Here is a 70,826-nt window from a genome sequence, read left to right as displayed (position 1 = left end):
AAATGTTGGTGTTCAGAACAAACAGTCAAGAAAGAATTCTTGAGATGTCTTTAGTGTAAAAAGGTGGTTTTATTAAAGCGTGGGCGCAGGACCCGTGGGCAGACAGAGCTGCACCGGGGTTGTGACGGGTGACTGATTATCAACTTTCAAGTTGGGAGAAGGTTAGAGATAGCATAAGTCTCTAAGGAACTTTGGAAGCAAGGGTCCCTGGGAAGTCCTCAGCTAGTAGAAACAAGTCCTGGGTGCCTGGGTGGCTCAGTCCTTAAGCATCTGCCTTCGGCTCAAGTCATGATCCCGGGGTCCTGGTATCGAGCCCCACATCAGGCTCTCTGCTCAGTGGGAAGCCTGCTTCTCCCTCTCCCACTCCCCCTGCTTGTGTTCCCTCTCTAGCTGTCTCTCTCTGTCAAATAAATAAAATCTTTAAAAAAAAAAAGAAACTGAAGTCCTGCCAACTGACCCATCCTTCCTCCAGCACCCCCCTCCTCAGTTTGGCTCTAACAATTTCACTTGCCATTTCTTCCCAGAAGGTCAGACTATCCAAAGGCCATAAGGCAAAGGGTATAGTGGCCCCCAGTATCCCCATCCAATAGAGGAGAGTAAACGTTGAAAAAAAAAAAAAAGGCTTGAGGAGGCTAGCTGTTGTTAGGAAAAGGTCATTTATTATTGTCTAATAAAACCTTAGTCATGAGAGACCTTTCAGATGTATGTCAGTGGGCCATATGCTTGGAGGATAATTGCTAACATATCTTGGGAGGTAGAAATAAAGGAAGTTTCTAAAGGAATTTCTATATGTTTATTATTTATTTATTTTACTAGCAAATCTTGATTTTTATTTCTCTGTTAAGGCAAGATAGAAACATGATACTTTAAAATTATTTTCAATTTCCTATGAACCTATTTTATAGTAAAAAATTATTTGGTACTAAGTGTTCTTTATGCTCAAATTCTAAAAGTAATCTTTAATCCCAACTGAACTTGGTACCCCAAGATTTAAAAAAATTTTTGATGATATTTACATAATAAATATAATTTTAATCACTCAGTTCTTCCTCATCACTGAAATACGTGCTTTTCTTTATCCTTGGGCATCTTGAATCATCTGATGTTGAGGGACCCCCTGAACTGGGTTTCCATTTTTTCTGTTCTTCAATTTTGGCTTGCTGGAAAGCTATGGCCTAAGACTGTCAAGAGCAGGATCTTCCCCTTCATCTTCACTTTCTTCCACTTCTTCAATTTCTTCTTCTGGTTCAGAAATTTTCTTTTTTTTTCTTTTTCTCTTTCTTCTTTGGAGGTTCCCGTTCTCCAAGCATATTTTTAGGACAGGCATAACTTAAGTGTCCACTTTCCCCACATTCATAACACTTAGATTTATCAAAGTAGTTTCGTCTTCAGATGAACTCAGCTGCTCTTCCATTTTCGATAGCAATGCTTGCTTTTATCACTCTACCAAATAACTGTTTGTTGTTTATTGCCCTGGTACAGTTTTGTGCAGAGTCTTTATCCAAAAATAAAATAAATGCAACCCCTTTACTCTTCCTGGTATCTTTATCTTTCATTATAGTAACCTTTACAACTTTGCCATACTTGGAAAACATCCGGTATAAGTCATTGTTGGTCAGGGAAAAGGGCAAGTTGGATACATACACTGTGCTTTTACTTTGGGCCAATCTACCACTCATCTCTCTAGGTGGGGCGGACCTGGGAGACTAGAGCACGAGCCCTCGAGCCCTCGACTCAGCTGGGGCTTGACCGGACTCTTCCTCGTCCCCTGCTGGGGCCTTGGCTTCACGGGTCCTGGGAGGGGTCAGGTGCCGGAGACTAGAAGGCAGCGACCAGGAATTTCTATATGTTTAAAGTAGACTCACAAGAAGGGCGCCTGGGTGGCTCAGTCAGTTAAGCGTCCAACTCTTGGTTTCAGCTCAAGTCATGATCTCAGGGTCGTTAGGTGGAGCCCCACATCAGGCTCCATGCAGAGTCTGATTGAGACTCTCTTTCTCCCTCTCCTTCTCCCTCCCCGTACCCCTCCCCGCCCCACTCTCTCACACTCTCTCTCCAATAAATAAATAAAATCTTTAAAAATAAAATAAAAGGAACAGGGCGCCTGGGTGGCTCAGTTGATTAAGCGACTACCTTCAGCTCAGGTCATGATCCTGGAGTCCTGGGATCGAGCCTTGTATCGGGCTCCCCGCTCAGTGGGAAGCCTGCTTCTCCCTCTGACCCTCCCCCCTTCTCATGCTCTCTCTGTCTCATTCTTTCTCTCTCAAGTAAATAAATAAAATCTTTAAAAATAATAAGAATAAATAAATAAATAAATAAATAAATAAATAAATAAATAAACAAATAAATAAAAATAAAATAAAAGGAACAAAGGGAAGACTACCCGTGTGGTTTAGACAATGGAGTGAAAGAGCCAGCTGTGGTCTGCCAGTGTAGCAGAGGTGCCATCCTCGCTGCCCCAGCTGCCAGTGCTCCAGCTCCTCAGCAAAACCTCAAAGCCCAAGCACAGGCATGGTTTCCCCCACTCCACCAAGGTTCTAGCAGTGCTCTTTATCCTACAAAAATCAAAGGGTGTTCTCATAGAGTGCATTTGAGACAGGGATGGGTGTTCCTCCAGCTCAGGGTGCCTGGACAGGTGGCTCTAGGGCTCTGTCCTCAGGTGATGCCATGTTCCCACTCAGGCCAGGCTCCAAGGATCAGATGATGAAGTCTCTGGTCCAGTCCAGCCATGGGGTCCTGAAATCATGAAATTCACAGAAGGACTGTTCTTGATGGGCTTATCTCAGCATCTCCAGGATGGGAAAAATCGCCATCAGAGACCAGGATCAGACCCCAAGTTGTCAGTCCTACTGATTGCCAATCCTGGGAGCAAGTTGCAGTGGGAAATGGAGTTCTACCCTGTTCTCTGCCAAAGTAAAAAAAATAAAATTAAAAAAAAAATCTTTCAAATGATTTGTGATGCAAAGAAAAAACAGAGAGAATAAATTTAAATTTTCACATAAAAGTGGTTTAAGAATTCATATCCTGCTACCCAAGTAGTCTTTGATATACTCTGCTGCTCATACACACACACACACACACACACACACACACACACACACACACACACACACACACATTATCTGTCCCAAATATTTTCACTTAAACTCACACATTCATCTTCAAAAATAAGAGCAGTTAAATAATGCTTGCTATTTGCAAGGTATTGCTCTGAACACTTTACATAAATTAACAATATTGGGAGTGAAGTATAGTATTATCCCCATTTTACATATGAGAAAACTGAGCCTCAGAACAATTTAACTTGTCTCAATTTACTTAGTGAGTGACAAGGTAGAGTTTAAACCAGATAATGTGGTTCCAAACACCAGGTTCTGCCCCACTGGTCCACTCTTCAATTCCCAGCCTTCCTCTCAACTCTGTGCCCACAACCAATAACCACCCAACATCTCCCAAGAGCAGACAGGTGAAGGAAGCTCTTTGCCAGGTGCAACCTCACTTGTTCTCAAAGAGAAGACTTAGGGGGTCAAGGCTAGGAGGACCTTAGAGCTCATTTAGCCCATTGGTTTTGAACTTTTTCTGGTTTTCTCCCATGAAATGTGATGAACATTTGACTCTTTCCCTAGGAAAATGCTTTACAAGTTCACAGACACCTGGAATCTTATTCATAGTCCCAGCTGAAGGCCCTTGATCTATTCCAGTCCCTTCATTTTACAGTGTCTGGTTCAATAGTAAACATTCAATACATTGTTATGGTTGTAGTTGTTGGGGGGAAAAACAAAAAACAGAAGGAAGCCTGAGACTTTAAAAATTTGAAATGGTGGGCCCAGGGCCATACAGATCATGAATGACTGAGTTGGAAATAACCCAAGATTCTCAGGCCAGTGCTCTTTCTAACCCAATACCTTGAAACACAGTCTTTTAGAATTTCATTTCAGCCTTTTTAAAGTTTTACCTTCATCCCATAAAGACCAAAGTAGTGCCTGCCAGTTGGGCAGAGAGATGTAAACCAAGGGGTCGGTCAGATAGTTGGGAATCTCCCATGTTCCAGCTCTCTCCAGGCCCTTCCTTTTCCTCTACTCCCTGCCTTTCAACAGGCTCCCCCTCCTACCCACCTACCTTCTCACTCACACACCTTTTGCATTCCCCAGAAATAACTAAAAACACAAAAGGAAAGTAGCTACTGATAAAAAGATCCAGATGACACTGATAGCATGAAAGGGGCCTCACCAAGCCCACATCAAGATATACTATGATTCTCTTACCTACACACAGTCACACGACCCATTCTCTTCTCCCCCTGCCTTTGAAGCGATTGTCATACTGGGGAAGTATTGGAGTAAAAAACAGTGCAGGGATCTTTTCTTTGAGACTTCCAAGAAATCTAATATACCTTACCCCGTTGTCTCACTCACAAAATGTATTTCCCTCTATCATCTGAACACTCTGAGCTCACTGAGAGTCCCTTCCCTCTGGTTCTCAGACTCGGGCCATCGGCTTTTCCAAGATCAGAGGTCCTCCCAGCCCTTTCTCCTCCTGTCTAAATAATTCAATATTCAGGATCTTGGATTCCTAGATTCTCTTGCCTAATTCTTTGATCATTTTTATGACCTATCTATGGACTATTTCAAAGGTCCTGTTTTAGTTACGTAGCCTCAAACTGAACCCAACGCATGAAGAAAGCTCTGACCAGAGCTAAGTAAACAGAATTAATAACGACCAGTCCCATCTACTAGTGGAATCCATGATCATGTAGGAGTTTTGCACAATATAGTATAGGTGACCTGACACCTATTTTATCTGGGGGAGGAAATATGGCCCTCTAGTGATTGCATCCCTGGGAGAGAAGAAACTGAAAGTGCGTGAGATTGACAAGCTGTCCTGGGAGTGTTCAGGCTCTCCCATCCACCGGCATCATCCGTACCCTACTTCAGCCTTGGTTGCTATTTTTAAAAACAAAAATAATGTCTATTTCAACATCTAAAAGTGGTGCACACAAAAATTAGGATACCCTATCTTGTAGAAGTTCAGAGAAATACATGCTCTCCAATAACTAATATGATTCCTTTGGAGCATAGTCTGGGAATGTGAGGAAAAAAACCTTAAAATATGCAGCACTACTGATCCAGTAATTCTACTTCTAGGCAGTTATCCTAAGAATGTAATGGAAGGTATGTGCACAGACCTAACTACAAAGACATTCATCTCAACCTTGTTTATAAAAGTAAAAAAACTAGAGTCAACTAAATGCTAGCAATAAATGATTGGTTAAATAATTTTTGGCATAAAATAGGCAGACAACGGGATATTATGCGGCCATTAATACTCATGCATGGAAGAACATTTAATGACATGAAAATATGTTTACAATGCCCTAGGTAAAAAAGCAAGCTAAAATATACAGTATGCTCCCATTTTTTTATTGAGAAATAAAAAAATATGTATAGAAAACTCTGAGAGGCTAGTATAAAGATGTTAACAATGATGGCCTTAAGAGTGATTTTTATTCTTTTCCTTTGTGTATATATATGTTCTAATTTTCCATAATAAACACATTGCTTTTCTAAATAAATAAACGTATTTTTATTATTCATAGTATATACTTTTCTCACAGGGTTGCCGTGAGGATAAAACAGGATAATGCACCTGAAAAATGCTTTTAGTGTAGTCAAGCACCATGTAAATATTATGATCTCCTCTACCTAAGCCCGGGGTGTCCTTCCCCATCATTCACACATAGCACTGCGTAGAGCATAGCAGACTCTGCACTGAGTGTGGAGCCTGATGCGGGGCTCCATCTCATGACCCTGAGATCGCGACCTGAGTGGACATCAAGAGTCGGTCACTTAATGGACTGGACCACCCAGGCACCCCAACCTCCTTCTTTAAAAAATGCTGATATAGTCAGCAAACCATGGTGCCTATCTTTTCCATACATAATAGACTATTAAAGACCCAACGATATTACTCCACTGAAGGGCCGTGTTTCCATTCATCCCTCTCAGTCATTACTTGGTTTAGTCATTCTTCATAACTTCTGTCCCTCTCCACTATGATCATCACCCCATCGCATTTATACATCTGCCTAAGCCTGTAACCAACCCTTTTCTTTCATTCATTCCTTCATCTATTCATCAAAAAACAACAGTGATTGATTGATATGCAACAGTCGCTGACAGGTTGCTGGGACACAAAGATGAATAAAATACAAAAGAGGTGGGAAGGCGACTAACATAACAAAAATTTTTTTAAAAAGAGGTGGGAGGGAAGACAAGTAAGGTGACTGACAAGAGGAAACAGGTAAGTAAAGCCTCGGAGATGAAAATGAACATAGCATTGCAGAAGACCTGGTTTCATTAGAGAGCAAACATCGAGTGGGAGCACTGCTCCCAAGCAGTCAGGGACCTGCTGGAAGCTACTGCTCACGCAGACCCCCATGGCCATGGCAAAGGCTCACATCCAGGAAGCTCACACAGCCACTTGCCTGCACTGCCAGAAGAGACAGGGGAACAATGCCTTCTGCTTCTCTTCTGCTTTCCAAAACTAGCCAATGTCCCTCATTAGCAGAAGAGAAATGACAGCAAGAACCGGGAAAAACCAGGACGCCTGGGTGGTTCAGTGGGTTAAACGTCTGCCTTCGGCTCAGGTCTGATCCTGGAATCCTGGGATCTAGTCCTCCCCTTGCTCCACAGGGAGTCTGCTTCTCCCTCTGCCTGCCGCTCCCCCTGCTTGTGCTCTCTCTCTCCCTCTTTCTCTGACAAATAAATAAATAAAATCTTAAAAAAAAAAAAAGAACCTTGAAAAGCCAAGAAGTCTGAGAAATACCATTCCCAGGTTTCCAGGCTCTGGGATACAAAGGAGGGCACCCAGTGGGTGGGAAATGATGGTGATTGCCCAGAACACCGTTTTCCCTGGTCTTTATTACAGTTTTGGGTCTTTCCTTCAGCATACTATGGGATGCCGGATTCTGCATGTATTTCATTCAACCTTGTTATGACGGTGGCTTTGTCTCTCTGACCAGGTTGTAAGTTCTCTGAGACAAAATTCCACTTGTTTTGTTCCTTTCTTAGAATCCTCTCCATGCCCAGTGGACATATTGCTCTACACTGAGAAGGTACCCAATAGATATTTCCAAATAAATGCAGTGTTGAGACCAGAATTCCAGCCTTCTGACTCACATTTCAGAGCTCCACCCATCATCGCTCAGACTTTCTTCATTAACAGGAGGATTTTTTTTAGTGAGGGTTAAGTATGAGTTTGAAACTGCTCCATTCGGTTTTGCTTGGCAGGGGCACCCCATTGCAGTAAAAAGAACTGAAGAGACCACACTGAATGAGAAGTTCTCAGCAGACACTGGGTCAGAGGAGTGGAACCCTGGTATCTATGAAGAGCTGTTTCAATTCCCGGTGAAGTAATGGTGAAAACATCACTGGGACAGAAGAGAGCCCCAGCTGGACCCAACCAGCTATTTTTCCAGAATGGACCAGCTCAGCCTCACCTATTTCAAACTAACAGAGATGCGAAAGAAGGTGCTCCCTATACATTTTTATTAGTAAATAATAATCGATTCATGATGTCTATAAGAAAACCAAGACAAGAAGGCCGATTAGATTTGTTATGGAATTTTTTTTTTTACTAAGGATGAATCTGAAGTTTAACATGATACTAACAACCACAACTACAAACTGATATCTATTGGATGTCTCTCTTGTGCCAAGGACCACTCTAAATGTTGTACGTAACCCCATACGGTAATTGTACAGATGAGGGAACTGAAGCACAGACAAGGTAACTAGCATGCTGAAGACACGAATCCAGTAAGGAGTGTCATCAGGATACAAACCTAGGCAGTCTGAGACGATCCTCCCTCTCAGCCACGGGGCAATCATTACCCATGGTTAGAAATTCAAACAAGTATGCCTTACAGACTGTCAGTAATGACTATATCAAACAAACCATTGCACTTAACGTTACTGTAATTCATGAACTTACTAATTGCCATTACCTTTTTAATACATACAAACCAAAGTGTCATATATATAAATGGCTTCATAACATTAGGTAAATATCACGTAATTTTCTAAGTTTGATCCCAAACCATCAAACTCATTCTTTCTAGTTTTTTAGGCAAAAGGTAGAGGACAGAAGGTTGGTCTGTCAAGGAGTTCTAGAAGTTTATTAGCAAATGAACAGGGCAATGAAAGTGGTTAGTTGAGATTAGAGCTGATGAAGGATGACACCATGTTCCTTAGCCCTCTGGAGCCCATTCTGTCTGGGGTCAGGGACCTGGTTAGTTTGAAGCTGCCTGAGAGGGGTAGTCTAACCCACAGGGCACCTGGGAAGGCCAAGTTGATTCAAAAACCATTCTAAGATATGCATTCCACTCCAGGATGAAACTTCCATCCATACTCCTACCCAAGGCTTTCTATGGCAAGCTCATGCTCTGGGGCAGGAGCACCTAATGGGAATCATTCTCGCTATAAAACAGACTGAAGTTGAGCTCTGCTATGCCCAAATGGAGAGTGATTATTTATCCTTCCCCACATTTTCTTCCCTTTCTGTTCCTGTTGCTTCTCCCTTCCCCATTCTCATTAAACAATGCTAATCCTGCAAATATTAGTCATTTTAAGTATGAAATAACATGGCACACTAGGATTTCTTGAGGGGCCTAAATTCCTGAAGAGTGTTAGATTCTCACAAAGGAACCAGATGAATAAAACACTGGCCTTAGAGTCAAGATATCAGGATGGCTCCTCTCCTTCCCTCTTCCCTGCCCTTCTTTACCCAACCTTCGAAGGTGGCAGTATGGCCACCAAAGAGGCAACCACAGGGAGGCAGCAAACGAAGGGCAATGCTGGCCAAGGATACATGGCATCAGGCCTGGATCGAGATATTGACAGGACCAAGAAGCCCAGCCAAGGAGGCAGTTTCTGCAGTTAGGAAATTGGTTACCTACAGGAAGACTGAAAAGTAGGTAATTATATTGAGGCTGAGAGCCAAGTTCATCAGGGCCTGAGGAGCGATTTACACATACAGAATGGGAGAAGCCTAGAAAAAAACCTGAATATTAGATTGGAATTGGAGATATTGATGTGAGCTCATACTTCCACGTAGAGGAAGATAGATAGATGATAGATATCAAAGAATGCATGGTTACAATAAGCATACTAAGCACCCAGCCTTCTAAATACCATCCTCCACTAAAAGGAATGAGGACTCCTTAGAGAAATGACTGAATCCAGGACTGAGGCATAAGATGAGCTTGGAACATCCCATTGTAGCAGAAAATAAGGAAGGGTTCAGAGTGGTGGGAATATGTCCAGAGAACATGGGACTCAGCTTGAGAGGGTTCTTACTAGCTAATCCTGGGACAATCTGATCATCATAATGATGAGTAACAGATCCTAATCTATCGACTAACATAGGAATCCATAAGTCCACTGATAAAATAAGTGAATGATATGAACAAAGGAAAAGTTCTTCCTTACAGCAGAATGTCATCTAATAATGTAAAAGGAATGATAGACTTTTAAAATCACCATGTGGCAACCATCATATTGAGGGCTGATTCAGGCAGGAGTCATCAATGGAGTTAAGATTGTTAAGTACAGTTTGATGAGGAACAGAATATTGGAATAGTCTTGGACCAAACACATTACAAATGTAAAAATAATGACTTCACAATGGAGAAACTTGGCAGATATCAACTTAGCCAAATGATCATGGTTAATGTCAAACAACAGTGGGACTGGTTGATGTCAGATGTCTCCTGATGCAATGCATTGAGAAGAGCACATCATCCTTTGGGGGCTACACCTGCCAAGAATGCATGGCCTAAGTCTGACCACCAGGGAGCATCAGACCAACCCCAATTGAGAATATTTCCAGAATTAAAAGTGTATACTCTTTAACACTGTCAAGGTCATGAAAGAGGGGGAACTAGTCTAGATTGCAGAAGACTGAAGAGACGTGACAACTCAGTACAACATGGTAGTGGATTGGATTCTAGGCCAGAAGAAGGAGAGAGAGAATGGAACAGTAGGCAAAATTTTAACAAGACCTGTGAACTGAATAATAAACAGTGTGGTATGAATGTTGATTTTCTGATTTGGGATGGTTAAATTATGATTATATAGGAAAGTGCTCTTGTTTGGGGGAAAATACACTGTAGTATTTAAGGAATGGGTCATCATGTTTGCAATTTGTTCTCCAACTTGTTCTGAGAAGAAGAATCATCATGGGGTACCTGCATGGCACAGTTGGTTAAGCATCCAACTCTTGGCTTCTGCTCAGATCGTGATCCCAGGGTCGTGAGATCAAGCCCCGTGTTAGGCTCTGTGCTCATTGCAGTCTTCTTGGGATGGTCTGTCCCTCAAATAAATAAGTAAATCTTTTTTTAAAAAAAAGAATCATCCAATACATTAGAGGAAGAGAGAAATATGGTAAAATGTTAACAAATAGGGAACCTAGGTAAAGAGAATATGCAAGTTTTGTGTACTGTTCTTACAACTTTTCTCTAAGTTTGAAATTAGTTCAAAATAAGATTTTTTAAAGGTATTTTAAAAATGAGATGCTAGAATGACTCAAATTAAAAAGACTAATAATGCCTAGTGTTGTCAAAGATATGGAATAGCATAAACTCTCATACATTATTGGTGGAGGTATAAACTGATACAACTACTTTGGAAAACCATAAGGAAGTATCTATTAAGCTGACATAAATATACCGTATGACCCAGTAATTCTGCTTCTAGGTATGTACTCCGAAAGAAATGCCCACATAGGTGCCCTACACATATAAGAAAATTTGGGCAGGACTATTTGTACCAGTCAAAAACTAGGGGGAAAAATCTGTATTAGTTATCAATTACTGCAAAAAAAATTACCCCCAAAGTTAGCAGCTGATAACACAAACACTTATATCTCACAGATTCTGTAAGTCAGGAATCCAGTGTGGCTTAGCTTCATGACTCCTGCTCAAGGTCTGTCATGATGTTGCAGTCAACTGTTGGCCAAAGCTCAGTCATCTCAAGGTTTGACTAGGGCTGGAGAATCTGCTTCCAAGCTCACTCTTGTTTGTTAGAAGACCTCTGTCTCTCACCACGTGGACCTCTCCAGAGGACTGTCTCATGATATGGAACTGATTTTCTTCAGGTAAGCAATGGAAGAGAAAGTATCCATGACTGAGGCCACAGGCTTTTTGTAACCTTACCTCAGAAGTGAAATTCCATCACTTTTGCCATATTCTATTCATTAGAAGCTAGTCACTAGGTCTAGCTCACACTCAAGAAGAGCAGATGACACAAGGTCATGAATTACAAAAAGCAAGGATTATTGGGGGCCATCTTAGGGACTGCCTACCTCACAACCTAAACGTCCAACAGTGGTAGAATGGGTAAATAAATTATGGTCTATTTAAATACACTGCAATATTAAAGAACAAGAAAACAAATTACCTACATTTACTTAGAACAACAAGAAATGACTCTCACAAACATAATATTGGAAACAAATACACACACAAAAAAAGAATCGTATGGCATGATTCTATTTATGTAACGTTCAAAAACAGACAAAACTAAACTGTGATAGAAGAAGTTAGATAAACGTTACCTTTGTGGAGAAAGGATGGAGTAATGACTGGGAAAGACACTTCCAGAATACTTGTAATGTGTTAGATCCTGACCTACATCACAATTACGTTAGGGGTTCATTTCATAAAAATGTATCAAGCTTTACACTTTTGGTGTGTGCACTCTTCTGTATGCATTCTACACTTCAATAAAAGATTTTAAATTTAAAATTCACCCTGGAAAATTCAGGATTGGATTTATTTGGTAACTTTTTATTTTCTTGTAATTTCAAATTTATAGCAAATTTGCAAGAATCATACAAAGCACCCCTGTATACTCTTGTCCCAGATTCACCAAGGGCTGACATTTGCCCTACTTGCCTTATCATTCTCTCTGTATATGTATCTGTACATGTTTTATCTGGACTGTTTGAAATTAAGTTGCAAATATCATACCTATTTGCCCCTAAATACATCATGTGCATTCCCTATGAACAAGGACATTCTTTTAGATAATCACATTACAGTTATCAAAATCCGGAAATTTAACATCAAAATACCATTGTCTCAGCTACCGTCCATGGTACAATTTCATCAATTGTTCCAACAATGCCCTTTCCTTTTGTGGGGGGTGGGGTGGGTTGCAGCAAAGCAATAGCAAAGTGATAATACAAAGCTCCCGAGGAGTGAGGGGACCGGAGAGGGTTGCCCCCCTTTTTTTAAGTATAGTCTCCAATTCTAAAATTACATGTTACATTTAGTCATCATGTCTTTTTAGGCTCCTTTAATCTGGAGCAGTTCATCAGTTTCTCATGACCTTGACTGTTTTGAAGACCACAGACCAGTTGTTTATAACGATCCTTCAGTTTGTCTGATATCTCCTCGTGATAAGATTGAGCTTGACACAGTTTTGGCAGGAACACCGCAAAAATGATGTTATGTCCTTGTCAATGCATCACATCCGAGGTACCTGATTCTACTTGGTCCCATTGTTGGTAATAATAACTTTGATTATTTGCTTAAGGCAGCGACTACCAGATTGTACCACTATAAATTTAACTATTTTTCCTGTTATAGTCACTAGCTAACCTTAGGGGAGATAATTTGAGACTATGTAAGTATCATGTTCCTCAGCCAACTTCCGCCACTAATTTTAGCTTCCATTGATGATTCTTGCCTGAAGCAGTTATTAATATGGTCATTGCCAAATGGTGATTTTCTAATTCCACCATTCCTTGTGTATCATATTTATTAGTTGGCATTCTGCTGGAAAGAGATTTTCCCTTCTCTACCTTTTACATATTTATTCGTTCATCTGTGTACATCAGTATGGATTCGCAGATTCTTATTTCAGTTCCTATCACTATTAATTTTGAGGCTCCAATTGTCCTGGATTTGACTAGTAGGAGATCTAAGATGAAATCTTGCCCTGACTTACTTATTACTAGCCAAGTGATTTCATACTCTGAAATCCCCTTATACTAAAGTAAAAATAGACTGTGCATTTGAACCACACAATGTACCCGAGTACAACAAATGTGTAGGGAAAAGGCAGTACAACCTATGAGGAGAAAGAAGAAAATACAGAGAGTCTATGAACCTTATGTAGAGCAATCTCCTTAGTTTGTATCTTTAGGTTTCAGCTATAAATGGTTAAGTCAGAGTAAATGACAGCAACAGGGATGAGTTTTAAGGCTCTACTAAAATCTGCTGTGTTTGCAATCAGGAATAAATAAGAGTTCAAGTTCACAGAGAAATAACTTCAGGCTTCTTTTTTTCTTTGCCAGGGAGGCTTCTTTTTCCATCAATTCATAACGCTCAGTTCTCTTTCCATTTGGCCTAAGGCTCTATGATAAGTATCAACTAACAGCAATAGCAAGTAGAAGCTCACCTTATAACTTAGCACAATACAAAAAGAAATGGTTTGTGAGATCAGGTTATTTTCTGTTGTTGTTGTTATTCTTATCCAGTCTCAGTACGAGGATGTTTTTCAAGCACGCCCTTCTTATTTATGGAGAGACAATTCTTCTCGCACAGCAATGAACTCTGTCTTCTGCATCTTAAATAACAAACATAAAAGAAGCATTCTGCTTTTCAAAATCTAGATAACGTTAAATAACTCCTACCTTTAACAAGAGAGAAACGCCTGTCAAAGCAGGGCTCTTTTCTTCTATAGAGCACTGTGAATTACACTTGGGGTTGACAGTAAACACCTGCAGAACTCTAAAAATTTGACAAATAAAATCAGCACGTACCATTAGGAAATAAGAAGTAAAAGTCAGAATTGAGAGCTTGACCACAGCCTAAACAGTGGAATTAATATATCCAAGAGATTAGAAACCGAAAGGTTGAAGCTTAGAGAAATAAAGAGAATTGTAAAGGCCAGATCAGCCAGAGTTTAGCTGGCTAGCTAGCACTGTGCAGGGAAGAGACTATCGAGAGTTGGTCTTTTATACAATTTCTTACTTTAACCAGCCCCGGACACAATCAAACATCCAGACCCTCCAAGCTAAGGAAGCTTTTAACATCATTGGACAACATCCTACAAAGCCTGCCTGAGCAGCAATCAGCTTTTGGTGACCCCCACTATTTCTTCATGCCCTCTTCAAGCTGCAATAGATAATGTTAGAAATTAAGCTCAGTATATTTAGTCATCCAAACTGTTGTGAAAAGCTTAGAGCAAAAAGATGAGAAGAAAATCATACGTTGTACCGTGAAAGCCAAGAAAGTTTTAGAAAGTAGGGTAATCAACGGTGTCAAATACCATAGAGAAGTCTAAGAGAATGCAGGCAGAGAAGAATCCACTGTGCCTGATGATGAGGAAGACAGAATTGCCTTTCAGTGGAATGACAGGGACAGGGGCTGCAGGAACAACAGGAGTCAAGAAGGCAGAACTAAGAGTGACTGAGCATTGGAAAAATGGAGGTCTGTCCTTGACCATTCAACAATAGAAGGATAAGGAAAATAGGCTAAGAGTTGCATCAAGGTCAAGTGAAGGTTTGGGGGGTTGGGGTGTTATTTTTTTGGTTTTGTTTTTGTTTTCTCAGCACAGGGAAGAAAGATTATGTCTGCAGGCAGAGGAGAGAAAAAGGAAATTAAAGGTGCTTTTAAGCTAGACAAAATGGAGATCATTAAGGGAGAAAATCTTTGATTCTAGATGTTATAGCCCCCACAAGGGAGAAAGGTGGAAAACAGAGAATTGAGAGCCAAGGATAGTTTAAACCGAAGTTTAGTTCATCTGAGATAAGGAGAGACAAAGAAACAGATACAGGGTTATTTTGGAATGGATTAAAAGGCTCATCTCACATGGTCTTTTCTTCATTTTGTCAGGAAAGTAGGAGGTAAGAGCGCCTTTCAAAGGAGAAGAAGGTACAGGTACTAAGGGACACCCAGAGGGGACGAAGGAGAAAAAAGTCTTGGAACAACTGTGGACCCTAAACTAACACAGAACGGACACCTGATACAAAGTAGGCACTCACTGGATGTTTGAATAAATTGATAAGACATGAAAAAAGTAATTGTCAAGTCACAGGAAAAGCCACAGTTCACTAGAATAATAAAAATTTCACAAAAAATTATTTAAAGATTTTATTTATTTTGTCAGAGAGAAAACAGGCAAGGGGAACGGCAGGCAGAGGGAGAAGCAGGCTCTCTGCTGAGTAAGGAGTCCCGATGCGGGACTCGATCCCAGAATCCTGGGATCCTGACCCGAGCCAAAGGCAGATGCTTAACCAACTGAGCCACCCAGACATCCTAATTTCACATAATGTTTGTAACCTTTTGTAGAACCAAAAGGCAAAAGGAAGGATAAGTCACTACCTTCAGTGTGACCTCAAGGCTTTCCCCAATGGTCCTGTAGGAAAAGTAAGAAGAGTTCCAGGGTACCAAGCCTTGTATTTCTAAGTATAGCCCCAGTATTGGGATAGACTTGGAAACACAGGCTGGGCAAGAAGTAAACAGTACCCTCCCCCGCAAAAAATATCTTGGTATGAGCTTCACTTGTTAATGCTTTAGCATTAAATCATCATTGTATCTCCAAGTTCGTGATTTTTTTAAAATTGTGTTGCTTTTTCTTTGTGAGTATACATGAGACCACTGTTAACCGTCTGCTGCTGGCTCCCCAACACCGCTCACCCAGAGAACTCAAGAGGTCTGACAGTTTCCGCCCTCACCTCGGTGCTGACAATGACAAAACATTTGCAGCTCCGATCTCTCCTACAAACTCCAGTGCCACATTTCCATCTGAGTACAAGATACCTCCACTTGGCAGCCCTCCCCCTTCCCTGTCCTGCGAATTCCATATATCCGAAACCAAACCTGACACCTTTCCAAAACTCCAGCTCCACTTCTGGAGTCAGGATCCCATCAAGAGCCAGAAACCACAGCAGTTATTTGGAGTGGACTAGAAGGAAGTGTTAAGTCTAACGTTGTAAACTTGTAGCCCAAAGGGTAAAAAGAGAACTCTAAGGTATCCCAGAAGCAGCACCTGCACAAGCAGCAGCCACTCCACACTGAGGGAACAAAGGGAAGAAGGTGGGGTTACTAGAAGCTGGAAGCTTAGAGAAGTCCCCCTCAGAACTGAAATTCAGATATCTGAGGAGGGAGCATCCGACAACTGGTGCCCGTGTCTTGGCAGGGGGAGAAGACTGGTTCTGCAGGTGTTGGGAAAATGGAAAGCTGGATTCCACATCCTGCCAGAAGGACTGCTGGGATGAAGAAGCCCTGCTGGGACGCTGTTCCCAGGAAATGCAATTAGAGAGGAAGCCCACGTGGCTCCAACTAGAAGGAGCCAGTCGTTTCCCCCTCCTCCAGCCTTCCAGTCTCCACCTAGTGCCCTTTGTTGGCAGAGTTGAACAGGGAGTCAGCTGGTGAAGCAGAAACGCAGTTTGGTAGGTTGCCCGCCCCAGCCTAGCAAAGCAGTCGGGTATGGAGCGAAGAGACAATTACTTGAGAAGTGACACAGCTTCTGAGCTATACTAGCTAGGGTCCAACCAGGAAACAGAAACCACTGGAAGTACGTCAGAGGAATTGTACCACAAGGAATTGGTTGGCACATGGGCAGTAGAAGGGCTATGAAGTCAAACGGGGCCAACAGCCAAGCAATCCAGAAACTGACAACAGGCAGCTGCTATCCTGCCCTAGGCTGGAGGCACAATGAGAGCAGGGGGCGGTATAGAGCCCAGAATCGAAGGGCATCCCAAGGGCACTAGAGTCACAGCAAGGTCTGCACGGAGGGAGCCAGCATTATGGAGAGAAAGGCTGTCTGGCCAAGGAGATACAGTTGCTAGAAATAATTCAGGAAGCAGAGAAAGGAGGAGGAAATGCACTAGATTCTCTGTCCTTTCTTTCTACATTCCTTTTCAGCCAATGACTTCCATTGCAGACCTATCCAGAAGCCAGAAGGCAAAGAAACACAGTGCCATGTGATACAAGACAAAGAGGTTAAGAACAGAGAAGGATCAGGGCATCTGGGTGGCTCAGTCGTTAAGCGTCTGCCCTTGGCTCAGGTCATGATCCCAGGGTCCTGGGATGGAGCCCCGCATCGGGCTCCCTGCTCAGCGGGGAGCCTTCTTCTCCCTCTCCCTCTGCTCCTCCCCACCCCTCCTCCCCACCCCCACCCTCAGTCATGCTTGCTCGCGCTCTATCTCTCAAATAAATAAATAAAATCTTAAAAAAAAAAAAAGAACAGAGAAGGATCTGAAAGCAACCAGGCAAATGACCAGCACACTAATATAACCAATTATATCAGTGGCACCACCGTTTTCCTGACTTCTCTGTTCAGTGTCCCCAGTGTTCAAGTCCCACATCCAGTGTTTGACCCAACCTGATCTAAGGTGTTTTTCCCTTGAAATGTCTCTAACACCTGTTTCTTTCCATCACATTGGCCTAGCTTAATTCAGGCCTTCCTCACTGCAGATATGATTACTGTAATAATCTCCTAATTGGTCTTGAACCTCCAGTTTCTTTCCAGTACTGTCTATGTCTATTCCAACGTCAGCAAACGTTGGCCAATGGGCCATATCTATTTTTGTACATAAAGTTTTACTGGATCAAAAACTAATGATGTAATGTATGGTGATTAACATAATAAAAAATTATTTAAAAAATAAAATAAAATAAATAAAGTGGGTTTCTTGTAAAAAAAAAAAGTTTTACTGGAACATTGCCATGCTCATTTGTTTACTGCTTTCACACAGCAATGACAAAGCTCAGTTCTTGTGAAGGAGATCATATGGCCCACAAAGACTAAAAAATATTTACTCTCCAGCACTTTATACATTAAGTTTGCTGACCCTTGGAATGGAATAGCCTGCTCCATTCTGTTACTAATCTTCCTAAACTACTCTTCCTTGTGTCATTTTCCCACCTTCAAACTATTCTTCATGTCTATACAATAAAACCCAAAGCCCACAGCCTACCAAGATTCAACAAGTTCCCAAAATTGGTGCCATATCAAATTAATGTTTAAATCAATGATTTAGTGAGATAGTGAATATAATGTAGCATAACACCCAGCACATAAAAATTAAGTATCATTGTGTTTATTTAATCTACTTTTCCAGTTATCTACCACATCCTCTCTACTCATATTCACCCCATTTTTTCTTTTTTTTTCTAAAGTTTATTTATTTATTTTAGTAATCTCTACACCCAACATGGGGCTCAAACTCACAACCCTGAGATCAAGAGTTGCATGTTCTTCCAACTGAGCCAGCCAGGCATCCCCCATTTTTTGTTTCTGAGCTCACCAATAATATAGTAGTTATTTTTTAAATAATGCTGTAAGCTGAATTGTGTCCCCCCAAAACTTGTATGTTGAAATTCTAACCCCCCGCCCAGGACCTCAGACTGTAACTACATTTGAAGATAAGGTCTTTAAAGAGGTGATTCAGTTAAAATAAGGTATTTTAGGTGGGCCCTAATTTAATATGATCAGTGCCCTAACAAGAATTACAGGGTTGGGAGTGCCTGGGTGGCTCAATCTGTTGAGTGTCCAACTCTTGGTTTCAGCTCAGGTCATGATCTTATGGGTCATGGGATGGAGCTCCATGTCCCATGGCTCCGTGCTCAGCCAGGAGTCAGCTTGAAGAGTCTCTCCCTCTGCCCCTCCCCCCACTCAACGTGTGCACGCTCTCCATCTCTCTCTTTCTCTCCCTAAAATAAATAAATCTGGGGCACCTGGGCGGCTCAGTGGGTTAAGTATCTGCCTTCGCCTCAGGTCAGAGCAGGGAGCCTGCTTCTCCCTCTCCCTCTGCCACTCCCCCAGTTTGTGCTCTCTCTCTGTCAAATAAATAAGTAAAATCTTTTAAAATAAAATAAAAGAAATCTTTTAAAAAGGAAAAAAAAAAAAAGAATGACAGGGTTAAACTCAATTGCAGACCAGTGTTCATGGTGTCCTCCACACACCGGACTCATTGCCTTGTCTGTGCTGTAGGCTTGCTCCACCTCCCTCGAAGCACCAACCGAAATCTCATCCACTCCCCTCTTTCTTGAATTTCCCCTGACTGTTGTGGCCTTGTTAATTTTGCCCTCACAGTTAGTCTGTATTTTGTTACCAAAAACTTCACTGTAAACTCATTTTTAAAGTACTTTAATCATGTCTTGCATCTGTATTTTCTCCATATCTAGACTGTGAATTTCTCTGAGGTGTTTTCTGTATCCTAGAGTGTTTAGTGCTGAAAAATGAACAAAGAAAAATTATGGAAGACCAATATTTATGTATAAATATGTATCTTTTTTAAAGGAAGACTAGGGCGCCTGGGCGGCTCAGTCGTTAAGCGGCTGCCTTCGGCTCGGGTCATGGTCCCAGGGTCCTGGGATCCAGCCCCGCATCGGGCTCCCTGCTCCGCGGGAAGCCTGCTTCTCCCTCTCCCTCTCCCCCTGCCTGTGTTCCCTCTCTCGCTGTGTCTCTCTCTGTCAAATAAATAAATAAAATCTTTAAAAAAAATAAATTAGAAAAAAAAGGAAGACTAAATAGGACTACTGATATCATACTCTACCTAAAGTGGTTTTTCATTCATTACAGAGTGGTTTTATTGCCTAGAACAGTGCCAGGTATATAACAGGCACTAGACACCTTTGAATGAATGAATGGTCTTTTACATGGTAAATTGCTATAATGGCAGGAATTATTTAGTTATAGCTAGTGCCAATTTTTAAGTTAATGAATTCCTAGAGATGACTCTTTTAAAAGATTTCCTGACTAAGAATAAGCAGCATTCTGCATAGGGAAAGATCATCCATGTATAATTAAAAGTGACAGAAAATTACATATAGGTGTTTGATATAGAGACATGGTATAATAAACAGTGAAGTGCAGACTTGAAGTCTCCCCAAACAGTGTATTTTTGCAAAAGACAATATTGCTTTGCTTTATTGTCCATTCTGCCTGAAATGCCATATCATTATCTTTATTTTCCTTTCTCTGTTTCTATTAACTAAGGCCAAGATTAAAAATGGTTTCCTCCATGAAGCCATCCCTGGTGTTCTCTTACTTAGAAATAATATCGCTCTCTCCTCAGAACTGCCAAAGCACTTTATGTGTATCTCTCAAAGATACCAAGTATCTCAAAGACCCAAAGAATTAATATCCATTCTGGGTGAAAAAGTAAGATAATTATCCAGAGAATTATTTTTTTTTTAATTTTTTACATGAGATTTATGGATAAATGAGGCAAATACACTATTTTGACAGAGCAATGACTTCTATAAACTTTTTTCACTAATAAATCAAATGTATTGATGTATAACACAAAAAATGCGCCCATTTAAGTGAATCATTTGCTGAGTTTCTCATAAATGTTATTCATCTATATAACCGCCAACACAATTGAGATGTACAATATTTCTATCATCACAAAATGTTCCCTCTGGCCTCTCTGCTGTCAGTTCTACCCTCACCCTTACACCCACAGCTCCAGGCAATCACTGATCTGCTTTCTGTCACATTAGATTCATTTACAGTTCTAGAACTTCAGATAATGAAATTGAATTATGGATTCTCTTGTGTCTGGCTTCTTTTGGTCAGCGTAATGTTTCCGAGATTCACGCATGTTGTTGTGGGTATCAGTAATCCATTCCTATTTATTGCTGAGTAGCCTTCCATTGTATTAATATACTGGAATTTATCTAGTCACACACATGAGTATTTGTTTCCAGTTTGGTATTGTTACGAATAAAACTGCTGTGACTACTCCTGTACAAGTCTTTTTGTGAACATATATTTTCATTTCTCTTGAAAAAATAGCTAGAAGTGGTATTGCTTGGTCATTTAGTAAGTATACATTTAATTTTATAGGAATCTGCCAAGTGATTATACCATTTTGCATTCCTACCAGCAATTTATGAAAGTTTTACATGGTTCACATACCCAACACAATACCTGGTATTGTATTAATTTCAGCAATTCTAGTAGGTATGTAGTAGTATATCATAACATTGTGGTTTTATTTTGTATTTCCTTGATGACTAATGATTTTGAGTGTCTCTTCATGTGATTTTGGCTATCTTTTTTTTTTTTTTTTTTTTATTAAGTAGACTCCATGCCCAGCGTGGAACCCAACTCAGGGCTTGAACTCACAACCCTGAGATCAAGACCTGAACTGAGATCAAGAGTTGGACACTCACCCGACTGAGCCACCTAGACGCCCTGATTTTTGGCTATTCTTTCTAGTATCTCCTTTTGTGAAATGTCTGTTCAAAACATTTGCCCATTTTCATTAGGTTGCTTTGTTTTTAATCAGTAAGTTATAAAAAGAGTCGCTCACATATCCTAGATACAAATCTTTTGTTGGATATATATAGTGGTTATTTTTCCAGTCTATGCTTGCCTTTTAATTTTTCTAATAATGCCTTTCAAAGGCAAGCATTTTAAATTTTGATGAAGTCCTATTTATCAAATTTTTCTTTTATGACTAATGTTTTTGTGTCCTGTCTAGGAAATCTCTGCCTACTCTAAGATATTCTTTTGTGCTTTCTTCTAGAAAAATTATAGTTTTAACTTTTAAGCCTAGGACTATGAGCCATTTTAAGTTAATTTTTATATATAGTACAAGCTAAGAGTTGATCAAATTTTTTCTATAGGGATATCTAGTTATTCCAACACCATTTGTTGAAAAGAATTTCCTTTTCCCTTTGAATTGCCTTGGCAGTTTTACTTTTCTTATTTTTATTTTTTTAAGATTTTATTTATTTATTTGACAGAGAGAGACACAGCAAGAGAGGGAACACAAGCAGGGGGAGTGGGAGAGGGAGAAGCAGACTTCCCGCCGAGCAGGGAGCCTGATCCCAGGACCCCAGGATCATGACCTTAAGGCAGACCCATAATGACTGAGCCACCCAGGTGCCCCTGCCTTGGCAATTTTATTGAAATATGTTGATCATGTATGTTAGGATTTTTTTCTGGACACTATTCTGTTCCTTTGGTCTAAATATCTATTTTTATGCCAGTACCACACTGTCTTGATTATTGTTGTTTTGTTATTTTTTTATTGTTGTTTTATAGTAAGTCCTGAAATCTGGTACTATAAGTCATCCAACTTTGTTCTATTTTGAAAAGTGTTTTGTCTATTCTAGGTCTTTTATATATTTCATATAAATATTTCATATAAATTATTTGTCAATTTCTACAAAAATGCTAGGATTTTTATTGAGATTGCTGTAAATCACTTTGAGAAGAATCAACCTCTAAACAATATTGAGCTTAAAATCCACCAACATGGTATATCTCTCCATTTGATTAGAACTTTTTAAAGTTTCTCTCAGTAATGTTTTGTAGCTGTCACTATACAAGTCACACACATATTTTGGATTTGTTTGTTTACACTCATATTTTGTTAAATGTACTTATGTTTCTTGGTTTTGATGTTCTTATAAATGGCATTTTTTATTTTCCAGTTGTTCATTGTTAGTGTATAGAAATGCAATTGATTTTTGCGTATGACCTTGTATCCAGCAACCTTGCCTAATTTACAAGTTAGTTCTGGTAGAATTTATTTTTAAGATTTTATTTATTTATTTGAGAGAGAGTGTGTGTGCCTGGGCAAGCTGGGGGAGGGGCAGAAAAGGAGGGAGAGGAAGAGAATCTCAGTCAGACTCTGAGCTGAGCCCAGAGCATGACTCCGGGGCTTGATCTCATGACCCTGAGATGATGACCTGAGCTGAAACCAAGAATTGGATGCTTAACTGACTGAGCCACCCTAACACCCCTAGAATTTTTTTATATATTCCTCAAAATCTTCTTTTTCCAGCTTTATTGAGATATAACTGACATACAATATTGCATAAGTGTACAATGTAATAATTTAATATACATATATATTGCAAAACAATCATCACAGTAAGGTTAGTTAGCAGTCATCACCTTGCGCAGTTACAATTTGTGTGTGTTGAGAACTTTTTTTCCAGCTTTACTGAGGTATAATTGACATACAGCACTGTATAAGTTTAAGGTGCACAGCATAATGACTTGACTTACATATATCACAAAATAATTACAATAGATTTAGTTAACATCCATCATGTCATGTACAGAAAAAGAGAGAAAATGGTTTTTATCTTGTGATGAGAACTCCTAAGATTTACTCTTTTAACAACTTCCAAATATACCATACCAAATGTGCATATTAGCGATAGTCATCATGTTGTGCATTACATCCCCAGGACTCATTTATACCTGGAAGTTTGTACCTTTGGACCACCTTCATCCTATTCTGCACCTCCCCACCCCACCGCCTCTGGTAACCACAAACCTGATCTCCTTTTCTATGAGTTTTTTTTAATTCCACATAAAAGTGAGATCATACAGTATGTCTTTCTCTGTGTGACTTATTTCACTGAGCATAATGCTTTCAAGGTCCATCCATGTTGTCACAAATGGCAGGATTTCCCTCTTTTTTGCAACTGAATAAGTTTCCATTGTCTATTTATACCACACTTTCTTTATCCATTCATCCTTCCACAGATACTTGGATTGTTTCCATGTCTTGGCTATTATACATAATGCTACCGTGAACATGAAGGTACAGATATCTCTTTGATGTATTGTCTTTGTTTCCTTCAGATATATTCCCAGACATGGGATTTCTGGATCATATGGTAGTTCTATTTTTAATTTTTTGAGGAACTTCCATACTGTTTTCCATAGTGGCTATACAAGGCTCTACAACGATGGTTCATTTGGGGCCATCAAAGTAACGGTTTGATTTTTTTCTCCCAAGTGTCCTGTAGTTGTATATTTGTCATCACCTCTAACTGGGTTAATTTTTTAAAGTAAACTTTAAAATCTTATTTACAGGGGCGCCTGGGTGGGTCAGTCGTTAAGCGTCTGCCTTCGGCTCAGGTCATAATCCCAGGGTCCTGGGATCGAGCCCCGCATTGGGCTCCCTGCTCTGCGGGAAGCCTGCTTCTCCCTCTCCCACTCCCCCTGCTTGTGTTCCCTCTCTCACTGTGTCTCTCTCTGTCAAATAAATAAAATCTTTAAAAAAATAAAAAAATAAAATAAAATCTTATTTACAATAATATCCCACATGTGATTGATAGGTGATAACCCCTATTATTACTAAATCTGGATTATATTTTTTGCCTATCTTTACCATGTCTGTCAGGTACACTAGATGTAGGAAAGATGTTAGGATTCAAAGCTGACAGCTAAGAAAAAATTCTTGAGCTGTCTTTGGTGTAAAAAGGTGGTTTTATTAAAGAACAGGGATAGGGCCCTGTGGGCAGAAAGAGCAGCGCTGGGGTCATGAGAAGCGGCCCATTATACACTTTCAAGTTGGGAGGGGGTTAGGGATACCGTATGTCTCTAAGGAATTTTGGAAGCAAGGTTTCCAGGACCTTGAGGGGGGGCTAGCTGTTGTTGGGAAAAGGTCATTTATTACTGTCTAATAAAACCTTAGTCATGAGATCCTTCAGATGTAAATCGGTGGGTCATACGCTTGGGGGATGACTGGCAACGTATATTTTCAGGGTAGAGATAAAAAGAAGTTTCCAAAGGAATTTTTATGTTAAAGTAGAGCTACAGGATCCTGGGGGGGTTGAGATAATGTTAAGCTAAGATTGCCTTTTGCCCTTAGCAAAGTATTAACATTGAGGCTGAGTTCCTAGAGGAAGGTCACTCTGCCGGTTTCAAGGACTTGTCAGTGGGCTGTAAGTCATAAGGAAATTCAGTTTTTCTGCTGCCTTTACCTCCCATATCACATTCATTATCATCCCCAAAGAGCAGGGACTGAAATAATTTCAGGCTATTGTATCTTTCCAAAAATAGGTTATTCAAAAAGCACTCTGGGGGCGGGGGGTGGGGGGAGCACTCTAATTTGAGAGACTTTGTAGGAGTTCAAATATAACCAATTCCCACCTTTCGGAACAGAAATCTTTTTTTCTTTAGGAGAGAATTTCACCTCATATATCCTTAGGAATGCTTTCAGCTTCAAGAAACAAAACACCAAAGCAACAGAGGCCTGGAGTCTGGATAATAAAGACCTTTAATTATCTTACACAAGAAAGTCTAGATACAGGTGGTACCAAGTCTGGTGCAGCACCTGAAGGACATCAGCAAGTAGTCAGGGTTTTTCTCTTTCCGTACCACCATCTTCAACACGTTGGTTTTGGATTTATCCCCTCGTGGTCACAAGATGATCCTCACACAACCCCACTTAAGGAAAGGAAAGGTGAAAGGTGGGGTCCCCTCTTAAAACTCTGTCTTTTTATCTGGGTGGAAAATATTTCCTACAAGCTGCCTTCCCGCAATTTCTGTCAGACGCCGGACTACCCTCACATTTCAGTTAATCTGTAATTACAATATTATCTAGCAGTAAGAATCGAGTATCACCGGACAGGAAAGAGCCACGCCAAGCACAGCCAAGACTGTCCCGAACTTGTTTTTTAAATCAACAAATGAGAGGAGAATCGCGGATTTACAGAACGGAGGAAAAAAATCCCCAGGTTTTTGCAGTCCCTGCGTGAGGGCCCCTCAAGTGGCTCTTCGATCTCCTTTCAATCTCCTAAACACCCTGCGCGATCTTGTTAATAGGGCCCTTAGCGTCTTCTATACCCACTTCAAATATGGCCGCTAAGTCCCAGTCTCCTTTACCACCGGATCGTGGCAACAGCTCTGGCTTCATGCCCATTTCCAAAAGGGCCTCTTCCCGCGAGGCTGAAGTTCTGAGTGCGCAGGCGCGAGCGCAAGTTCTCTTCCCGGCAAAATGGCGATGAGCCTGATGTGCGGACGCCGGGAGCTTCTGCGCCTCTTACGGCCACAGCGTCAGGTAAGCATCCCCCGGGGCTGAGCACCAGGATGCGGCCCTATCCCGGTGGCCCGAGCCAGAAACAGCTCGTGCCAGGAGCAGCCTGAGCAGACGCTGACCTGCTCACCGGGACCTGCCTCTCTTGACCTCGGCTCGCATGAGTACACGGAACGGTTACTTCCCCGACCTTGCGGGCTCAGCGGCCGCGTATTGTTGTCTGTTCGTGGGTCTCGTCGTTACCCATGCCACAGAAACTTCAGCCTCGACCTCTGCGCTCCGGGGTGGGTCTACGGTAACCGAGAGCCTGGCCGCACCAATTGCATGCCATCGGGCCAGCCATCTGCGCGCGGAGTAGTAGTGCCTTCATCTGTGGTAACGGGCTGGCAGCTTCGTGGCGAAGGAGCATGATGAGCGACATCTGTTCCTGATAAAAGGGCTCCATCCTTCTTTTACTCTTTCAGTTCCACAGCGCCTCGGGGCCCTCTCATTGGCCGCGGAAACCGATGACTTCGGGGCTCCTCTTCCCAACCGGCCGGTGCTGCGAGCGCCCGCACTCTGTCCTCCTCGCGGGCCCTGGTTCCCGGGGTCTCAGTACCTCCGTGATCTTGTTCGCAGAATCCCAGGTAAGAGGCGATTCGTCCCTGGGACATTAGGGGTAGCGTTTGTTGGTTGATTTCTTATTTTTTTTTTAACAACAAGGAGGGGAAATGTGGCACAGGGGAAATGTGGCACAGAGTTCTTGGCCACACTCCATGCAGCTCCCCAGAATAGTAGCATCTCAACTTGGGATAGATTTTCCAATCCGTGGGAAAATGAGAGTACAGCAGGAGAAATGTATGTTATATACAAGGTATTGTTTGCCATAATGGTGGCAAGCCGCTGATGGTGTATGAGATGTGATTCCAGGTGTGCATGTGTATTAGAAAAGTTATAACTTGCATATCACTGACTTCGTGGGTATTAATATTTCTGATGGTGAGACCAAGTAAATATTTTGGTCTTAAAAACTGAATTGTTTTAAATAAAAATTACGACAGTTTCAGTATCTGCAAAATCGTGCCAGTGATACTCAAATGACAAGTTTGTAAAACACTGATAGAAGAAATAACTTACTAATAGGAAGGGAAGTCATGAAATCTTACTCTAAGTAACTTGTCTTCCTGCCTAGAGGAAAAAAATAAAATGTCCTTTTCAAGCCTTGAATTTTGTGTACACTGTAGACTAATCTGGGAGAACAAAAAGTAGAAAGCCCGTAGAACAACCTGATACTAGTTATTATCTTGGGCCGGTGATTGCTATATGTCCCCCCTACTGAGTATTACACAAGACTTCCTTTTGCACAGGTTCAGGCCCCTCCTGTCATTCCTGCAACTCCCTCACCCACAGCAGTACCCGAGGTGGCTTCTGGAGAGACCGCAGATGTAATCCAAGCTGCTGCAGGACAGAGCTTCGCTGAACTGGGGCTGGGGTCATACACCCCAGTGGGACTGATTCAGAACTTACTGGAATTTATGCATGTTAACCTAGGCCTACCTTGGTGGGGGGCCATTGCTGCATGTAAGGGAAACACATCCTGGTCAAGCATAGAAATGGGAACTTCGGGGGTAGAACTTTAAAGACAGCAGTTCTGTAAGTGGATGGAGGAAATACAGCTGACCCTTGAACGACCTGGGGGTTAGGGGCACTAACCCCACCCCACATTGAAATTCCACATATAAATTTTGACTCCTCAAAAACTTACCTACTAATAGCCTACTCTTAGAAACCTTGCTGGTGAACAGTCAATTAGTACATGTTTTGTATGTTACATGTATTCTATATTCTTACAATAAAGTAAGGAAGAAAAAATACATGTACAGTACTTTAAAAAAAAAACCCCATATGAGTGGGCCCATGCAGTTCAAACCCCTTTTGTTCAAGGGTCAACTGTAGTTGCAGAAGTTTAGGGGTCACAAAAGCAGATGATTCAGATGAGGGATAGAGGCTCTTGATCCTTAGATACACTCTATTTATCTTTATTAAAGGGCATTATAAAACCACTGGATCACCTGGGATTCAACAAGTGTAGATATTTAATGTGAGCATGGGGTTAGAGTAAGGAGACCTTGTTAACAGTGATGAAGTTGCCCTGGTTTAGGAGAATAGAAGGTCAGGCCAGGCGCTTAAATCCCCCCTCCCCCCGCCAAATTGGAAGGTGCCGACATTGTTCCTCTTGTAGGCTAAAACTATACTTTAAATTCTGTTCTTCCTACCCTTGCTCCAGTGATCATCCTTTTCCCTAGGTCTTCAGCTTCTCTCTTTTTACTGCCCTGTTCAGACATGTTCAAGTATACCATGGATTTCTTGAGGAAAAGTCCCTTCTTTTCATCCTTAGTTCTTTCTCCTTTCATAGCTGTCATTTAAAAGACTGTTCTGCATGCAGTGGACTTCTTTCTTTCCACTCTTTGACACTCAGCAGTCTGACCTTTTTAGCAATCTGACTTACTAATACCACCTCATTCTGTCAGTGACATCATTATTAAACCCATTATTCTTTTCATACTTTCTGTGTTAGACACTTTTTTCCAATTTTTTTTTAATGTTTTATTTATTTATTTGACAGAAAGACGCAGCAAGAGAGGGAACACAAGCAGGGGGAGTGGGAGAGGGAGAAGCAGGCTTTCCGTGGAGCAGGGAGCCCGATGCGGGGCTCGATCCCAGGACCCTGGGATCATGACCTGAGCTGAAGGCAGATGCTTAATGACTGACCCACCCAGGTGCCCCTCCAGTTTATTTTATTGAAGTGTAGTTTATATACAATATTATGTTAGTGATAGTGATTCAACATATATATATGTTGAACATATATGTATATTATGAAGTGATCACCATGTCACCATATAAAGTTGTTACAATATATTAACTATATTCCCTATGCTGTACATTGCATCGCTGGGTCATCTTTAGTTGTAACTGGAAGTTTGTGCTTTTTGTTGTTGTTGTTTTAAGTTTATTTAAGCAATCCCTGGGGCACCTGGCTGGTGTTCAGCTGATGAAGTATGCAGCTCTTGATCTCAGGGTCATAATCCTGACCCACACATTGGGTGTGTGGGGCTCGAACGCACAGCCCCTAGATAAGAGCCGCATGTTCCACAGACTGAGCCAGCCTAGCACCCCTGGAAGCTTATACCTTTCAATTACCTCCTATTTTGCCCATCTTCTCCAGTCTCCTCCCTTATGGCAACCAGATTGTTCTCTGTATCTGTGAGTCTGTTTTGTTTTCTAGATTCCACATATAAGTGAAATTATACGGTGTTTGTCTTCCTCTGTCTTATTTCACATAGCCTAATACCCTATAGGTCCATCCATGTCACTGATGGTAAGAGCTCATTCTTTTTTATGGCTGCATAATATTCTGTTGTGTGTTTATACACTACACCTTCTTTATCCATTGATCTGTCAACAGACATTTAGGTTGCCTCCATATCATCACTATTGTAAATGCTGCAGTGAACTTAGGGGTGCATATATATTTTTGTTTAGGGGTTTTGGTGTTTTCTTAAGATTTTTTTTAGAGAAAGAGCAAGTGCGTGCATTAGTCGGGGGAGGGGCAGAGGAAGAAACTCTTTCCAGACTCCCCACTAAGTATAGAGCTGGACACAGGGCTGTACTATTTTGCATTCTCACCAGTGGTGCACCAGGGTTCTCTTTTCTCCACATCCTTATCAACACTTGTTATTTCTTGTCTTTTGATTCTAGCCATTCTGACAGGTGTTGAGGCAGTAACTCATTTTGCTTTTGACTTGGATTTCCCTGATGGTTAGTGATACTTAGCACCTTTTCATGTGTCTGTTGGCCATCCATATGTGTTTGGAGAAATGTTTGTTCAGGTCCTCTGCCTATTTTTTTAATTGTACCATTTTTTTGACCCCTTATTGATTATACCATTTGCAAATATCTTCTCCCATTCAGTATGTTGCCTTTTTTGTTGTTGATGGTTTCCTCCACTGTGCAGAAGCTTTTTGTTTTGGTACAGTTTCAATAGTTTATTTTGCTTTTGTTTTCTCTTGCCTGGGGAGACATATCCAGGAATACATTGCTAAGGCTGATGTCCAAAAGTTTATTACCTATATTTTCTTCTAGGAGTTTTATGGTTTCAGGTCTCACATTGAAGTCTTTAATCCAGTTTGGTTTATTTTTGTATATGGTGTAAGAGGGTGATGTAGTTTCATTCTTTTGCAGGTGGCTGTCCATTTTTTTTTTTTTTAAGAACACCATTTATTAAAGAGACTCTCTTCTCCATTGTATATTCTTCCATCTTTGTCAAAGATTAATTGACTGTAGGGGCGCCTGGGTGGCTCAGATGGTTAAGCGTCTGCCTTTGGCTCAGGTCATGATCCCAGGGTCCTAGGATCAAGCCCCACATCGGGCTCCTGCCTCAGCGGGGAGCCTGCTTCTCCCTCTGCCTCTCTCCCTGCTCATGCTCTTCTCTCTCTCTGTATCTCTGTGTCTCAAATGAATAAATAAAATCTTAAAAAAAAAAGATTAATTGACTATATAAGTGTGGGTTTATTTCTGGACTCTGTTCCATTGGCTTATGTGTCTATTTTTGTGCCAGTACATTACTATTTTATAGCTTTGTAATATATCTTGACATCTGGGATTGTGATACCTTCAGTTTTGTTGTTCTTAAGATTGTTTTGGCTGTGCAAAGTCTTGTGTGGGTCCATACGCATTTTAGGATTATTTGTTCCAGTTCTATGAAAAGTAGCATTGGTATTTTGATAGAGATTGCATTGAATGTGTAGATTGCTTTGGGTAGAGTGGACATTATAACAGTATTCTTCCAGTCTGTTAGCGTGGTGTGTCTTTTATTTGTGTTGTCTTCAATTTCTTTTATGTGTTTTTACAGTTTTCAGAATACAAGTCTTTAACATGCTTAGTTTGGTTTACCCCTAGATACTTTATTCTTTTTGGTGCAATTGTAAATGGAGTTGTTTCTTGTCTTCTACTTCATAATTAGTGTGTAGAAACACAAGAGATATCTGTATATTAATTTTGTATCATGCAGCTTTACTCCAATTCATTTATTACTTGTAATTTTTTTAGTGAAGTCCTTAGGGCTTTCTATGTACATTATCATGTCATTTGCAAATAGTGGCAGTTTTACTTCTTTACCAACTTGGATGCCTTTTATTACTTTTTCTTTGCTGTGGTTAGGACTTCCCAGGGCTGTGTGAATGAAAGTGGCAAGAGTGGACATACTTGGCTTCTTACTGATCTTAAAACAAATGTTCTCAGGTTTAATTGGGTATGATGTTAACTGTGGGTTTTTCCTTTTTTCTTTTTCTTTTTTTTTTTTTTTTTTTTAAGATTCTACTTATTTGACAGCATGCACGCACAAGCAGCTGAGCAGGGAGCCTGACACCGGGCTTGATCCTAGGACCCTAGGATCACGACCTGAGCCTAAAGCCCATGGTTAACAGACTGAGCCACCCAGGCACCCCTTAACTGTGGGTTTTTCATATATGACCTTTCTTATGGTGAGGTATATTCTCTCTAAGCCCAATTTGTTGATTTCATCTTGAATGGATGTGGAATTTTGTCAAGTGCTTTTTCTGCATCTTTTGAGATGATCGTACAATTTTTCTTTCATTTTGTTAACGTGGTAAATGACACTGATTTCGTGAATATTAAACCATCCTTGCATTCCTGGAATAAATCTCACTTGTTCAGGGTGAATCATCCTTTAAATGTATTGTTGAATATGGTTTGGTAATATTTTGTTGAGGTTTTTTGCATCTGTTACGTTCATCACAGATTTTGGCCTGTATAGTTTTCTCTTTTTTTAGTGTCTTTGTCTGGTTTTGCTATCTGGGTAATGCTAGCCTTGTAGAATAAGTGTGGAAGCTTTTCTTCCTCTTCTGTCTTCTGGAATAGTTTGAGAGGATCGGTATTAACTCCTCTATAATGTTTGGTAGAATTCCCCTGTGAAGCTCTCTGGTCTTGGGAGTTTTGTTTGATGGGAGTTTGCCCATTCAATTTCATTACTAGTAATTGGTCTGTTCAGATTTTCTATTTCTTCCAGATTCAGTTTTGGAAGATTGTATGTTTTAGGAACTTACACATTTCTTCTAGGTCCCATTTGTTGGCATATAATTGTTTATAGTAGTGTCTTGCAATCCTTTGTGTTTCTGTGGTGTTGGTTGTTAATTCTTTCAGTTCTGATTTTTTTGGGCCCTCTTGATGAGTCTGGCTAAAGCCTTAGCAATTGTTTTTATCTTTTTTAAAAAATCATCTCTAGTTTTCTTGATCCTCTCCATCGCTTTTTTAGTCTGTTTCATTTATTTCTGCTCTAATATTCATTATTTCCCTCCTTCTACTAACTTTGGGCTTTGTTCTTTTTCTAGTTCATTTAGCTGTAAGGTTAGATTGAGATTTTTCGTGTTTCCTAAGGTAGGCCTATACTCCCATAAGCTGCCCTCTTTGAACTGCTTTTGTGGCATCCCATAGGTTTTGAACTATTTCCATCTTCATTTATCTTAAGTTTTTTTTTTCTTTGATTTCTTCCTTGACCCATTGGATGTTTAGTAGCATGTTGTTTAGCCTCCACATATTTGGTTTTTCCATTTTTCCCTCTTGTAATTGAGTTTTAATTTCATCCCATTGTGGTTGGAAAAGATGCTTGATATGATTTCAGTCTTCAATTTGTTAAGACTTGGTTTGGGGCCTAACATGTGATATTACCTAGAGAATGTTGCATGTGCACCAGAAAAGAATGTGTGTTCTGCCATTTGGGATTTTTTTTTTAAGTTTATTATTTATTTTTAGTAATCTCTATACCCAGTGTGAGGCTCAAACTCACTACCCCAAGATCAGGAGTCTCATGCTCTTCTGACTGAGCCAGCCGGGCACCCATGTATTCTGCCTTTTGGGGATGGCATGCTTTGTATATATCTATTCAGTCCATCTGGTCTTGTGTTTTTGTGGGTGTTTTTTTTGTTTGTTTTTTAAGATTTTATTTATTTGAGAGAGAGAACACAAGCAGGGGGAGGGGCAGAGGGAGAAGCAGGCTTGACATGGGGCTCAATCCCAGGACCCTGGGATCATGACCTGAGCCAAAGGCAGATGCTTAACTGACTGAGCCACCCAGGCACCCCAGTCCATTTGGTCTTACGTGTTGTTTAAAGCAACACTTTCCTTACTGATTTTTCTGTATGGACAATCTATCCATTGATGTTAATGGGGTGTTAAAGTCTCCTACCTTTATTGTATAACTGTCGATTTCTTTTTGTCTGTTAACATTTCCATTATGTATTTAGCTGCCCCTGTGTTGGGTGCATAGATATTTACAGGTGTTACATTCTCTTTTTGGATTGATACTTTTATTCATTTTATAATGCCCTTTTTTGTCTCTTGTTACTATTTTGTCTGATACAAGTATTGCCACCCCCGCTTTCTTTTCATTTCCATGCAATATCTTTTTTTTTTTTTTTTTTTTTAAGATTCTATTTATTTATTCATGAGAGACAGAGCGAGAGAGGCAGAGGAGAAGCAGGGTCCCTGCTGAGCCGGGAGCCCGATGCAGGACTCGATTCCAGGAGTCTGGGATCATGACCTGAGCCGAAATCAGACGCTTAACCAACTGAGCCACCCCAGTGCCCCTTTGCAGTATCTTTTTCCATCATTTTCAGTCTGTCTCTTTATGTCTCACAATTGAGTCTCTTATAGACAGCGTATAGATGGGTCTTTTTTTTTTTTTTTAATCAGCCACCCTGTATCTCGATTAGAACATGTAGTTCATTTACACGTAATTACTGATAGATGTATTCTTCTTACCATTTTCTTAAGTAACCTCTATACCCAGTATGGGGCTTGAACTCAGGACCCTCAGATCAAGAAACATGCTCCCCTGACTTGAGCCAGCCAGGTACCCCTACTTCTTACCATTATATTGATTTCTGGTTGTTTTTGTAGTTCTTCTCTGTCCCTGTCTTCTCTTGTTCTCGTAATTTGGGAACTTTCCTTAGCGTTATGTTTATATTCCTTTCTCTTTATTTTTGTATGTCTATTATAGGTATTTGGTTTATAGTTACCATGAAGTTAATATTTAACACTGTATGTATATGAATCTATTTTAAGTTCAAGTGGAATATAAAAATACTAGTCCCCCCCCTTCCCACATTTTGGTTTTTTTGCCCCCCCAGGTTTAAAATTTTTATTTAGAAAGCCTGTGAAATAATTGTATAATAATTTGAATGGGTAGGTTATACAAAAAAATTCCCACATTGGTTTTGACATCATATCTTAGAATTTAATATTTTGTGTATCCCTTGACTAATTATTGTAGGTCTAGATGATTTTACTATTGTAACCTTCATACTAGCTGTGCAGGTAATTATCTACTACCTTTATTATATGTTTACCAGTGAGATTTTTTTTTTTAAATAATTTTCTTATTCCTAATTATGGCCTTTTCTGTTTTGAGAAGTCCCTTTAACATTTCTTATAAGGCTGGTCTGGTGTTGATGAACTCTTTAGCTTTTGCATGTCTGGGAAACTCCTTATCTCTCCTTTGGTCTGAGTGATAACCTTGCCAGGTAGAGTATTCTTGGTTTTAAGTTTTTTCCTTTCAGCATTTTGAATATATTGTGCCACTCTCTTCTGGCCTTTAAAGTTTTTGCTGAAAAATCAGCTGATTGTCTTATGGGGGTTCCTTGTATGTCATGAGTTTTTTTTTTTTCTTGCTGCTTTTAAGATTCTTTAACTGTTGGCATTTTGATTAACTAGTCTTAATGTGAGTTTCTTTAGGCTCAATTTTTTGGGATTCTCTGTGCTTTCTGGACTTGAAAGTCTGTTTCCTTTGCCAGGTCTCGGCTGACAGGTTTTCTGTCCCTTTCTCTTCTCCTGGGATCCCTGTAATGCCAATGTTAGTTACACTTGATGTTGTCCCAAAGGTTCCTTAAACTGTCCTTAGTATTTTCCTTTTTGCTGTTCCAGTTGGGTGATTTCCACTACCTTGTCTTCCAGATCGCTGATTCATTCTTCTGCATCACGTAATCTGCTGTTGAATCTCTCCAGTGGACTTTTTATTTCAGTTACTGTATTCTTCAGCTCTGATTGGTTGTTTTTGTTCGTTTTGTTTTTAAATCGTTTCTGTTGAAGTTCTCATTGTGTTCATTCTTTTGAGTTTGGTGAGTATGTTTATGGCCATTACTTTGACCTTTTTACCTGGTAGATTGCTCATCTCTTTTGTTTAGTTCTTTTTCTGAGTAATTATTCTTTCATTTAGAACATACTCTTCTGTTTCTTCGTTTTGCCTAACCCTGTGTTCCTTTGTATTAGTTAGATCAGTTCTGTCTCCTGGTCTTGAAGGGGAGTAGCTTTTTGCAGGTGTCCTGTGAGGTCCAGTAGTGCAGACTTCCTAGTCACCTGAGCCAGGTGCCCTAGGGGTTCTTTTTGTGGGCTGCATGCACCCTCTTGTGGCTGGGTCACTGTTGGTATAGACTCAGTGGTTTGCAGGCCTGTCCCCTGACACAGCTGTCTGCAAGATTCAGCCACAACTTCTTCAGGTATGCTGGTAAGCAGGACTGCCCCCCAATCCTGTCTGAGAGGTCCAGCCACTACTGTTGTTGGGTGGGTAAGTGGAGGGTTGGCCTCAGCACAGCTGGCTACAAAGCCCAGCTGTGACAGCTCCATTCCACTGGTGGGGAGGGCAGGCCTCCTGTGTGGCAGACTGTGAGGTCCAGCTGCTGCAGGTGCTCTCGTATACACAGGGCAAGGGCTGCTTGGTGGGGGTGGTTCTGGTGCAGGCTGAGGCCACCTGCTGGGTGTGGCAGGGGCAGGGAGCCTCTTAAGAAGGGCTCTTGGCCTGTGGGTTGGTTGGGCTGGGCAAGCTGATGCTAGCACAGTAGATGGAGAATGTCAGAAATGGTGCCTGCCAGCTCGTCCATCCCCAGAGACTGTTCCAACAGATCCCTGCCCTGCCAGCACATGCCCTAAAATCAGTCCGTGCATCTCCTTCGCCTGTAGCCCAGGCATTTTTCAAACTGCTGCCTCTGTGCTGGAACTTCAGCAAGTGAGATTGTGCTGCACCTCCCAGGCATAAGCCTTGCTGGTTTTCAAAACCAGAGGTTGTAGGGGCTGGTCTTCCTAGTGTAGGGCTGGGAACCCAATATGGGGCTTGGACCCCTTGTTTCACAGGGAGAGTCTTTATGGTTATGATATCCCTTCTACTCGTGGGTCCTGACTAGACCTTGTCTCTGCCTCCTACCCAACTCAAAATGACTTTTTCTTTATATCCTTAGGTGTGTAAGATCTGTTTTGCTAAAGTTCTTTACACAGTGATAGTTCTATATGTAGTTGTAGATTTTGGTATATCCTTGAGCGGATGTAAGCCCAGGATCTTTCCTTCTCCTCCATTTTGATCCCCTTGGGCCTATGGTCCTGTATTAGACATTTTAGACCTTGAAATCTCTCCCTTGGCTTTTGTGATCATCTTTCCCGATTTTCTTCTTGTCTTTCTGACCACATCTTTCCATTGCCATTGCCCAGTTCTCAGTCTGCTCCCTCAGGGCTACTATTCTCGGTTTCATCCTTAGCTTCCCTCTCTTCCCACCCCATGTCAGCCATCATAATGTTGATAAAGCCTAAGCCCATATTCCCCCCCTGCGCCACCACCCTCTTCTTAGCCCAGACCCTCTTGCTTGTCTACTGATAAACTAAATAAATATTTTTGGAATGATCAGGAAATAGGAAGTATAAGAAATGGGGAGGAGCTAAAGCAGTAAGCCACCAGATTACTTCCTACCCTAGGGATTTCTAGGATAGTGGCTTTCAAACTTCATTCCTGAAGTTCCCAGAGTTGTGTATGGTGCCTCTCAGAAAAGCAAAGGCCAGAGCTTGAACAGTTCTGTAGCCAGACTACTCTCTCAGAGCAGCTCGGTTTTATCTCTTATGTATATTGGGGCTACACTTAAAGAGTTGAGGGTAGGGAGATTCCGTTGATAATAGAAAAGTTCAGATACCACTGATTTAGAAAAGTATCTTCTCTCACCTTTTGTTCGAGGAAATAAACGGTATCCCTGGCCATTTGCTTACAGAAGTTAATGTTAGACTTTTGTGAGGTCAAAGCAGAGAACTGAGCCTTGAAGGAGCCAAGTCACTCCTGCTCTTTGTTTTGGGTTCCTTCAGCAGGCACCACAGTGTTGAAAAGACTAGAATAAAAAAAGGCCCTTTCAGTGAGGCCCTAAAACCCTTCAACCTTCCAACTGCAGAACTGCTTTGATTTCACTCCAGTCCTAGTTTGTGTTTTCCAGGTACTGTCCTTGCCCGCTGCCTGGTGTTTCCTCTCATCGTGAAGGGCCAGCGAGAAGCAGCCAAGATCCACAACCACTTGCCAGAGATCCAGAAGTTTTCCACTCGAATCAGAGAGGCCAAGTTGGCAGGAGACAATGCTGAGTGTGAGTCAACTGCAGAACGCACATAGGAGAGGACCATGTTTGCACTTTCCTGACATTCTGCTGAGGGTTGCTAGAGGTGGGCGAGTTCTAAAGATCTACCTGCTTCTTGGGCCTAATGTTTCCAGTGACTGGCCAGGGTCAGGTAGAAATCTTATGGGCCAGGTGGTAAGGATGGTCACCTCCATCGATGTAATTATTAGCCCAACCATTAACTTCCCCTCATTCACAGTTTACAAGGCCTCCTCGGAAATGACATTTTACCAGAAAAAGCATGATGTTAAACTCTTTAGACCTCTTATTCTACCTCTGACTCAGGTAAGCAAAAACCTTTTCCTTCTTATTTTATCCTACACCAGTCAGATAAACTCCTCTGTGTTTCCCACGCCCTAGACTCCCAAAGAGCAGGGGTGGTGGTAAGGTTTTCATTGATGGAGTAATGAAAATGTCCCCTTTGCTAAAAGGCCCTGACACTGTTTATCCTGTGTAATAGGCCCCGATTTTCATCTCCTTCTTCATTGCCTTGAGAGAAATGGCCAACCTTCCTGTGCCCAGCCTGCAGACAGGTGGCCTCCTGTGGTTCCAGGATCTCACACTATCTGACCCCACCTACATATTACCACTGGTGGTCACTGCTACAATGTGGGGTGTCCTTGAGGTAAGCCCAGGTTGGCTAAGTGCCAGGCCTGCAAAGTGGGGAGTAGAGATAAAGTAGAATTGATGGGTTGAAATCTGAGCCAGATTCTCTAGAAATGATGTGCAAGTGTTTTGTTTTTTTTTTTTTTTTTGGCAGTTAGGTGCGGAGACTGGTGTGCAAAGTTCTGATCTTCAGTGGATGAGAAATGTGATCAGAGTGATGCCCCTAGCAGTGTTGCCCATAACTATCCATTTCCCCACGGTAGGTAATGGCTTAGGAACTGGCTCCAGGCCTTTCCATCTAGCCTAGCTATCTGCCATCAGGCTGACAGCAGAGGACAGCTCCTCAGTACTGTCTCTCTCTTCTCCTTCAGGCGGTGTTCATGTACTGGCTCTCCTCCAATACGTTTTCCCTGGTCCAGGTGACTTGCCTCCGGATTCCAGCCGTACGGACTATACTTAAAATCCCCCAGCGTGTTGTGCATGACTCCAGTAAATTACTTCCACGGGAAGGTTTTGTAAAAAGCTTCAAAAGAGGTAAGGGTCTGTCCTCAGTGAAACGGGACTGGGGGGAATGGGCCTAAAAATGGGCCTAGGACCCACCATCTTCCTCCTCTTTACACAGGATGGAAGAATGCTGAACTGGCACATCAGCTCAAAGAGCGCGAACGACGCATGCAGAATCACTTAGAACTAGCTGCCAGGGGTAAATAACCCTTGCGGTCTAAATTCTGGGATTTATTTCTTCCTTTCCTTCGTTGAGATTTGTTTTCTCTTGCCCTAGGTCCCTTACGACAGACCTTTACCCACAACCCATTGCTACAGCCTGGAAAGAATCAGCCTCCCAGCACCCCTAATGGCAGCAGTGCCAAGCCAAAGCAGCCCTGGCGTGACACGCTGGGCTGAATTCCGTTCCTGCTCAGACTGGTAGGAGCTCGCTCTTCAAAGACTCGGCATCAGAACAGATTTGACACGGAGTCCTTGCCCCAGACCTAGAAACCATGGGGTGTCGAGATCTTCCTTTTAAAAGTGGTTTCCATTACAGACTCTCACACCTAAGTGTAAAAGAGCCAAGTGATCTTGCCAGCCACAGAATCAGTAAACCTCTGAACTACATGCTGCTTCCGGATACTTTATTAAACAGGGAAACGGATGGTGTGCTTCAGAAAACTGAAGACTAGATCAGCTGGGGATTGCTCCTGCCTGTGCTCTTAGGAAGTGCCTCAGCATTGTAACCTGGCATTACAAGCTTACACTCCCACCCCATACATGGGTTTATCTCAGGATGCTATAAAATAATCATCATTTTGCTAAGCAGCTTAGGTGTGTTCTCTAGTATAGAGAGTGGTTGCATCAGCCACCAGCACCTGACTTGAGAGGAAAGAAATACTCAGATACTTTCAAGCACAAGACCTATCTAAAATGAAGCCACTCGAAGTTTAGAACATCACCCTTTTTTTTTTTTTTAAAGATTTTATTTGAGAGGGAGAGAATGAAGGAGAGAGAGCACGAGAGGGAAGAGGGTCAGAGGGAGAGGCAGACTCCCCGCTGAGCAGGGAGCCCGATGCGGGACTCGATCCCGGGACTCCAGGATCATGACCTAAGCCAAAGGCAGTCGCTTAACCAACTGAGCCCACCCAGGCACCCTAGAACATCACCCTTTTATTATCTAGCACCTGTGACAGTTTCATGTCTCTCTAAAGGAGACAGGAAGTTCGGAGCATTATTGGCCCTTTTAAAGGAAAAGGAGTGCTTGGGCACACCCAGAGGTGAATGAGTATCTTAACACGTGGGAATGTGCTGCTAGTAAAACCAAGCCCACACCTGACATGCTCCCCACCACAGTCTGTTCCAGACTTTTTTAAAAGGGACAATAAAGCAATGAGTAGCAAAACAAATAAATTACTTTTCATCTCTCAAACAGCAAGTTCGAAAATTGAAGGCACCTGTCCGGAAGCCTGGTCTGAGCAGCTTCAACAAAGAGGTGTACTTCCCCTTTTCATCTTCCTTGGCTCCAGCCAGTAAGAGACAAGAGGCCCCTGCTTTCCACATCTCAGGCTTGATTCTAGATGGTGTTTAGTTAGACTTGGGATCTCGTTGCTTGGGCATCTCTCCTCCATCTTCCAAATCCATCTCTGCAGCAACTGACATACATAGGACCTGGAGGTACCACGTAGCGGATGCTACGAAGAGAAATGTGAGTCAGGACTGAGAAGAGGTCAGCTGGGCTCAACTCTGGTGGCACCGACTGGGGCTGGCCTGAGGGCAAATTCCATGAAGCCTTACAGTGAACATCGAGAAGGGGCTAGGGCAAAGCTGACGGGGCGGGGGGCGGGGGTGGGTACCAGATTGGGGGGGTGGAGATGGCCACATGATAGCCGGTCAGCTCGAAGACCCAAAGGCTTACCCACAATCCTTCGGAGGCAGTGAGGTCTTCTGTGTTCTGGCACTCTGATGACGAGGAAGTAGAAGGGCAGGCCTGAGAGCGCAATGCCAATGCCGATGAGGGAGTTGATGGTGTCGCTGTAAAGTGGCACAGCCACCAGGAAGATGGTGCAGAGGCAGAAGACCACGGGGAAGAAGAGGCTGAGCTGCAGGCACAGAGGAAACGGGGGCTCAGTTCGCGGGGCAGCTGTGCTAGTCCCTCCTGGGAGGGGAGGCCGCTGAGCCTCTCCGCGCCCTTCATCACACCCTAGCGCCCCCGAGGCCCAGGCAGAGGGAGGAGGGAGGTCACGTACCTTGAGGGGACGAGGCCGATTAGGCTCCTTCCAGCGCAGATAAAGGTGACCCACAATAGAGAGCCCCACAAAGAACCAGTAGCTGAAGCTGTAGTAGTTAATGAGCTGGAAGATGTCCTCCACACACAGGTAGATCAGTGCCATGATACCCTGCAGGCACAAGCCCACGTCAGCTCCTCTCACGGCCTGTCACTGAAGGCGCGCTTCCCCCTTCTCAAGGCCTCAGGGTCTCTCCTCCCCCGCCCCCCCCCTTCTGTTCCCACACGCTTCAGCACCCTAGTGACAATAGCTCCTTCCTTTTCTAGTAAGCCAGGGGCCTCTCGATTGTTTTTTTCAGGCCCATTCTTCAAACCTTTGCCACAGATCAAAACAATTCCTCACAAATCTTTTGCTGAAGAGCCTCTCCATGATGGCTCCAACCTACATTTCCAGGCTTTATCTCCTACTACCCAACTTCACGCTGCTTTACCCCAGGACTTTGATACGGTTTTGAGGGGTTTTTTTTAGTGCCTTTTATTTTTTAAGTAATCTTAAGTCCAACATGGGGCTCAAACTCACGAAGCCCCCGAGTCCAAGAGTTGGCATGCTCCACCGACTGAGCCAACCAGGTGCCCCCCCCTTATTGTTTCTCTTAACTTAAAGCCCATTTCCACCTTTTGCAATCTATCCTTAAAAATCCACTTCAAATGTACTTTGTCTAGAGGCGCCTGGGTGGCTCAGTCAGGTAAGCGTCTGACCCTTGGTTTTGGCTCAGGCTTGGATCTCAGGGTCACAAGTTCAAGCCCGTGTGCGGTTCCGCCCTCCCTATGGAGTCTGCTTAAAAGACCCTCTCTCTCTGCCCCTCACCCCTGTGCACGCACTCTGAAATCTTTTTTTTAAAAACAAAACAAATGCACTTTGTCTAAGAAGTCTTTCTTCCTTTACCTCCTATTCCCATGGAAGATCATTTTTCCCTTAAGCACTATGTCATTTACTATCATGGCAGTTATTTCATTATATTCATTGTACTTTATGCTTTATTCTAGACCAGAGGAGGTTACTTTTTTTTTTTTTAAGAGAAGATAGTTTTTCTATTAAATTCTATAAGGTTTTGGGAAAGCTAGAACAGTTGCTTCTACTGGTTTTGTTTAAGATTTATTTGTTGGGGGGAATGGCAGAGGGACAGCGAGCCTTAAGCAGACTACACGCTAAGCGTGGGGCTCGATCTCACGACCCTGAGACCATGACCTGAGCTGAAATGAAGTTGGACGCTTAACCCGGCGCCCCCTACTTCTGTTAACATTTCCCCCACAGTCTGGTGGGCGCCTGACACAGTCAGCCCCATCCTTGAGGTCACTTACATTGAAGAGCAGAGCAGGTACTGGTGTGAACCGCTCAACATGAATCAGGGAGATGGCATCAGGGAGATGGCCTTCTCTTGAACCCACAAAGAAGAGCCTATTTTGGGTAAGATGAGAGAGGCTGAGAAACTTGGGGGACACTGGGTGGGGCTGGTTCACATGCCACGTAGCCCTCCCACTGCCCTCCCCTCCTCCAAAAAAGTGAATAATACGGAATGGGGTTCAGTTTTGAGATTAGGGAGAACTAGAGGCTGCTGATGGAAACAACAAAGGGGTAAATATGACCTGGGGAACACAGTAACTAAACCTGGGTCCTGTAAGTCCTACCCTTCCCCCCATAAAAGGCACCACTCCCACCTAGAAGCAGCCACAATGGAGGCATTGAGGCCACCAAAGCAGGATAATGCAACCGCCAGCGGAATCGTCCAGTTGAAAATTCCAAAAATCTGGTCTGCAAAAGTCTAAGGGAAAGGACCAAAAAAAGAGTCATTAGCAGGATCTAAAAAGGATGCAAGCATGTCCTGAGACGGCCCCGAAACTAGCCAACCCTTCTTCCACAGCTGGAGTGACAACCTTGTAAACGCAGTATCCAAAGCATACTTTTTAAGATTTAAGTAATCCCTACACCAAACAGGGCTCAAACTAAACCCCCAAGATCAAGAGTCTGCCCACTCGACCAACTGAGCCAGCTAGGTGCCCCTACGCATACTCCTTCCAAGGACTACCCCCTCTCCAGGACTGGAGCTGCAGTATTCCGAGAAGCCCACAAACACACCCTCAGCCTTCTGCTAGTGAAAATCCTTTACCACAGCAACGGCATCACTGGCTAGGATGTCCCTCATGTCTAGCACGGTGTAATAGGCCACATTGGTCAAGATGTAGATGATGGTGACAATGGGCATGGAAATGCCAATGGACAGGGGCAGATTCCTACAGCCAAAAAGAATAATGCACACGTTAGTCCCAGGGTCACATCCCCATCTCCTTTAATCCTCAGACTCCCACACCAATCCAGGGATGGGGCCTCCTGTGCGTTTCCCCAGTGCTTTTGCCTTTGAAGCTGTGTACAACAGTGACTTCATTCTTGAGCTCAGAGCTTAAAGAGCATCAAGGGAAAAGAATATCACATTTAGAGAAAAGGCTAACCAAACAGCAGAACAAGGATTAATAGAGAACAATGTCACCATGTAATAGCACAGGAAATGGCAGGGGGGCAGGGGGGCTTGTGGGTTTTTGGGTTTTGGGGTTTTTTGTTCTTTTTTTTTACATCCAAGGCCTCTTGGTGTCAGGATTCCTTCTTAAGATTGCCAACATGGGAAATTTGTCTTAAGGTTGAGAAATACAAGAGGAAATTAGGCAAATTGTGAAATCCAGAGAATAAGGCCCTCACTGACAAGAACAATGTGTATATCCAAATAAGCAACCTGGGAACTGTGTTCACTCCATCCTCCTACTCAGTGTGAGAACCTGGGGGGCCATCCTAACCAGTGGCTAAGAGAAAAACACAAAGACAAGGTCCTCTAGACCAATAAAGCTCTGACCTTCATAAACCATTCTTCACAGTGACAGGGAAGGGGCATACTCAAGTCATTTAGCTTCTGTCCAGTAGGTGGGAGCACCACCCAGGCTTTGGTCCTGCTTCTAGCATTTGCTCCGGGGATTGCAACACTGGCGGTGTGCCAAGAGTTTATTATTTTGACTTAAAAATTTACAGAAACTCCACTCCCTGGTAATCTTAGTTCCAAGAATCTGAATTTTAGAGCCAGGAAGGGCTCTAGAGATCATATAATTCAACCCCGTCAATTTACAGATAAGGAAGCAGGCAGAGTTGGCAGGGGACTGAAATCAGTGGAAAGACAGGCTCCAGGCCCTTTGACTCCCTGTCCAGTGCTCTTGTCACTCTGCATGACGGCCGAATAATTTAGAATAGCCAGGCTGAAGTAATGCTGTTAAATGCTGACACGATACCACTATGTCAGTACACATTTGAGAAAGCAGGAAGGGCTCAAAAGGAAAATGGGAAAGTTTTGGGGCATCTATGACCTAAAGTTGTCTGTGTGGGAATAAGGGTGGGTGAATATCAAGGAAAACCCGTGAGAAAGCACATATGAACACATGGTACGACCTGCTGTAATGAATGCAGGAATGAAGGGACAGTTGTGACAAGGCCTGTTATCCGGGACAAGTTATCTCTCTGGCCTTCGGGCCTCCCATCTAGTCAAGTGGCACTGATAAAATCTGTCTCGGTGGTTGTGGTGTGCTCTCAGTGAAGGACAGCTATCCTTCTTGCCATGGAAGACTGATGGTGAGATACCGACCTCTCAGGATTCTTGATCTCTTCGGTGACGTAGTTGAGCGTGTCCCAGCCCGAGTAGGAGAACAGAGCCGAGTACAGTGCCAGGGCAATATCACCCATTGCAAATGATGAACCCTCAAAAGAATTCTCAAAGTGCGTTGAGGCTCCTAGAGTCCAGAGAACATGGAAAGGCAGAAGGATTAGTGGCCTACCCCCAGCTTCAAAGTGATCCAGAAAAGGAGTGGGAGAACATGATGCTTACAGCAAGTGAGTGGCTTAAAACACCTTCGGCAGCAAGGGTGCTGGTAAGAGAACAGGGAACGGGAGACAGACCTCTACAGTGATAGGCTGGAGTGCAGGGGACAGCACGGGCATCTTGACAGGAAGGACTGTGATGGCTTTCTAGGGTAAGAAACCACTACGGAGCAGGCCTATAGAACAGAAGTGATGTGGTTCCGTCCTGCCCTGTAAGCTGCCCCATTCCTACCCCCTTTCTAACACCACAAACAGCTGGCACAGGATGGAGGAAGGATAGCGCTCCTTATGCCCAGGGCAACAGACTGGCGGGGCAGGTGTTCCTACCTGGAAACTGGAGAGGAGTGGATACAAGGAGTTCATTTCTGCCCTTGCAGAACTTCCAAGGGCAGAACAATCATAGCCTACAGCACTGGGCTGGACAGTCGGCTAAAGCCGGCTCCCAGGGCATGATGGTCAGCCCTTTTGCCAAGACCAGCCTCCTCTGGGAGCATGCAGAGAAGACAGGCTTTGAGGTCAGTCTGAGTACAAATCCCCACTGACGTACTAGGAGCTAGGGACTTGGGCAAGATGCTGAGTTCCGCAGCCTCAGTCTCCTCTACAAAATGAAAATTATGGCACCTAGCAAATGAGAATGCACAAAGGGCATTTAAAGAAGTAGGACTCAAAGAAAATGCTCACGAGTTCGTTGCTCTTCCGCTTACCCTGGCCAAGTCTAACAATGCCCGCGATGATGACAGCAATCAGCGCCAATACTTTAGCATAGGTGAAGATATCTTGTACCAGCGTTCCCCACTTGACGTAGGCACAGTTAACAAAGGTTAAGAGACCTGAAAAAATAATTCTGTTCGGTGACTGAAAAAATAATTCTGATTGGTAACCAACCCTACCACCCAAAGAGCCTTAGACCCCCCCCAAGCATTATTTCCACTAGCAGTCCTCTTTGGCCAAAGACAGTGTTTGGGCTCTGATCTGCTCTGTATTCAAAACCTCTGCCCAGCAGGTCCTCCCCGTTAGCATTCAAAGGCTCCTGCTAAGCATCTGCATAGGCAGCACCACACACACCCTTTAGCACTTACCCGCGAGGAAACACAAAGTAACTGGATTTTGCTTACATACAACAGTGCTCACAGCAGTGGGAGGTAACCAGTAGCCATACAGGATTAGTGATGCTTTCCGGCTATTGGCTCTGAAAAGTCACCATCCTCCCAGCTTTTGCACCCCTCTACCTCCTGATATGGGCTCCAGGACTCGGCGCTCTGTGCTATTGTTAACCTTGGCGAATCCTGTTGTGACTTATCCAGTGCTGGGCCAGCGGGTCAGGACATGTGGCCAAGGATTCGAATGGAGGCCAGACCTCCCGCTACTGCCTGCCAGCTCAGCCGCTTGTTTTTGTACTTGGAAAGATCCTTGGAGCCGAGGTTCCTATAGAGTGGGGATGGCATTTTTCCTGACCAGACAATGCAAAAGGGTGAGCCACAAACACTCCTTAAGTCCTACCCTGGGGGAGAGGCAATCCCTTTACCCAGATGAGCTTTGGGAAAGTTCACGGATCACCCTTAGAGCCAGGGTTCTTAACCTAGGGCTTCCACGAGGCCTGAAATTCCTTGTAAATGATTACGTACATATGTCCAAAGTATATGCATTTTTTTTTTAAAAAAAGATCCTATTTATTTATTTGACAGAGAGAGACACGGCGAGAGAGGGAACACAGGCAGGGGGAGTGGCAGAGGGAGAAGCAGGCTTCCCACAGAGCAGGGAGCCCGACGCGGGGCTCGATCCCAGGACCCCGGGATCATGACCTGAGCCAAAGGCAGACGCTTAACGACTGAGCCACCCAGGCGCCCCCCAGTATATGCATTTTTCTAAGAAAAAGGTCCATGGCCTTTGTCAGAATCTCGGAGAAATCCCTTACCCCTAAAAAAGTTTCAATCCAGTACTTCAGAGGAAAGAAAATCAAGAAGGGAAGCCCACAGATGCTGTGAGGTTGACCCCTAGCCCCAGGATGTGGCCAGGAAGAAAGTGAAAAGGATTCTGAGAGCCAGCTGGAGGTTCCAGATCCCGCACCGGTGCCTGAAGCGTGCAGGGAGCCCGCCTCCACTGTGGCAGCCCATCACCTCACTGAGCCTGCCTTCCTGGCTCAGCCACGGGAGCCCCAGGGGGAGGGCTTGCCAGTCCTTGCAAGAGCTCGAAGGGCAAGGTCAGAATCAGCCTGCCTTCCCAGTGGAGAAAGGGAGGTCTGCTGCTGGGCTTGCCAGCTTCAGGCCACCAACACAGGAAGCCTCCTCCTTCCCTGTCCCTAATCCTCCTGTTGTCTTGTGTCCTGGCCTCACCATCCTGGCCCAGAAGCATCTTCATCCTGAGAAGCAGGAAAGACCAACCTCAGGGAGCAGCTGGCTCGTCTTCGGCTTCTCCCTCTCCCTCCCTTACACCCCTTCCTAGTCTACTGGCTGCCCAAGTTCTTTTCTGCTCTTCCCTAGATGGGGCATCCTACTCCCATACAAACACTTGCTTTTCTGCCTAATAAACAAGACAATAAACAACCAAACCTGATCACAGGGCTGGGCAAGACTACTCCCGTAATTCCTCCGTGCTAAGTTAATAATTAAAGACACAAGCACACAATCTCCACAAGCACCCCACAAAGTGACCAAAGTGCCTGTATCTCACCCTCCACAAATCTTTCAGGTCCGTTGATCCTCCGCGGTCAATCACCCATCCTTTACTCCCCACTGGACTTCTGTTTCCAGCCATTCAGTAGCCCTCATGTCCCTTCTCTCCATCCTGTAACCCCTACGCCTCACCCTTGGACTCTGCTGCTGCCTTACAAATAGGACCCGGCCCAGGTTTCTGATTAGAAACGCCAGGGACAGGGCCGCCTCGGTGGCTCAGTTGGTTAAGCGTCTGCCTTCGGCTCAGGTCATGATCTCAGGGTCCTGGGATCGAGCCCCGCATCGGGCTCCTTGCTCGGCGGGAAGCCTGCTTCTCCCTCTCCCTCTGCCTCTCACCCTGCTCATGCTCGCTCACTTGCTCTCTCAAATAAATAAATAAAATCTTTACAAAAAGAAAAACATGAGGGACCAAAAAAAAAAAAAAATGGGGGGGGCCACCTGGCTGGCTCAGTCAGTAGAGCATGCAACTCTCAGGGTCCTGAGTTCAAGGCCCACACTGGGTGTAGAGCTACTTAAAAAAAAAAATAAAAAGAAACACCAGGGACATCTGATGCTGCCCCCTTCGCAAGGGAACGGGATCACCTCGTTGAGATGGATGGTCCCAACACCAAGCCGGGATAGGCTGAAGGGACTCGTTCTGGATCAGAGTCAGTCTGCAGCCATGTGCCACAGGGATCTGCTCTCGGCTTTGTCCAGGCACGCGGGCAGCAAACAGACAACTCATCATCCTTTACTACAACAAATTCTGAAATGAAAATACATGGATCGTTTGCATTTTAATCCCTACTGCTTCACGACTTGAATTCCATATCCATCCATTTGTACCCGTCCCTTGACCCGCCAGTTTTTCTCCCTCCCCCACACCTGAGCCTTATTTCTCAGCCACTGACCCACCATCTTGCCCTGATCTACTCTCTGTACTAAGCACAGGGACTCGGTTTGAATGAAGAAGGGAATCCTCTGGAAAGAAACCAGGAGCAGAGGAACTGCCTGAAGAGAGCTGGCCCTCACCCTCTCCAAAGTCCAGCTTCCTCTGGGGCCTCTTGGCCATGGGAGCAGGAAATGGGTACAGCAGGCAGCACCACTGACTGGGCTCTTTGTCCTCACCCACAGCGGACACAGCTGACCAGAGACCCCAAAGCCCGGCCTAGTGCACTGTTCTTAAGGTGGAGCCCAGCCTCCTGCTTCAGAGGCAGAGAAAGGAGAGGACCACGGACTTAGAGTAATATGGAGGCAACCGCAAGTCCTCAAGGACAGAAATGCCCTACCCTCCTACCACTAGGTGTAACTCCATCTCCACCCAACACCGGGCCAAGTCCACAAGAAGACGGCCTGAAATCACCCTGGACCCTTGACTCAGGTGCAGCTCCATTCCTGCTTTGACCTGCTTTGGAGGAAGGAGAAGCTTTGAAGAAGTCACTCCTACAATCATCTAAATAGATGCTCCCGAGGGGCGCCTGGGTGGCTCAGTCAGTTGGACGTGCCTTAGGCTCAGGTCGTGATCTCAGGGTCCTGGGATCTGGCGCCAGGCCCCCTGCTCAGCTTCCTGCTCCTCCCTCTGCCCCTCCCTCCAGCTCATGCTTGCTCTCTCTCTCTCAAGTAAATAAATAAAATCTTAAAAAAAAAAGAGAGAGAGAGGTGCTCCTGAATGGTCATGAGAGCCAACCTACATGGGCTCTCCTGGAGCAGGCGACTAGTCCTAGCACTAAGGCCCAGCATCAGCTGTAGAACTAAAAGTAAGGAAAGCACACACATAGGTTGATCCAGAACAGAACAAAGCTTGCAGGCCCACTCCGAATCAGATGCCCAGGTTTGGTTTAGAAGCCCACATTAAACAGTCCCTGAAAAAGAACATTAACCCCACAATTCTCCCAACGTTGTTAGTTTTTGGTTTTTGTTTTGTTTTTTTTCCAGCACTGTTAGTTTTAAATATGTAGAATGTAACACATAAAACGTAGGCCACTCTTCAGTCTATTTTCTGCTTCAAATTCCCAGGGACTATAAAACCTCAGTACTTTACCTATGAGACAACCCATTCCATTTTTAAAGAGATCAATAGCTCTTCCTTCCATGAAGCCAAATATTTGTTCCTCACAATCTCTACCCAGTAGTCCTCTCCTCTGGAACCACACAGAATGCGGCTAAATGCGCATCCACATAATGGTCCTTCTTATCATTAAAGATTAACATCCTGTCCCCCTGGAGGCTTCCCCCTTTGGGGCTAAAAACCCAGTTTCTTCAGCCTCCTGTGTGCAAATGTAGCTTCCAGGCCACTCACCATCGAGAATCTCCCCTCTGCATTCACTTCACTTTGTCAGGAAGTCGCTGAAACATGAGACCCACAGAGAACACTCCAGGCATTTTTGCACACTATGGGGTCTCGGTTTGAATTCATTGTCAACTAAAATTCCACCTCAAACTGATGAGCATTTCCCTATCCCCCTTTTGGGGCCTATAAAAGTGATTTTTAAAAAAAAGATTTTCTTTATTTATTTGTTAGAAAGAGACAGTACAAGCAAAGGGAAAGAGAGGCAGAGGGAGAAGCAGGCTCCCAGCCGAGAACTCTGTTCTAGGTCCTCCTTTCGCTTTCATATACACAGCCTTCCGCGGATAGACATGAAAATGTTACCTTCCACTCAGTTCTCTATCTTGAACTTCAAAGTCACCGGTGACACACCTCGGGTATCTTCTGACTGGTGACATCATTCATCCCACAGGATGGCAAAAGGATAGTTGTCTGTGGGCTTAACTGGCTCGAGCGAGCTCTTTGTGCTATGTTGCTCCAGGAAAACCCCATGTCTCTGCATTAGGCTGCTCTACGTATAGCCAGAGTCACAGCCCCTAGCGAGCAGCCGAGCCTCTTAACTGGTTTGCTCAGGGCTGCTATACCCAGATGTCTCCAGAACACTATTGCTGCCATTTCCTCAGAAGGACCAGATGTAAGCTCTCCGAAAAAGCCTCAGGTATGTTGCCTAAACCCACAAATTTCAAGTCTTTCTTCCCTTTCTCTGCTGTATGTCTGTCTGTGTTGTCTCATGCTGGTTTAGGATACTCTCGACACCTTAAAAATCATTTTTCTTCCTGTCTTCCTTTATGTATTGTTTCTTCCACCCTTCCTAGGTGCGGTTATAGGTCTCAGACAGCAGATGGTCCTCAAATTCTTTTACCTTTCAGGCTACAGAACCACTCTGCTCACTCAGACATCAGGGGTGAGAGCATCTGGCAAGAAGACACACCAAGCATAAACCCTATGGGTCACTGGACCAGAGACCTCCTCCTCTGCCTCCTGGAACTCAGCCAGCACGTTGGTCGCCATGACCCTGCACCACTCTGAAGGAGCAAGCAGGCAGTCTGCACCAGCAGGCCCTCCGACTAAAGCCACACCATCTGCTCCCTTCTCAAAGCCGCCTAATCCTTGTCCATCAGATTCTTCCTGGTTTGCTCCACCTGGTACAGTTCAGGTCCTCAGAAACAGGACCCCAAGCCTGAGTGAGCATCAGAGTCACCTGGGGAATGTTACCGACAGCTTCAGGGCTCCGACCCAGCAGTTCTGATGTGGGAGGCCTGAGACGGGGCTTCCTGGGGGAGTCTGATGATCTGCCTGCTTTGGGTGTGCTCCGTAAAGGTACTCACTAAAAGAAAGCATCACCCACAGAACCACCTTGATCGGAACAAGCCCAAACCCTTCACTTAACGCAGTGCCCCTCTATCCTGGCTGCAACATTGGCATCACTCAACAAGCTTTAACAGAGTCCAGGGCTTGGGCCCTGCCCAGGACAATCAAGTCAGCAACTCTGGGGTGGAACCCAGGCCTCAGCATCTTCTCAAAGCACCCCGCATAATCCTAAAGGACAGTGACAACTGAGAACCTTTCTTCCCAAGGCCCCCATCAGTTCTCCTCAGCAGCAACTTTTCCGCTTCCCCAAGTCTCGTTCTCCAAGCCAATTCCCATTCTTCTTTTTTTTTTAGATTGATTTATTTATTTGTCAGAGAGAGAAAGAGAGCATGAACGGGGGAGCTGCAGAGGGAGAGGGAGAAGCAGGCTGACGTGGGACTCGATCCCAGGACCCCGGGATCATGACCCAAGCCGAAGGCAGATGGCTAAACGACTGAGCCACCCAGGCGTCCCCAATTCCCATTCTTCTAATCAGCGGTTCAGATTTATTTGGCTGGGGAAACGAGGTGGGAGAAGGGGCCACTACCATTTTTCTTTTTTTTTTTTTTAAGATTTTATTTATTTATTTATTTGAGAGAGAGAGAATGAGAGAGAGAGAGCACGAGAGGGAAGAGGGTCAGAGGGAGAAGCAGCCTCCCTGCTGAGCAGGGAGCCCGACGCGGGACTCGATCCCGGGACTCCAGGATCATGACCTGAGCCGAAGGCAGTCGCTCAACCAGCTGAGCCACCCAGGCGCCCCACTACCATTTTTCTAAAGCCCGAGGTGATTCTGACGTACAGCCAGGGTGGGGACCCACTGTCCCTCGCTCCTTCCCCAGCCCCCTTTAGGCTATCCCCTCAGTCTCTTCTGAGGCAGAGAGAAAGAGAACCAAAAAAAGAGGAGACCAAGGGTGAAACCCTGAAGAGCCTTGGGAATCAAACCAGCACAGGCCCTACCCTCTCAATACTGGTGAAGGTTGTGCCAAAGTTTACACTGACCCCATAACAAAGAACCCTAAGCCCTGACTCCAGCCTGTTTTGTTGGTGTGAAGATGGGACGCGAAATGTAAGCTTCCTCACCTCCAACCTAAAGTGGCTCTTGAGAAAACTCCTCTGGCAAAGTAACTAGCTTCCAAGGAGAAAGTTCAAAGGGCAAAAATCATTTGGGGGCCGAGCACCTGGCTGTTCTACTTCATCAGCCCCAAGTACATGAATCAGTCATCTGGTATCAGAAGCTGCTGCACAGGAACGCATGGCCAAAGCTCTCAGACACACGAGGAGATCCGGAGTCCTCTACGTCCCACAGGTGGCTCTGGGAGACTCAGGAGGAGCTATGTGCCCTCCCCTGTGCCCAGCTCCCACGGTGGCCCCAGCCCCCAGCCTAAAGCCCCCAAGAGCCCCAAGCATGCAATGCCCTTCTCAGCCAAGTGGAAGCTGGAGGCCTATCTTCTGTTCATTCATCCAGCTGCCGTTTCTCGAAGCACCTACTCCATGCAAGTCACTAGGGTCAAGCATCAGGGACGCAAAGATTCTGTGTGATCCCTGAAGACCAGTGCTCTGTTCACAGAGGGGCCTGCATAGGTGCTGCAGGCTGACCTCTACGGCGCGGGCAGACCACCTGCAAGAATACGGGGAGTAAAATGCCCCATCAGTGAAAGGGGAAGCTGGAGCTGGACTTGGGTGGAGCCGGCCTTCTGGACACCTAGCCCTGACTCTGCCAAGAGAAAAGTTCCAGCTGTCGCACCCACAGGAAGAAGGATCTCAGCCCTCCTTCCTGATCTCTGAACTAAAGAACTAAAACAGCTCTTAAGTGATCCAAACAGAGAATGCCGAAAGTATTTAGAAATTAGTAAGACACATGTGACTGTGAATTAATAAGATGCATGTGAGTGAATAGAATTTGCAGCAGGAGATACAATTTTTGGCTGACAATAAAGTGTCAGGTCACTCACATTCTTACACAGATCATCTAACTTAATCGGACAGAGTAGGTCAACTGTCTTTATCTTATAATTGAGAAAACGGGGGCCACTCAGTCCATGGCAGGCTCCAAAGCTTGTATACATTCCAGAACACCATGTGCCTCCCTATTTGTATGCAAAGATGTGGGATGACCTCCCTCTGGGGTGTTGGGGCTTCTGACCACAGAAAACTGGACCAATCCTCAAAGAACCCTGAGATTCCAGAATAATTGGCTTCAGGAGGGGCCACCTGCATACCTCTCTGGTTAGGAAAAGTAATCTTTTTTTTTTTTTTTTTTAAGATCTTATTTGAGTTAGAGAGCACAAGCAGGGAGACCGGCAGGCAGAGAAGGAGGGAGAAGCAGACTCCCTGAGGAGCAGGGAGCCGGATGTGGGGCTCCATCCCAGGACTCTGGGATCAAGACCTGAGCTGAAGGCAGATGCTTAACCGACTGAGCCACCCAGGCACCCCAAAAGTAACCAGGACAGCAAGGTTCCTTCAGAACTCCCAATTCATTCATTCATTCATTCATTCAGCCAGCCAGCCAGCCAGCCAGCCAGCATGTACTGAGCATCGGCTGTGCTCCAGGCCCCATACAGACCCAGTCCTCAGCCTTCCCAGAAAAGTGAACGTAGACAATTGTAAGAACTGGGTGCTATGAAAGTCTGTGTGAGGTACCCCATCCAGTCTAGGCCAGTGAAGGGGGTGCAGGTGGGCACCAGGACCACGGTTACCTGGACTGAGCACACGGAGGAGGCAGGTGCTAGGGCTGGGGGAGGGGAGGACAAATTCCTGGCAGAGAGGACAGCATGTGATTACCCCGACAATGAAATCAGCAGGGAGTGAAGTCAGCCACGCGTAGAAAAAAACTTACTTAAGCAATCATCAGTAAATGACTTCAAGGTCTAGTAGAAATACTAGCCTAGCTAGGGCTGTAGTTCATCAGCAGTTCTAAAGGAAGACTATACCCGGAAAAGGACAGTGAGCCACCATGACAGGAGCAGAAACTCTATTTGCTCTCTTGAAATGGTCACTGTTTGAATAGAAAAGGAGGAAAGTATGGGAAAAATAGAGATCACGCCTCTATGAGAAGAGACCCCATTCTACAGATGAGGAACCTGAGACTCATAAATTTGGCCTGATGCCATGCTCTTTTTTTTTTTTAAGATTTTATTTATTTATTTGACAGAGAGAGACACAGCAGGAGAGGGAACACAAGCAGGGGGGCGTGGGAGAGGGAGAAGCAGGCTTCCCGCTGAGCAGAGAGCCCGATGTGGGGCTCGATCCCAGGACCCTGGGATCGTGACCTGAGCCAAAGGCAGACGCTTAACGACTGAGCCACCCAGGCGCCCCGCCATGCTCCTACCCACCATGCACTGCTGCTTCCCAAAGGGACGAGAGGATCCTCTACACTGGTCAAAGGAGAGAAATGCCGACTCAGGGCACCCAAGCATTCCAACCATGGGCAAGACCTTATTGTTAAGGATATTTCATCCAGCTTTTCCAGAAATATACCCCCAAACCAACCTAAGGCAGACTTAAGTTTTTCCCATAAACTCCTCCCTCAACCTTGATCCCTCCCTCTAACTACCACCCTCCTTGTCTTCAGAGTCAGCCTTCTGGAAAGGCTATCTAGATCCTCTCCCCTTCCCTCGACTAACATCCACTCCACCACTCCAGCTGAAGACAGTTTTCCTTGACCTCCTGCTTGCCAATTCCAAATGATATTCCATGCCTTATCTTACTTAGCAGTCCCTCCACAAAGGCTACTTTTGAGGGTAAACCCACCACCTTTGGGTATGCTGCCCCTGCTCTGGGCTCCCGCATCCCCACACTAACCACACTGCAACAGAATGGTTTATATATCTGTTTCTACCATCAACTGGGAGCCACATGAGAGCAGACTGAGGAACAACCATCCTTGGATCCCTAGGGCCTAGCTCAGAGGTAGGCACATAGCAGACACTCAGATTTCACTGGATGAATAAACAATCCCTCTGAAATCTGACTCTACCCTCACTGCCCTGAAATTTCCCTCTCCAGAGTCACGGTGGCCTCCTGTTGATACATCCAGGCCACTGCCCTCCTTATCTAGCTTGGCCCCTTAGCAGATTGCATACTGTTGGCCACCAACTCCTCCTCAAATTGCTCTCTTCTACTCACTGCATTCCATTTCCCTCTTATTTCTCTAGATGCTTCTTCTCCTTTTTGCAGAGTATTTATCCTTCAATGTTGGCATTCCTGAGAATGCTATCCTAAGCTCTTTCCTCCTCTCTTGCTACAACCTGGCCCAAGATCACCTTATCTGCTGAATCCAATGACCATCTCTACACTGATGATTCCCAAAAGCATATCACCAGCCCAACTATTGTGATTGCAGATATATATGAACATCCAACCACCTACTGGACATCAGCAGGCGCAAACTCAACCTATCCAAAACCAATCCTATCAATTTCTCTCAACCTACTTCTCCTCCAGTCTAACTCCCTATAAGTAACTGGCAGCACCATCCACCCAGTTGCCTGAGCCAGAAACCTGGCCATCTTACCCTCCTCAACTACTACCCATATCTAATTAGTATCCAAGTCTTAAACCAGTCTCCTCCTCTCTCATCCCATGACTCTAATCCAAACCACCATCACCAGGGATCATGGTAACAGCTTCCTAACTGGTCTCCCTGCTTTCAGTTCTGCAAACTGAAGTCGGAGTAACTTTCTAAAAATCACAAATTCGGCTGGGCGCCTGGGTGGCTCAGATGGTTAAGCGTCTGCCTTCGGCTCAGATCATGGTCCCAGGGTCCTGGGATCGAGCCCCGCATCGGGCTCCCTGCTCCTTGGGAGCCTGCTTCTCCCTCTGCTTCTCTCTCTCTCTCCCTCTGTCTCTCATGAATAAATAAATAAAATCTTTAAAAAATAAATAAATAAAATAAAATAAAATAAAAATCACAAATTCGGGATGCATGGGTGGCTCAGTCAGTTAAGTGTCTGCCTTCTGCTCAGTTCATGATCCCAGGGTCCTGGGATCAAGTCCCACAGCCAGCTCCTTGCTATGCAGGGAGTCTGCTTCTCCCTCTGCTTGCTGCTCCCCCTGCTTGTGCTCTCTCTTTCTCTCACTCTCTCACGAATAAAAGCTTTTTTTTCTTAAAGATTTTATTTATTCTTCAACAGAGAGAGAGAGACAGCGAGAGAGGGAACACAAGCAGGGGGAGTGGGAGGGGGAGAAGCAGGCTTCCCGCTGAGCAGGGAGCCTGATGTGGGGACTCGATCCCAGGACCCCGGGATCATGACCTGAGCTGAAGGCAGACGCTTAACGACTGAGCCACCCAGGCGCCCACGAATAAAATCTTTTTAAAAAATAAATAAAAAATAAAAATCACAAATTCTAAGATCTAAATCACAAATGACACAAGTCACTCTTCTGTTTTACACCTAAATAGGTTTTTCATTGCCTTAGGAGAAAGCCCACCAAACTCCTTAATATGGTTTGGGCAATATTTTCCAAAGTATTTTCCAAAGATGTCTCAACAATATCTCCCAGGTAGAGACATTCACAGAAGACCATTCATTCCTGAGATGAAGAGGCACAGGCCCTATCTCTGGACGGTCAGAGTGTTGAAGTCACATTGTAATCTTGCGGCCGGCTGCCCGCCCCGCCCCCAGCGCACGCACACGCACGCACACACCAAGAGCTCCATAAAAACAACGAGCAGTGCCGGGGAAATGAACGTTCAACAAGTAGTCACGAAGCACTTGCCAATCTGAAGCCCCATCTCTTTCCTGAGCTCCAAATGGGCAAATCCACCTACTAGCCTACAAATAAATTTCAGATGCAACATGATTCCATCTTCCCCACCCCCGTAAATGATGCCACCACCTACCCAAACCAGAAACCTCAGCTTTTCCTTCAAGCAATCTTTATCAAGCTTCTCTCTTTGTCTCTTTGCTGGGGATGCAGTGGATCCTAAGACAGGCTTAGCCCTTGTGGCACAGAATTTACAGGCTGGTGAATGCTTTCCTCATCACCTACCTCTCTCTTACACCGGACATCCCAATGAGTATCATTGGTTATACAGATTATACCTTCTAAATTGCTCCCCTACCTGTCCTTTCCTGGAGACGCCATCGCCTAAGTAAGCCACACTCCCGCCGCCACTGCCCTAGTTCAGGCTTCTGTCACTTCCTGCCTGGATTGCCAGAGAGCTTCCTAATCTGTGTTTCTGCCACCAGCCTTGCAAGATCTTAAGTCCCACCCCAGCTACACTGTTCCCCTGCTTAAAACCCTTCAGTGGCTCCTCAGACACTTTAGGGTAAAATCTAAACTCCCTAGGAACATTTATTTGCCTCGTGCTCTAGCCCCTTGCCTCCCTTTGTCCCCTCACATCCCACAATGGCCCCCACACACCCCACACCCCATACTTTTTCTCCCCTTTGTGCTTGACATTGTCTGTCCTTTACATCCCTGTGCCTAGAATGTCCTTGCCCCTTCTTCATTCATTCATTCCCTCAATTTTATTGAGTACCTAGCAGATGCCAGGCACTGTTCTAGATGCTGGAGATTCAGCAGTGAGCAACACAAAGTGCTTCCTCTTCTGTTTACATTCTAGAGGGAAAGACAAACAATAAACAAGTAAATATTTAATGCCAGGTGGTGACAAGGGCTATAAAGAAAAACAAAACAGGATTGGAAACTGAGAGTGACCCCTTGAGACAGGATAAGTCTCCGGTGAGGTAATATCTATACAAAGACATGAATGGAGTGGGGGTTGGGGGGCAGGCTCTGAGGGTATCTGGCGAAAGAGCCTTCCCAGCAGAAGGCACAATAAAGTACAAAACCCCTGAAGCAGGAACAGACCAGGCAAACTGGAGGAAAAACAAGAGGGCTGGTGTAGCTGGAAGAGAAAGTGAGGGTGAAAGAGAGGTCAGAAAGAAGAGAAAGGGAGCAGGCCTCGCACGTCATGCTAAGCGGGCGCTTCAACCACGCCTGGACTCCATTTCATCCTTCCGTGTTGCGTGCAGACATCTCCTGAGTAAGGCGCTCTCCACCCCCTCCCAGCGCTGACCAACCATATGTAGGTTTCACTGGCTACTTTGCCTATCTCCACCACCACACCATTGAGTTCCCTGCTCTACCTCTCAGCTCCGTATTTTGGGGAGCCCATCACGTTCTGTAAATTTTTCTTCCATGGTCAAAACTTTCTTCCTTTGTTCCAATTCCATGCCCTGCAAGCAATTCCCTGATTACTCAATGGGTTTCCTAGGGATTATGGTATTAGGAAGCCTTAATAGTGAGCACTCACCTTCTGTTCATTAGAAATTACACATGTACACTCACCATTGTACAGTCGTAGACTAGCATCATCATTTACACATCAGTTTCTTTTTTAGGTAAGTCAGACTCCGTGGATGGGAAAATGACCAACTCTGGGTCACAAAAGACCCAAGGAAGGCACTGCTCAGGGAAGGACCCCATAAGCAGTCCAGCAGAAGCCCCAGATGGCCCTCCGCTCATCACTCAGCTCACCTTCCCTATTTCAGATGGAGGCCCTATCACTGCCCACCTGTCCAAGCTTGAACCCTTAGCATCACCTCTGAGAGCTCCCCAACACATCTCCAGCCAAAAGTCCTAGAAATTCCACCGTATAACTATTTCTTTATCAGTCCCCTCATCTCTGGTCCAAAGGCCTTGCCCACAGTGCAGGCCTCACTATCCTTCACGTGGACTCAGGTTTCAGCTCCCTAAACCGGTCTGCCCACTTCAGACTCTCACACTTGCCAAAAACACTCCACGTGGCAGAGTTCTTCTCCCAAGCAAATCTGATTTTGCTTCCCCACTTACAATCAACAGCGTCGCCCCACTTTCCAGATAAAGTCTAACCTGTTTAGGCAACGTATAAACCCGTCCGGAGCTGGCCCTGGGCTACATTTCCAGTGTCTATCGTCTCACCCTCTCCCACCCCGCATTCCAGCCACACCAACCACCTGATTTCCCTGAACATTCCATGCCTTTTTGCACCTCCACACCTTCTATGCTCTCTTCCCCACAGGAAGAAAGTTGTCCTGCTCATTCCCATGGTGCCTCCATCAACCACACTTACTCTCCTGCATGACAACTATTGGTCAACATAGCTGTCTCCCTCCTCGACTAGGAGTTCTTGGATGTCAAGGGCCATACTTTTGTCTTCTTTGCTTGCCAGCACTATGTGTAATATCTAGCACAGAGTATGCCCTAAATGTTCCCTGAATGAAGGAATGTTCTATATTAAATCCCTTCTCTTGCTAAATTTGAAGATTTAGCCTTAGTCCTCATTTTGTGCGTAAACTGTTGGCCTATATTTGACAACTCCAGTACAGTGACAAGTGCACCAGACCTGTGCTTGAGGGAGGGCTCAGGAGCCACGTGACACTAGGCAAGTGCAGGGATGGCTTACTTCCAGGCTACTGTGTGAGTGAAGTGAGATTCAGTTAAAACCATAAATCATGACTCAAGTGTAACATATTGATGATTGTTATGTTTAAAATTACTCTCTTTCGGGCGCCTGGGCGGCTCAGACGGTTAAGCATCTGCCTTCGGCTCAGGTCAGGATCCCGGGGTCATCGGGCTCCCTCCCCCCCCCCCCCCGCCTGCTGCTCCCCACTTGTGCTCTCTCTCCCTCTCTCCCTGTCAAATAAATAAAATCTTTTAAATAAATAAATAAATTAAATTAAATTAAAATAAATAAAAATAAAATTACTCTCTTTCTTAGATGCTTCTAGGCCTACCTCCTGGCTTTCTCCTGAAAGGCTACAGTTAGATAAACGAGATATTACTGCATAGGTGGTATATGGACAGAATGTCCTCCTAGGTCTCTGCATCTGACATGTATTGGGTGCTCATTAGACAATGGTTGAAGGAAGAAACTCATGAATCATAGGTCCCTAATTCTTACTTAAAACCTTGGCTGCCCTTCTGAACCTTCTTCCAGAGCAGGGAACTCAATGGTGTGGTGGTGGAGATAGGCAAAGTAGCCAATGAAACCTATATATGGTTGGTCAGCGCTGGGAGGGGGTGGAGAGCGCCTTACTCAGGAGATGTCTGCACGCAACACTGAAGGATGAAATGGAGTCCAGGCGTGGTTGAAGCGCCCGCTTAGCATGACCTGCGAGGAAGTTATTAAAGACTGAACAAAGTCCTAGAAGCAGCCAAGAGAGAGAGTAATTTTAAACATAATCACCACCAATACATTGCACTTGAGTCATGATTTATGGTTTTCACTGAATCTCACTTCATCCGTGCAGTAGCCTGGAAGTAAAACAGTAACCGCACCTTGCCTAGGTCACACAGGTCTTGAGCCCAGCCTCAAACACCAGTCTGGTGCACTTGTGACTCTATCACAGTTGCATCAAATATATGCCATAAATCCATGCACACAACTGTGTCTTTTATTACCTGGGGAGCTCTGCAGACTGATCATAAACCGTGGTTACTTCGCATGTATTTTTTTTTTTTCTTCACATGTATTCTTACCAGGATGTACCGGCGTGCGTATGTGTACTTGGGTGTACAAGAGTTTGAGGCCATCTCTGCTCGCAAGGTAGACACGGCAAATTAAAAAGGGGGTGATGGATGGAGGTAGGCCCGATGCCAGAATCAAGGAAGAGCTATCAGATGACACAGATCAAAACCGTAAAGAATGAAACCTGATGAACTAAAGTCAGGCCAGGGGCGCCTGGGTGGCTCAGATGATTAAGCATCTGCCTTCGGCTCAGGTCATGATCCCAGGGTCCTGGGATGGAGCCCCGCATCGGGCTCCCTGCTCTGTGGGAAGCCTGCTTCTCCCTCTGCTTGCAGCTCCCCCTGCTTGTGCTCTCTCCCTCTCTCTGTCAAATAAATAAATAAATAAATAAAATCTTTAAAAATAAATAAATAAAGTCAGGCCAGCACTCTGAAGCCACTGAGGAAGTAAACACACATCGTCACCCCAGTGGCTTGGGAAGGCCTCACAGTCATACAAGAATTGAGACGTGCAATGGTGACTCTGAGTCACCCAAAGTTATGAAGGCAAGGAGACATATCATTGGTTTTAAAGAGACTATGACAAAGATGATTAGCATAATAGGATCCTAGGGCTTAAAGGGATGCAGCCATCTTGGAAATTATACTTAGATGGAATAATCCTTACACCACACAAGATATGTAACTGTATACCCACATTTGAGGGCACCTCAAGCCTGACAGATCCTAAAATTAGTTTCACCAGTAAATCAACCTACCAGATCATCTGTAAATGACGCAAGAGAAATTACAGATCACATTTAAGACCTCAAGGAGAACCTCCTTCTTGTAACACAAGGCAGTGCCTCCCACCCGTCCCTGATTGTTGCCATGCAGGGCAGACATCCCCATATACAAAGATGAGTCCGAGCCACACACATGGGCACACAAAGCACAGGGGGGTCCCCACACAGACACCCAGGCCTCTGCAACAGTAAAAGCAGGGAGGCTGGGAAGGAAGCTGAGGAGTAAGACGGGGCAGTGGAGAAACCTCGAGAAAAGGGGACATGAGGCTGCCTGGACAAGGTTGATCCAGGGAGCAATTGCACCTGGTACAAAACACCTGCACTTTCACAGCTGCCACTGCTGGGTAATTGCTCCTTAAAATGACAGAAGCTCTGAGCTTCTCCACAGTTGGGGCATGGAAACGGTCTCCAAGGTTTCAGGCTAGGAGGGCATTTTTCCAAAACAGAGGTACCGGAGGGATGGGGCTATAGCGGATCAGCTTCTTGGCACCTCCAATGTAGCTTTGTTGAATGTACAGATTTAAATGCGCTATTTATGAGACAGAGCAAAAGTCAAGGGAGCCTTCGGCTCAGGTCATGATCCCGGGGTCCTGGGGTCGAGTCCCGCATCGGGCTCCTTGCTCAGCAGGGAGCCTGCTTCTCCCTATACCTGTACCCCCCTGCTCATGATCTCCCTCTCCCTCTCTCTCGGATAAATAAATAAAATCTTAAAAAAAAAAAAAAAAAAGAAGAATCTAGGCCACAGAAAAACTCATGCGAACGCAATAGGATATTCACCGGAGCATTACCTGTATGAAAGAAAAACTGGAACAAACTTAAGCGGCCACTAACAGAGGACTGATTTGTTACATAATACAGCCTTAAAATTAACATGGAACACCATCAAACTTTTTTTTAAAAAAGTAGATCCCTAAGTAGAAAATGTCACTGGTAAATTCTGGGAAAAAAGCAAAAACTGTAGGATTATATATGTATTATGATCCCGTTTTTTAAAAACAGAAAAGTCACCCAGGCGCCCTTCTCGAAGGGCGCCTGGGTGACTCAGTCAGTTAAGCATCCGACTCTTGGTCTCAGCTCAGGTCTTGATCTCAGGGTCGTGAGTTCAAGCCCCCATTGGGCTCCACACTGGGCATGGCGCCTGCTAATTAATTAATCAATCAAAAAAACAAAAACACTACACTTCTTGAAGGAAAAAGTTGGGAAGGGCATACAAACTGCTAATGGGGCTCACCGTGGGAAAATGGGGGAAAGGTAAATTGTTCTCTTTGCTGTTTTGCTTGTTTTTGTCTGTTTTTACACTTTGCTACCGTTTGAATTTTCACAGGAAGCATACACGAATGTAAAAACAATAAGAGGGGGCATCTGGTTGGCTCAGTCGGTAGAGCATGCAACTCCTGATCTCAGGATTGTTAAGGTCAAGCCCCACATTGGGGGGTAGAGATTACTTAAAAATAAAATCTTTAAATAATAATAATAAAATAAAAACAACAAGAGTGTGTGTCAGAGGCATTCCCTTCCAGCTCCTTCTGCTGGCTTACTGGACTCACATCCCAGCCTCTGCCCTGGTGCTCCAGCCCACACCTCCTGCCCCGGCCCCACTTACAGATGCAGGCAGCGGCCAGCAGGCGCCCAGCAACATAGGGGGCGAAGCAGCTCGGGAAGATGGGCTGCACCATGTAGTTGGCAAAGGTGATGGCAATGATGGCCTGGCTGGTGGGCTCGATGATGAGGAGTGAGGTCCAGAGTCGGATGAAGGCAAGGAATCCCCCGAAGGCCTCGAGGATGTAGGCATAGCTGGCCCCAGATTTCTTAATGGTGGTGCCCAATTCCGCATAACAAAGGGCCCCAAAAACGGAGAAGAGGCCCCCAACAGCCCAGATGACCAGAGAGAGGCCAAAGGAGGCACTGTACATGAGCACGCCCTTGGGGGAGACAAAGATGCCCGAGCCAATCATGTTCCCCACAATCAGGCACACGCCATTAAGCAGCGAGATCTCCTTCTTCAGCTTTACCTGCTCCGACCCTGGGCTGGCTTCATCGGTGGAGGGGGGAGCATCCCCCTCCTGCTGGGAGGCCACTTCATACTTAATGCCGTCAGCCATGGCGGAGAAGAAGATGGCCGTCACCAGCTTCTTGGCATTGCCTTCTAAGGAAGAAAGATGAAGATATAGATCAGGTGGTTGGCAATTACATAGGACTCTTGCCCATAGTGGTCAATATGGGCAATGTCCTGCCGCACCCCCTCCCCCCAGCTGAGAGAGCTCTCTCTGGCCTCCCACCTCCCATTAACTTCTTCTTCTCCTGCTGGCTCATTAAAATAACCCCAACTGGAAATTTTTAAGGGAAGGCCCTCACTCGCTAGAGAGAAAGCAGCTGTTTCTCCACATTAGGACGGTGCTGCCCACCAGACTGACAAGAGAGAAAACTAAATCCTGGTTCTATCTGAGTCTGCTGTGATAAAAGGCAAGTTGGCAGTTCCCAGGTATAACCCTCATGATTTGAGTCTGCGTTTTTCAGCCTCACCCCCAAACAGTCTGTCTTCCCTCTAATTTCAGTCTCACCTGTTACCTGCACTGAGCTGCAACGTGAGGAACCAACCTTGCAAGCAGCCTATCTGTGGGTTCTCCTCACAAACCTCTCTGCCCCCCACGAAGGACACGGGCTCTGGCAAACCTAAAGGCTTCGGGAACCTCTTGCTGGAAAACTACAACCCTCCCCCTGCTCAGGGAGCTGCTCTTAACCACCCTTACATGAAGTCGGCAGCCCTAGCAAAGCCCAAGCAGCCCCACCCCACCCTGGAAGAAAGAAGACAGGTGATTCTCCTTGCTTTTCCTTCCCAGACCTCTTTCCCAGCCCCTAGTATTCCAGGCTTCCTGCTGTCCACTTCCTCACATCAGCATAGCTGCATCACCCAAAAAAGTATGAATGAGAGAAGGGTGATCCAAAGGGGACAGCCCAACCTCGAGGTGATTGGAGGCAGCTGATGACGGCTCCCCACCCAGGAGTTGCAGCTGGAGAGTCGGCACCCAAAGACGCAAAGCCGAGGCTGGGAAGTCACGGAAGCGTCCGCAGGTGCCGGCCCTGCAGAGCAGGGGACTGCTGGGCGCAAGAGAGGGAGGCTGGCCCAGCAAGGGGAGAGGTCTAGAGCCAGAGGCACTGGGGAGAGGAAGTGATTGGCCAGCCCCCCCCCCCCCCCCCGCCCGAGCAGCACAGCGGGTGGGCGAGGTGAGCGGGGCTGGGGGCGGGGGCGAAGTACACTCACTCCCTGGCCCGGGGTTCCAGCAGGTTCCCGCGGTGGCAGTCACAGAGACGCAGCCTCTAGGAACTGGGGCCTGACCACTCCTCCTTTCCAGCCGGCGGTAAAAGGAAAGGCCAGGCAAATGCTTCTGGATTTAAATCAAATCGAGAAGTCAAGATGGGTGGAGGGGGTGAGGGAGGGGGAGAGGAGTGTTAAGCAACTGTCTGGGTTCAAGGTTCACGGGCCCTTCACATCTGCAAAAGGGGCAGCCAGGAGCTCTGGGCTCAGCACTTTCCATGATAAGGCACTCTCTCAGGAATCTCCTTTGTCAGCGCTGCTCCGGGACTGAGGGCCCAGAAGAAACGACGGTGGCTGGGCGCAATTTCTGCAGCCCCAGGGAGGCTGGCCCTGAGGCAGTTAGCTGAAGACGGGGCGGACGGCTGAGAAGGAATGCACCCTGCCCCCATCCCCCAGGTCCCACCCTAGCACCCCCCCTCCGCCGACAAGAAAGGGAGGTGGCAAGGGTGCCACAAAGGCGTGTTGCTGTGCTGAGATTAGAGGAAGTCTTAAGTGCAGTCCCCACGCTTTGTGGCCTCGTGACGGGCGTCCTAAGAGAGGAAATCTGCACACTTCCCCTCAGAGCAAAGGATGGCTGCCCCCAAATTTGAGCCATGACCCCAAGGCTGAGCCTCAAGCTACTTCCTAGGAAACAAGGTCAAGAAATGAGACTCAAACCCCTGGCTGCATCCCCTCCCTGCTCAGGTGCCCTTTCATCCTCAAAAGAAACCATGAATTCCTATAAACACCTTCCCCACATACAAGTTTAGTCCAATTTCCTAAAAAATATGGAGAAATAAGAATTCATTCGGCTATCCTGGCCAGACAGGCCCAGAACAGAGAAAGTCAAGCATTTTTTGGAAATCACATATTCATCTTCATAGTCTACTTCAATCTGGTTTTCTGGGTCTCTTTTACCAACAGAAATATATCCTATCCATTCTGAAGTTTCTCAGTCCCTTCCCACACTCTTTCTAACCCTCTTTGGTTATTCTACAACCAGAGAACCGAAGATCTAAAAATCCCCAGGCAGGTGGGGGGGCGGTGCTTATCTCTACCCTACGTCTTTGCATTCCAGCCCCTTAAATCTTTTCTTTTTTTAACCGAAAGGAATATCCTGGTGTCAGCCTTCCCAAAGATCATGCTTCTCCCCAGCCATCCTCACAAATATCTGGAAATTCCTCCAGAGGAGACTGTCCTTGTCTTCCGGCTGCCCCCTCCACGCTCCTTTAATGATGGCTGTCTTTTATGGAGCACTTACCCGGTGCCAGACATACTGCTAAGCACCCAAATGCCTGATCTCATCCAAACCTGCCTGCAGCCCCTTAAGGCCGGCACTAAATCACGTGCCAGGGTGCCAAACCAGCGAGGGAGCCAGGAGGCTCTCCAGCAGAGGCCAGGCTCTGAATCGACACTGCGCTATCTCCCCCCACCTCCCACCCAATCCGACCTGCTCCGACGTGCCCCATCGCCAGGCCTTCCCCTCAGACAGGAAAACACTTCAGATGGCTCCCTCGTGAATTACCTGGGGGAGGGTGTGATTAGATTAAACAGAGAGCCTCTGCCATCCTTCAGCCTGCAGGCTAGGCTAAAGGCTCCAACCAAGCCGGTCCATCTCCTTCCCAGCTGCTCCTCCCCTTTCTCATCCCTTTGCAGGGATGAGAGGCGACCGCAAGTCCTCTTGGCAGCGATGCTATTGCTAGGGTGCCCACTGCTTAGCAAACAAAAACACACGGAAATACATCACCCCGCCTGCCATTTTAAGACCACATTTACTGGCACCAAGGGGTGGGTGGAACATGAAGGAAAGGAATGAAGGGGGGACGAAGGAAGGGGAACCCGTGAGGGAGAGTGGGGAAGAAGTGTGCAGGGTTTAGTCCCCGGTTGGGGAAAAGCGAAGTCCTCCTCCTCAGGGAATCTTCAGACGGAAACCCACGGGGGTGAAATCCACACTCCGGCAGACAGCACACCCTAGCGGCCCCCCCAGGAAGTGCTGTCAGTGGAATCTCCGTAGCCTACTTCTCAGTCTGCGCATACTGGGCAGGGGAGGCTGCCCTCCAGAGAAAAGATGCCCCCTCCTTCCTCAACCACTGCTTAGCACCAGCGGCTGTGGGCAGGAAGGCGCCGTCTCCAGCAGCTCACGTTCCTCCCGGAGACTCTGGCTCTCAGGCAATGCTTCCACCATTCAGGCAGCCTGGGACCAGCAGGCTCCCCAAGGGCTCCACCACCCCAGGCTTTACAGGAGAGCCTTGCAGAGTCTGGAACCCCAAGAGATAGCAGCATTCCTGATACACAGCACCCTGTCTTCTTCCTGCCTGAGGTACATTCAACTCTGAGGACCTAGTGCAGGTACCAGGACAACACACTCATCTTGCAGCCTATGGGTGAAGTTTCAGTTTCAAGGGTCCAGAGAACCCAGGCACAGGGCCCCGAGTGTGCCATCCCCAGCACAACAGCCAGTGAAGCCCCTGGCCCCAAACCCACCCATGAATGGCAACACCAAAGCATACTTCCTCCAGGAACCAGCCCACAGTTCAGGGTCTTGGCTGCTCGGTCAGGCTCAAGAGCTAAATGTGAGAAGATACTTTCTCTCCCAGAGACCCCATGTCCTGCCTTCCTAGTTCCAATTGGTCTTCCCTAACAACAGAAACAGAAAACACATACACTGTGGTTCAGCTGGATGCCCCCATCACCCCAAGCTGGAAGCTCAGCTCCTCCCTCCCCAGTTCTCCATTTGTTTTTCTATATTCCACTGTGGCTCCGATAGTCCCTTTAAAAAAAAAAAAAGTGAAACAAGAAATTGTTTACTCCTGTGGCCAGGGCTCCCATTAGCATAGGGCTGAAGTTTCTGGGCAGAGGGCTCTGCCTGGGGAGGGCCGGGGCCGGGACCGAGAGACAATAGGCTCTTGGGTCTCCAGTGAGCCAGTTTTCAGGACGCTCGCTCCATCCTCCTCCTGCACTTCGCCTCTCACCTATAGTCCCTTCTCTCCCACCTCTTACCTGTCCCGTGACCTTTGGGCAGGTGCGAGGAGGAGGGGCTACCAGCACGCTGGGGGGCAGGGGAGGGGAAGGTGCTAGGAAGGGAAGCCGGCTAAGGCTCGAGCTGCAGCAGCTGTTGACTCCGAGGAGCAGAAAAGGCAGAGGGTGACGGGGACCGAAACGGAAAACAGGAAAACACATGTGTGACTCTGGCCGGCAGCGGGGAGGGGCCAGGGGATGGGCTGGAGCTGGGACTGCCTGGTCAGACCCAGAGGACCTCGTCGCCTGCCCGCCTCTAGGCACCTTCTCTACCCAGGCTCAGCTCCTCCTGTTCACCGCCTCAGCCCCTGATCTTCCTTGTTGCCCTACGTTTACTGAGCACTTAAGCTCTTCCAGCAACTGGCAGTGCCCTCCTGTTCGCCTGTTCCCCTCATTCCGTCTCCTACTCATCTCCCACTCACATACTCTCCTTCGTCCTGCGGAGGGCGTAGGCTCCATCCTTAGGGCTCTGGAACTCAGCCCCTATGTCAGGCCACACATGCCAAGGAAGACCACTTGTGCGGGTACAGCCAGATGCCCCAGCACAAGCCCACTCACAGCTCAGGTCCCCAGCTGGTTCAGGGGATGTACACGCCACCAGGTAAGAGCCAGCTCTGGCACCCTGGGCAAGCTAATGAGTTGGCACCCCTTCAAACCAGGATCCTTTAAATATCTGTTGAATGCCGACTTCGAAGAGGTGGAGGAATACCGATTTTCTTGGAATCAAAACGGGAAGCCTCATTCTTCCTATTCAAAATGAGAGTTTATTCTATGACTTCATTACGTGTAACTTTCTGAAGTCGTTTCTCGGTGGGCATATTGAAGTATTTAAATTGCGGACAAGAGCATCAATCTCTCTGGGGGCGGGGGATGGCACTGCACAGTGCATGGGGCATTCGCAGATTTCCAGCTGTAACTCCTGCCTCCCTACAACGACCCACTGGTCAATCTCAGGGCTGCACCCTGCAACTTATACCTGTACCTGAGTGTTGCAAAATTATCCTAGAGACAGACAGCCCAGGTAAGCAGTCGTCAAGGGTTCTGTCTGCAGATGGGAGCCAACTTACCGTTCACCAAGAGACCCAGACAGAAATCGAAGTTCATTGGCACCAAACATCTGAATTACTCCAAGGATCACGTAGTGCCTTTTTACATCCAGGCCACTGCCCAGCTGGCCTGCCCCTTCATTCCCCTCTGGGGTCAGGCCCACGTGGTACATGAGGGAAGTCCTAGGAAGACAGCCCTAACACGGCCCCCTTGGCATTGGCGCCTGCACTGTCACTCCACTCAAGCCACCCTGGCCGCCTCCTTGCTCTTGCCACACAACAGACACGCTCCGGGCTCAGAGCTTTCGCAATTGCTGTTGCCTGGGCCTGCAACATGTTTCCGGGCGGCGGCACTGTTCATCCCTTCACTCACTCCATCGGGGTCTGTGCTTAGAAACCACACTACTAGAGGCCTTCCCTGAGGAGTCTCTGAAGGAGCAAGGTCTTGCCTCTTCATCCATTCACCGTTCTGGACTTCTCTGCAAGGGCACCACCACCCAGAGTGCATCTGCTTGTTGGTTGTCACCTCCCTCACTAAAATGCAAGCACCACCAGAGCGCTCGCTCTTCACCCTGTGTCCCCAGGGCAGAGCACACCTAGACAGGCAAGAATAAATGAATAAACAATGTTGTTCCTCCTAGACTGATTTCCCAGCAGCCTGGGTTCTGTGAACGTCCTTGAACTTGCCCTTCTGGGCCACCTATGTGGCCGCTGGTCTGGCTCCTAAACTAAGCAAGGAGTTATGTGGAAATATTTATTCTTTTTGACAGTAATGGGTTGAAGGGAGAGGGCGGGTGTAATTTTGTTTGACTGCGAGGCCTAGAATGGTTTGAAATGAGTAATGGGAACACAAAAAAACCCTCATCCCACCCGCTCTCCGGGACCGCTGCTGTCCCACGCCCCGGCTCAGGTGACCGGCCTGAGCAAGGCGCGGCGAGAGCAAGGTGCCACGACCGCCCGGCGGCGAAAGGGCGGACGAGGCAAAGGCAGGCGAGGGCTCAGGTTCACGAGCATGCAGGCGAGTTCAAGAGTAGAACCGCAAACCCTTAAGCGGGACCTCTGACCGGACGCCCTCCTGCAGCTCTTCTCTTTGCGGTGACCCTGGCCCCACCCCCTCCGCCCCCGCTCAGCGGCAGCCCGACCTCACCTTTGACCCTTTCTCCCACGCTCCCCTCCTCCCCGCCCCGCCAGCCCCCGCCGTTCCCTTTATTACCCTCTTTCCCTTGACCTCCGGTTGTTCCGAGTCTGCAGCCCGGAGACCTCGCCTTCCCAAATCCCGACCCAGCCACCGCCCGCCCTCAATGCCCCTCTTAAGAGCTCGGTCGCCCCCGATATCCAGGTCTGGCTGCGGAGGCCAAACCGGGGTCTGCCTTGGGGGACCAGGAGCCCACCCCACCCGGCGTCCGGTCCCTTCCTTCCTTGCACCTGGCGGAGCAGCCCCCGCCCCTCCCCCGGCTCCAGGAAGCCCTGGGGGTAGGGGGGGGCTGTAGACAAAGGGCGCCAGGGTCCGAGAACCCAGGGGTCCCGCAACCCGCTCCCCTGCCCTCTCCTCACTCAGGCACAGCTGCGCTGCCTGAAAGTGACAGCGGATACCCTTAGACGCGCCCTCCTCCCCAGGAACGCTCAGCTTCCTCTTCCCCTCCTCCCAATCCTGCTCGCGCTGGCGGCCCGACGGGGGTCCGCGCGAGAGCCCCAAACCCTGGCAACCCCGCCTCCAGTCCCGAGACGCCCGGCTGAAACTCGGGAGGGACTCTGGACTGCAAAGCCCCGTGGGGGAGGGGGAGGGCGGTGGCGCCCGCCGGGAGCCAGGGGAGGGGTCTCTCGGAAGGGCGTCTCAACTCCCCGCCCCCTCGGGGAGCTGTTGCATCAGCTCCGAGATCCCCAGTTAACGAAAAGTAGTCTCCACCAGGCCGGGAAGGTGACGGGCAGTAGAGCCGCCGCCAGGAGGCAGCACTTAACCAAAAATATCCTGTCTTAGGGTGCCAGAGAGGTTGGAGTCCCCAAAGCATCCTTCATCTGAAGAGTCTGTCAGCGTGGACCCAACAAAAGAGGGAGTTGCTGGGCTCTGGAAACACTTTTTTCACCATGTTTTTAAGGCTTAAAGATGACTTGTGGGGCTCCTGGGTGGCTCAGTAGGTTAAGAGTCCGCCTTCGGCGGGGGTCATGATCCCAGGGTCCTGGGATCGAGCCCCGCATCGGGCTCCCTGCTCTGAGGGAAAACCTGCTTCTCCCTCTCCGACTCCCCCTGCTTGTGTTCCCTCCCTCGCTGTGTCTCTCTCTGTCAAATAAATAAATAAAATCTTTTTTTTTAAAGATGACTTGTAAATGCTATGATTTTTTTACACCTTTTGGGCAAACTTTGGCATTTTTTAAAGCCAGCA

At 45.6% G+C, this 70,826-nt stretch overlaps 2 protein-coding genes and 1 pseudogene across 7 annotated transcripts; 1 reads left to right on the top strand and 2 right to left on the bottom strand.

Moving 5' to 3' along the window:
• Positions 1-1,031: 1,031 nt before the first annotated feature.
• Positions 1,032-1,679, bottom strand: LOC113910307 (annotated as a pseudogene).
• A 24,044-nt stretch (positions 1,680-25,723) lies between these two features.
• Positions 25,724-39,005, top strand: OXA1L (OXA1L mitochondrial inner membrane protein). The gene is made up of 10 exons (XM_027570437.1): positions 25,724-25,836; positions 26,277-26,438; positions 27,159-27,372; positions 37,113-37,256; positions 37,486-37,571; positions 37,747-37,911; positions 38,047-38,151; positions 38,264-38,426; positions 38,515-38,595; positions 38,674-39,005. The coding sequence occupies exons 1-10, from the start codon at positions 25,774-25,776 to the stop codon at positions 38,793-38,795; spliced, it is 1,305 nt and encodes a 434-aa protein (XP_027426238.1). The 5' UTR covers positions 25,724-25,773; the 3' UTR covers positions 38,796-39,005.
• A 153-nt stretch (positions 39,006-39,158) lies between these two features.
• On the bottom strand, positions 39,159-68,482 carry SLC7A7 (solute carrier family 7 member 7). Of its 6 annotated transcripts, none has more exons than XM_027570433.2 (11): positions 68,467-68,482; positions 64,349-64,472; positions 62,690-63,232; positions 45,223-45,348; positions 44,286-44,430; positions 42,774-42,897; positions 42,325-42,428; positions 41,968-42,064; positions 40,628-40,777; positions 40,297-40,480; positions 39,159-40,072 (listed from the first exon to the last, which is right to left on the bottom strand). In XM_027570433.2, exons 3-11 carry the CDS (start codon positions 63,186-63,188, stop codon positions 39,966-39,968), a joined length of 1,536 nt encoding a protein of 511 aa, XP_027426234.2. In that variant the 5' UTR covers positions 63,189-63,232; positions 64,349-64,472; positions 68,467-68,482; the 3' UTR covers positions 39,159-39,965. The 6 variants fall into 6 exon arrangements, with proteins under 6 accessions (XP_027426234.2, XP_027426232.2, XP_027426231.2 ...); XM_027570431.2 differs by lacking the exon at positions 68,467-68,482 and adding an exon at positions 67,382-67,522 and having other exon boundaries at positions 62,690-63,229; XM_027570430.2 differs by lacking the exon at positions 68,467-68,482 and adding an exon at positions 67,382-67,521.
• Between the last annotated feature and the right edge of the window lie 2,344 nt (positions 68,483-70,826).

This window comes from Zalophus californianus, chromosome 6 (genome assembly GCF_009762305.2).
Source record: "Zalophus californianus isolate mZalCal1 chromosome 6, mZalCal1.pri.v2, whole genome shotgun sequence".
Taxonomy (NCBI): domain Eukaryota; kingdom Metazoa; phylum Chordata; class Mammalia; order Carnivora; family Otariidae; genus Zalophus; species Zalophus californianus.
This window is presented reverse-complemented; position numbering and strand designations above follow the sequence as displayed.

Bases quoted from the DNA above. Each gene is read 5' to 3' on its own strand.
- OXA1L (XM_027570437.1), top strand. From the start codon at position 25,774: ATGGCGATGAGCCTGATGTGCGGACGCCGGGAGCTTCTGCGCCTCTTA. The intron at 37,912-38,046 runs GTAAGCCCAGGT...TTTTTTTGGCAG, and splicing joins CAATGTGGGGTGTCCTTGAG to TTAGGTGCGGAGACTGGTGT. The intron at 38,152-38,263 runs GTAGGTAATGGC...CTTCTCCTTCAG, and splicing joins TAACTATCCATTTCCCCACG to GCGGTGTTCATGTACTGGCT.
- SLC7A7 (XM_027570433.2), bottom strand. From the start codon at position 63,188: ATGGCTGACGGCATTAAGTATGAAGTGGCCTCCCAGCAGGAGGGGGAT. The intron at 45,349-62,689 runs GTAAGTGGGGCC...TTATTTTTTCAG, and splicing joins GCTGGCCGCTGCCTGCATCT to GTCTCTTAACCTTTGTTAAC. The intron at 44,431-45,222 runs GTAAGCGGAAGA...TCTGGACTCTAG, and splicing joins CATTGTTAGACTTGGCCAGG to GAGCCTCAACGCACTTTGAG.